The sequence below is a fragment of the Microtus oregoni genome, unplaced genomic scaffold (genome assembly GCF_018167655.1).
Source record: "Microtus oregoni isolate MIOR12 unplaced genomic scaffold, Mior012 000001F_ref0000356, whole genome shotgun sequence".
Lineage (NCBI taxonomy): Eukaryota > Metazoa > Chordata > Mammalia > Rodentia > Cricetidae > Microtus > Microtus oregoni.
The window spans coordinates 36,312,191-36,384,279 of NW_024543060.1; positions in this window are offsets into that span (position 1 = coordinate 36,312,191).

The window sequence follows — 72,089 nt, forward strand, 5'->3', positions numbered from 1 at the left end:
GAAGTCTCAAGCCCACGGTGGTCAGATTTAAGCTGGCTCTGTACTCCTGACTGGATACAGAGAAAGTGCCCATTATTTTATTTCTGTGCTTTATTCTACTTCTTGTTCTACTTCAAGTCAGTGTTCTTGCACTTTGGTCATGAGGACATTATTTTAATAAGGGCAAAACCATGGCTCTTGCCTATTCACTTGTCAACTAATGTCACGCAGTTCTATGATCACAGTCCCACACTTGTCTTTAAAAGTACAGCAGGTTATAAGTAAGGCCAGCTCAAAGTGTGGCAAAGGCAGCGTGATTCAACTACCACAGCAGATCAAAGGGCTCAGAGGCACCCACCCACCCCAGCAAAGTTGGGTCATGTTTTCAGATTTTTTTGAGACACTGCATAGCTCAGACTGTCCTCAAATGCATTGTTTTCCTGTCTAAGCCTGTTCAATGCTGGAATTATAGGCATAAGTGTCACGCTCATCTAAGCTGGGCTACCTTTCTAATGGAATCAATTGCACTGAGTAGTGTTCCTCCAGTGTTGTGTTAACTCTAAACCAGTGTCTAATTCCTCATGTCAACAACCAGTTCATTCAGTGTCAAAGATTTGCAGTCCACAGTCTACAAAGTGACAACATCACAGCCACCGCAGCTTTTTGTATTTTTCTCTGGGTTTTTAAAGAATAAATAATAATAAAATTGAATCCGTCCTCGGAGCAATTGTGACAAAGTTTGACGTGCTACTAGAATTTATTATATTAATTATTATATTAATAAAACATTCTTTTAGCAATATTCATCATTTTGACATGAAAACATAAAAATCCTGGTGTCAATATTTTTCATGGGAGTGGATCGCCTGACTCAAAATCATGGCCCAATCAATCTTAGAAGAAGACACATACCAACTGATGAGATGAATTAAGTTCCCTTTGCCAAAGCCAGGGACAACTCAAATCTCATGACTAATTCTCTTATTTCCAAGTGGAAACGTTGTTTCAAGGCTGAAGTGTACTGGTCTGCCATAGTAACACTCATTAGTAACTAAACTCAACAGGCAGCATTAACCACTTAAGTTGAGCTCAGGAATATAGCAGCCTCATGGAGGTTGAACTTCAGTAGAAATTGATCAAGGAATTATATAAATCCCTGTTGCAATGAAGGTCATGATTGAAAATATATGATTCAAAAGAGCATAAAAATAAGACAAACCCATAGTATTGTCACTATGAACAAATAAGTTTGCTTTCAGTGGTTTATGGTGATAAAATTTGATATAAATGACCAGGTAGTGGTGGTGCATACCTTTAATCCCTGCACTCGGGAGCAAAGGCAAGCGGATCTCTGTGAGTTTGAGGCCAGCCCGGTCTACAAGAGCTAGTTCCGGGACAGGCACCAAAGCTACAGAGAAACCCTGTCTTGAAAAACCAAAAAAAAAAAAAAAAAACCATAAATGCAAACATATTTTGAACTACATACACATCATTAGATGAAAGTTGGGGTCATTTTGCTACAGTGTATAAAATCAGCTGTCCACTCCAGCCATAGGTGATAAATATAGTTTAGATAGTTTTGTATATGAATGCTTGTTTTTCAGTTGGGCAAAATAGTCTGCATGTCTTGCAAATTTCCAGGGCAAGTTTCTTCAAGCAGTGAACTAAGAAGCCACTCCCCTTGCTTCCCATAGCTTTAATATCACAAGCGGGGCCTTCCAGATCACTGTAGCAATAACGATTTTAAAACCAGTCACACATGGGTGACGAGGCTGCATCCCACAGCAGAGGTAGGGACAAATGTGAGGCAGAACACGGGTAATGAAAAATGTCTTATCTGTGTAGGAAGAGCGGTGTTCAAATGAGTCATGTAGCTTCTCTGGGATTATTTGTTCATTGATCAAAAGGGAAGGGTAATTCAAGCTACCACCCAAGGGTTAGGGTACACGAGACAGGAGACCCTAACACTACTTCTACTACCATCTCCAGAAACATCAATTTCTCCAGGAACGTCGACACCAACATGAAGGGGGAGAATAAAAACTGAGTTGGAACCACACCAAGACTGAACCGTGCTCTGTAGGTGGAGCCATGACGGCGGTTTGCTCTGACTGCCTGCAGGAGCATCATGCAGCTGTTGCGTGGAAACAGCGCTAGAGGAAACCAGCACAGGCCTCAACTCTCCGCTCTTGTCCTGCAAAGTCCAAGTTGACTGCACTTTTACCCAGTTTTCCTACTGGGTTAGGCTAAAATTGCCTAACCGGGTTAATAGACCCAGTTTTACAGATTTAAAAATAAAGCGTAATACACCTAGTTATATAAGTATGTTCTTATTCTAGGGGAATAAGCATTATCCTGGGTCAGAGCTGAGATACCTGGCTTGGTAACTGATGTTGTTATTCCTGGTTTTCCCATTATGAAGCCAATGGCCGTGATCTAAATTACAGACCCTTCTTTGCCTGAATAAACCCCAAGAAACCAATAAAAAAAAAATTCCTGATTGTCATTATGGTTCCCAATTGTCTTTGGTAACATGGAAACTCAGGTAGTGTTTATCTATTTGAGGAATATTTTATTTATTCATACTCTCTTCAGCAGCCATCCCAGGCACCGATATATCTGCTTAATATTCTCTCTTTATTGCTGTAGTGATAGATACAACCGTTAGGTGAACAGCATGATAAACGGACATTTGGGACCCCGTACAAACGACGTCATGTTTTTTATCATGTCCTTCAATTTTCTGTCTGCCTCCGCAGGCTTCACACAGCCAGAGCAGAGAGGAAGTGCGCAGTAATAGAAAGCCAACTTCAAAACAGAGACAATGTCCCATAAAACAAGAGATGGAAGAGAGTGAAGTGGGGGTAACTAGTGGTAAGAAAATGGTGTCAGAGCTTCTACAGAGTGAATATCCAAAGACTTGAGAAATTCATTTGCCCATAACAAAGGGCGGGGGGGGGGCTCCAGGAAACAACCCGACAGACCTACTGAAAAATAAGGAACTGTGTCAGAAAACTCAATAAAAGTGAAAATTCTGAAATGCATAAATATTGAAAGGACATATGAAACAAAACTATATGCAAGCCAGGCATAGCAGTACGCACCCTTAATTCAATGCGTGGGAAGCAGAGGCAGGTGGATCTCTGTGAATTAGAGGCCAGTCTGGTTGATATAGGAAGTTCCAGGACAACCAGGGATGTATTGTGGCACCCTACCTCAAACAAATACAAACCAACCTACTTATATTGATTCTAGGCTTTATAAATGCATTATTAATACATGTCAATAGTAAAGTGTGTAATAGCAACATATTTAGATCCAGGACTCTTTTGTCTTTCAGATTTCAGTTTATTTTGTTTTAAGCATGTGTTTGTGTGCCTGAGTGAGTCCATCTACAGTCCAGTCATGTAAGTGCCAGCTAAGGCCAGAGGCCTCCAAGACCCTCTGTTACAGACATTAGAACACACACTCTTAACCATTGAGCCATCCATCTCTCCAACCCAAACTCTAGTACCATATTATTACAAACAAAAATAAAAAGTTGTAAAATCTTGGGGAGTTTTCATACAAAAATAGAACTTGAGAAATCAAAAAAGATGGGTGATAGTTTAAAAAAAAACTATCATTTTAAAGGTGCAAGTAAAAAATTGAGGAAAAAAAAACAGCTAGACTAGGAGCTGCAGACACAAAGAGCACACGTATCAGCAGGCAGCTTAGTTACTTTGCTTCCTAAAGTTGGTTTTGCTTCTTCCTGGTGAGAACAGGGGCTCAGTTCTGGGTGAGCTGAAAGGCACTGTCAATTTTACTTTCAGATGAGAACCTGAGTTCTGGAGTGTTCCTTGGGGAAAGTGATTCACTCAGTGATCTTTTATTATTGCCGGGAGAGACTCATGCTTAACTAAGTAGTGTAATATGTGACCTTTCTAGCTTAATTTATGAAACTTACCTGCCCAAAAATGCTATGCCAAGTCACTATGACAATAAGCATGGAGGGACATTTTAATAGATGTTTATATATGTATCGATGCATATTTAAATACATAGAGGTAGGACTACCCAGCCTTCCATTGCCTGATTTGTCATTACCTAATGTGCGTGGAGGTTTGGTACCCATTGAACCCTGCTTCCCATGTGTGCAGTGTGGGGTATATGTCTGTATGATGTGGGCACAGATGTGTGGCATGAATGTACGTGTGCCTGTGAGCACCTGAAAAAGAGTCTGTGGGTGTGAGTGTGTATCTACGCACAGGTCCGCTGCTGCTGATAGCAGAACAATGTAGAAAAGCAAAGCCAAGCTGCTGGGAAACTTGCTGTGTCGTCCTCCCTGGCTCAGGGGCTCTACCACACCCCATTGAGCAGGAATCCTGTAGCTGCCCCTTTCATCTACTTCTGCTACATATTCGTATGCTTAAAATTTGTAACGAAGCTTGGGAAAGCGGTCTTTGATGAAGAAACCCCTAGAGGTGTTAGATGTTTTTATTGCTCTGACTGTGGTAATGGGGGTCACAGGTTTCTGCCTATGAATTCACTGTACAAGGAGTTAAAGTCGCATAATTGTCTCTGCTGGGTGATTCTCAAACACCATGGTTAATGTGCTAACGTGTTGTCAGAAAACAACCATGTGCCTGGCTTGGTGCCAAGGAAACCCATATTTTAGTTGTGATCACAACATTCCTTTCAAACAGCTGCATTCAGGATCATCATTTCAAAACAAGAAATGAGAGATCCTAACTTCTTGGGTGAGCGCTTCAAGATTTTCCAAGTATGTTTGCTCTCTGTTGTTTGAGCTGGGCAAAGTCTACTCATCTGTCCTCGGTTTCGCTGATTGTATCCTATACCATCTCCACATTCCTTCTGAGCCCATACAGCAAGATTTCGCTTTGGTTCCTGAATATCTCAATTCTAAAGTTTCTGTGCAAATCTATGCATGGATAGATACATGGATGAATGGATAAATAGACAGATAGACAGACAGACAGATATGTGGATAGATAGATAGATAGATGATAGATAGATAAATAGATGATAGATAGATGCAATAGATATATATGTGATAGTCACACACATATATGCGTATATATGCATATACATATATATACTTGATATTTTCTAATTTTCTCATTTGTTTCAAAATAATGTATTTTATATGACAATTTTAATATTCCTAAAATTAAAACACTGACCATCTGATTGTCTTTCATCATTTATAAGGTGACTTTCTGATTCTGACATGATTTTCCACATATTCTGGGAATTCTAATGATGCTTTGCAGAGGCTCCAAGCTCTGTGTAAAGTCTTTTAGCAGGCCATCCACACCATTAGACAGTACAAGTTCTGGGAAGATGAGTTTCTTCAAGTTCCCACTGAGCCCTTAAATACCACCTTGGCGAGCTCAAGGCGGTGGTCCACACCACAGACTCTGGTTTCCATTGTGTTTCCCTTCTGTTCTGCTGACAGATTTCTGATGAAAATGAGACACTAAGTTTCACTGCGCCGGACTCTTCCTGTCACTCACAGAGAGGGAAAGGACAGGGCAGAATGCCAAGCAGCCCAGCTTTCCGTTACCTAACCTGTCATTACTGAACGGGAGTAGTGGTTCGCTACACATTGAATCCTGCTCTCACACACACAAAATAATCCAGTGCTGACCAACTGCACCCAGCACCCCCATTCCAGGTTGTCCCAGCATTCCTGAGTTCAAAGACCCAAATCTCCACCATGTCTTATTGACAACACCTTGCCAAGAAAGCCAGGTAAGCTTGGTCTCTCTGGGCAAGGCAGAAATGATGGGCTGCCCACTTGGTCCAGTCAACACGGCCATGTGAGAGATTTGAAGCTTTACCTATGCATGCTATACTCAGGACAGAAAGAACAGCTTCCTGCTCGGCTCTGGTAAGATCACCCTGTAGAGTAGTTGAAACCCTTTTTATTGTTTTCACCCGAGAGTGCAGGGGAAAAACAAAGAACCATTTATCATTGGTTTAGAAAGGACAGTGCCAAATTATGATGCTTGACTAGAGGGCCGGACAAGAATCAGGGAGGTAGTGCCAAAATGCTTCCAGGCCTTCTGATGGCAAATACATGTTTCTTGGAGCTTTTTATGTATACACTTGTCAGTAGCTCCAGCTTCTATAACTCCTTTGCAAGATCCATGGAAGATAATGAGATCACCCAGGAATCCACCAGGCGCCATTCCTCAACTTTCTCTGCTTGTTCACAGTGTCAGATAGCGTGGCAGACATGTTGCATTTGAAGGGAAAGGACAGCGGAAGAATGAAGTCCTTTTTTGTGTGTTTGTGGGACCTGAATTATCCCAGGGTTTACAATTGGTGAGGCCAGAATTTGACCTTAAAGAATTTTCACAGAAACAAATTAGCAATAAACATAAAAATAACTATGTGTGTATCAGTTAGTCATGAATTCCATAATGAAATACCACAGGCCGGGCAGCTTAAACAACACAACTTTGCTTGCTTACAGCTCTGGAGGCTAAACGTGTAAGATTTAAGTTCCTCTGGAGACCTCGATGGCTGATTTCCTGCTGAGTCTTTGCAGGATCTACTCTCTGTGTGTGCAATGGTTGAGACTTGAACAGGTAGCTTCATATTGGCTTCACCACCACTCTAGAATGGAATCTCTCCAGGGATGGCGCATGCTAATTTTTAACTTGCAGGATCTAGAGTCGCCTAGGAGACAAGCCAGCACCAGACACACCTGTGAGGGATTATCCTGACGGTGGCAGCATCCCCTGGACTGGGTCTGTGACTAACAGGACACGTGAGCTGAGCACACAGCATTCATTGCTCCCTGTTGCTTGGTGGCAAACACAACATGACAACTTTCTGACGGACTTTATCCCTGAACTTTGAGCCAGAACAAACCCTTTTCTCTCCAAGGTTTCTTGTGTCAGAGTATCTTATCATAGTAAGGGAGAAATAATCTAAGACACCTACCTTCTCATGTAATGGGGAGTCTTCAACACAAAAATATTCAGGGGCTACAGTGTGACCCACAACAATGTCCTACGCAGCAATATAATATGCAAACCACTATGTTCATAATAGTAAGACTTAATGTATATGTTACATATAATATGGGAAATAAACCTGAATATACAAATTAGTTTCTGGTGAATTCACCAATTAACCCATTAGCCATCATTAACATCCAACTGGTGGTAATGATACCTGGTCATTAACTTTAATAGCAGCCAGACAGAGATTAATAGCCGATTGTGGGTGTGGTGAGGAAAAAGAAACAGTTATTCCTTCTGAGATACTCTGAGAAGTACTGGAGATCATTGGCTAATTCTTTCCTAGTCTTAAAAAAGACAACTTCAATGTGACTTTCTCTTCCCGCCCTAGAAAAAGAAAGCTACTGGAGACAGCTGAGGCCTCTTTGCTTTGTACTGGAGGATGAATGAATTCAGCCTATATCTTGGTGTTCCATTTCCAGTTAGTCTAAAAATTCAGACACCTGACCTACAGCTATACTAAACAGCATGGGAGAATCTTAGCAGTACAGTATTGCATTTAAGAAGTTCTAAGATGATCTTCTGCCAGAGAAGACCACACCAATATGTTGTCCAGTACCAAATGGTGATCCCTGAAAACATACATACAATAACATTATATAATGGAACAGGTTGTATTTATGAATATATATGTATATACATATGCATTGTATACATATATATCACATACATGTACCTATATACATATAATAACAACTAGGGAACAAAGAGGCAGTGACTTTGAAAAAGAACGGGCAGGGATATATGGGAGGACTTAGAGGGAGGAAAGGGAAGGGAAAAATTATATTGTGATTATATTATAATCTCAAAAATAAGTTTCAAATAGTCTATACCACATGTTAGTCCTTTTATAATATCAAGAATATCTACACAAACATGCATATACTTTATGGCACTACTATGTAGATTAGATTATTTACAGAGAACAGGAAGAGGATATTGAGATGGGATTCAGAGTAGACAGGAGGGCTATAGTAGTTACCTTTCCAATTCTTAGACTAGCTCCCTCACAAATACAGCTTTAAAGAGGGCTGATTTTGGCTCACGGTTTGAGAGCACAATTCACTGTGGCAAGAAAGGCATGGTGGCCAGAGAGTGACATGGCCCTATTGCATCTGTACTCAGTAGTAAAGAGAGATGAATGCTGAACTCACCTCACTATCTTTCTCCTTCTCCTTCAGTTTCAGGATACCAGCCAATGGGATGGTGCCACCCACATTCCGGGTGGGTCTCCCTACCTAAATTCCCCAACCTAGAGCTGGATCTTTTGAAGTTGACAATCAATATAAGCCATCACAGAGGCGTGCAACTAGGTCTAGTTACTGTCTCTTGTGGAACATCTAACTATGTAAAGATGTGTTACATTCATTTTTGCTGTGTGATATTCCTTTAATTGTATAAAGTTGTGTTACGTTTCTTTACGCTGCATTTGTTTAACAATGTAAGGATGCGTGTTTAATTATGTAAGGATGTGCTTCATTTGTTTCATTTTGCCTGCCTAAGGCACCTGATTGGTCTAATACAGAGCTGAATGGTCAATACCTAGGCGTAAGAGGGATAGACAAGGTTGATGGGCAGAGGGCATAAAATAGGAGGAGAAATCTAGACTCGAGAGGAAAAATGAGAGAGAAAGGAGAAGAAACTGAGGGGCATGCCAGGGTCAGGAAGCCAAGCAGCTGCCAGCCAGAGGACATAAAGGCAGTAGGAAAGTAAAATGCAAAGAAAGGTAAAAAGCACCAAGATAGAAGGTAGATAAAGAGAAACAGGTTAAGTTGAAAGAGCTAGCCAGAAATGAGCCTAAGGTGGGCCAAGCATTCAAAACCAGTAATACGTCTCCGTGTCCTGATTTGGGAGTGGGTTGGTAGCCCCCCCTCCCCCAAAAAAAGGAAAGTCTGGTACAACTATCAGCATCACAAGTCTGATTGAAGGCTGGATTCAAAGGTGCCCATGATACTATTTAAGATAACAAAGTCAAATAACTGATTGAGTATGTAGAAGAGGAAACCTGGATTGCTAAGATTTGGATTTATCGTTCTCTTCTTTCTTATTCTTCCAATTAATAAAGAATTGACTGTATCTAAATGGGTGACACAGTTCTCCTAATAACAAATTAGATTCATGGGATGAAGCAATAGTAGATCAATATTCAGCGAGTATTCTCAGCTGTCTCCATTGGAGGGATTTTCCACACACTCCCTACCCTAACTTCAGAGTTCCCTTTCATTCAAGTTAGAAACTTCTATTTTATACTGAAGACCAAAGCCATCCTTAGAAAGGTGCCCTGCTCTCAGTGACATAATTTAGTATGTATTATATATTATTAATACACCCCAAGGCTTCACTTTCATTATATCATTTTCTTCAACACTTTTTGCGGTTCACCCTTGCTTATGAAATTTAAGCCTTTCCTACTTTTTTAAAGTTTTCCACAATGCAGTTACCCAAATTTACCTTGAGCATCTCCTGTGGACACAGCTGAGTTCAGTGGGGCCAGGATCCCATGCCACCACGATCCCCTCTAGCCTGCTTTCTGCAGCAATTGTCTGGAAAACCTTCCGAGTCTCCCCGAGAGAGTCTGTCATCTCTCCAGGCCAGAACTCCATCTTTCCCTCCTACATAAGCTTTTCTAGTTCTCCTATCATGTTAGTACTTCTATGGGCTCTGTGAAGTGATAAATATTCCCTTCTCTTTACAGAGAGCGAATTTCCATTGCGACTGAATTTTTTTTTCTTATTCCTCTTCCCTTTATAATTTGGATTATGTTTCAGTCTCTGCATTTAAGACATCATTGACTTGGATCTTCTTTCTAGGAACCACTCCTAGGTTTTCTGTATCTGAAGGCTAATGCCTGACCATACTGTTGGTAACATAATGCCCACCACTGATTTTTTTTTTTTTGATTGGTGCCTCTCAAATCCAAGCTGGGCCATCCTTACACCAAGTCATGAGCCCTGAGTGATTTCTTATCCTTAGGTTTCATGAACTTCCTCAGCATTAGTGAACAAATTCCCCCTCCGATTAGCTATTTTAATAGGTTTCACATTTCTTTCCTCCCAAAGAATTCATTTATTGTATGATATATCTATTAGGCTGATGGCTTCCCATTGTTCTCCATTTCCCCAAACTCTCTTTCCATTTGCCAACCACATAAGGAATACTGCAACCCCAGGTGAGAGGGAAACATTGGCCACTACTGTTCTCCATAGATACTCGAGGGAGAGAAGTGGTTATCTAACCCTCAGTTTCTGGATGCCTGTTTTCTCCCTAGGCTTCTGAAATACACACCCCCAAAGCCCTGAAGCCACCGTTCTTAACTTCAGCATCACACTCATTAATTGAAAGACAGCAATGCAGAGGGATACTTTAATATCTCCTCTCATGCTTAGCAGAAATGAAGGGACCTCTCCAAAGCTGCCTCTGTCACTATGGAGAATCCACATCTTGAAGCCTCAGAGCATGAACTATCTCCTTAATTTCCACTTACAAAGAACAAAGCATTCAACACATAGAGGGTCACGTGGATGTTATGGCTATTATTTTATCTGAGTCTGCACATTTGTGTAGCATATTTCCTTATTCTGAAAGGGAGGGTTTTGGGAGGCAATGAGAATTCAGAGTGCATTTTCAGTATCTAGAGTAAATTAGTTAATTATTTGCTCTATGACCAATGCAAGGTGTTTGCATTTCTCCAACCTGGGCTTCATAGATAACATTGTGCCTGGTATCCCAAGCCAGGCGGTGACTGTAAAGAAGTGTTTCCAGTTACTCTGCGCAGAATCTACAAAGTGCACATATTTTTGCCTGTCAAGCATACACACCTTTGAAAAATTCTTTCTGTCATTACTATGAATTCTGTGGTGCCTGTGGTATTTTGCCACACAAAATAAGCAGTAGGCATTGGCAAACGGACAGCAACTGGGGTCCTTCGGGTCCCAGGGAAAATCTAGAACAATAGAAGGTCAGAAACTCAGCTCTTATACAACCCTGGGGTCTATCCCTGTGGATCAATTAAACAGATGTTGGCAGTCCTTCTTATTTCAGAAACACGGGACCCATTACCAGACTCCAAACAGTGCCATTTTATAGCTAAAATGATTTAGAGCCAGTGTTTTCATTGCACAGTACGCGTTCGCCTTTGTTAAACAAAAGTTCACAGAGAAGAGCTGCAACTGAGGAGGAGGGAAACATGCATGCAAAAAGATCTAACTCCCAAAGCCAAATGCAAATCAAGGAAAAAGCAGCAGTCTTTGGACTGCAGCCCTTATTCTTCGCGAGTCGATGCCAAATGTGTATTTAGAGACACCACGAAATATCACCAATTTACAATTTGTTTTTCGTCTTTGTTGAACGAGTTGTTCTGCTATAGGATTTGTTGAATAATAAACCTAATTCAGTTACTAAATGACAAAAAAAAACCCACAGTCAATCTATTTTGCATTATGATAAACCAAGACAAATTAACTAGCAGGGGGAGACCCTTTTTTATTGTTTAGTGTGTAACTATTAAAAATGTTGAGAATGAAGAATGGGAAATGGTTCTTGAAATTTAATACAGTTATAAATGGAGCATCAAATGTTGTCCCCAGCCATCTCAGGGTACATTTCTTGGAGGACATAGCCACCTCACTGACATAACTGCCTAGAATACCAACAAGACCACACTCATCCCTGACCACACTGCACAGCCTTCCTCTCCCTCCTCCTCTTCCTCCTCCTCTCCCTCCTCCTCTCCCTCCTCCTCCCTACCCTTCTCCTCCCCCTCCTTCTCCGCTTCCCTCTCTTTTTCTCCTAGTGTACGTGGATGACCGTGGGGGTGCACACGTGTGTGTTAGGAAGATCTGCATGCACACAAGCACAGTGTGTGGAATTCAGAGGACAACCTCAGTACTGGTCGTTAGGTTCTGCCCACCTTACTTGTTTAGATGGGGTCTCTCCCTGGCATGGAACACATTGATGAAGCCAGGCTGACCAGCTAGGGAGCCCCAAGGATATGCCTGTCACTGCCTCTCCAGCACAGGGTTACAAGTTTACAGCACCAAGCCCAGCTCTTTGCATGAATTCTGGGGACCAAACTTGGTCTTCAGGATTGTGCAGAAAGCACTTAACCTATGAGCTCTCTTCCTTGCCTGACCTGCGTCTTCTCAGTAATTTTTTCTCAGGGTTCTTTTTTTGATAAGGAAGGAACAATAAAGAGGAGAGAGAGAGAGAGAGAGAGAGAGAGAGAGAGAGAGGCTAACTTGGATTCAGAGAGGGTTAGAAATGAACTATTAAAATCTCTATAGTCAGTTGTTTTCCATGAGAAGGAGGAAGACTTTGTCACCATTAGGAAGAGGGTATATTGGTGTCTAGTGGGCTAAGGTCACAGATTCGGTTAAATATCCCGCAGTGGGAAAGGCAAGCAAAGAATTATCAGGCCAAATGTCAACAGGCTGGAGTTTGAGCAATCGTGCTTTATGCATTTCCATGAATTAATTATCAGATCCTTCTGAAAGTGCAGTCAGCTGAAAGCAGGTTTCAGGGAGGTTTTGTCTGTCTGAGCAAGGTGCCTAGGGTGCAGAGGGATTAAGAAGAGGGCAGGGGGTCCTCTCAGGGGAGAGGCAAAACTGAAAGAGCAGTTTCTAGAGCTGAGCATGAACCTTTGCTACACGTCTAATGGGCTTAAAAACCAATTACCTACCCGAGCTCTGCTAATAGTCAGGCTTATTCCATTGTCTTGTCCTAAAAGGGAATTTGGCTTCAACCCTTCTCCAATTCATGCAAAAATTCTCCACTAATTTTTTTTCCGTATAAAAGAAAGCTCATTAAACTTCTTAATCATTTCTTGGGGCTTCTTTTTGGACATTGACATCCAAAAACTTTGAAGTTGCTATTCAGAACACACACACACACATACACAGACACAAGCATTGTCTATAACAACTTTCATATTTTATAGTTCATTTGCAATTTCCCGTTACTCACTGAAAATTATGTTTGTGTTGCTGTTGTTTTGAAATAAGAGATTTATCCACCAACTTAAAGACAGTTCATAGTATCTAGAGTCTTTTGCATCTTTAAAAGTGTCCACACTGATCTCAGCCTCTCTGATCAGCATTTCTCACTTCCTCGCACATGACCCTGAAACCTCAAATGTCAAATGAGATACAATATTGTACTAAAAATGAGTAACAGTGCAGGACCACCAGCCTGATGCTATATCAGCTGTGTTACATGTTTTTTTTTTTTTCTCTAAAACAGGATGACAGACACTAAGCCTGCTTCCACTGACTATGTAATATATGGAAAACTCTTGTCCATGGGAATGCCTTGCTCCAATGTCATAGCTAAGAATCTGGGTTCGAGTTCATCATATGTTCAAACCTGGGGCTTTGTTGTACTGAGCTTTATGCCTGAGTTACATAGAGCTAATCTGGAACTTCTTATTACAACGTCCTGAAGCCCTTCATCTAGGTTTGTTTCTACTTCTATAACAACCCCTAAACCTGCAATTTAAAAAAAAAAAATGGAATTTCTTTTTTATAGTAGTTGAGGCTGGGGAGTGCCAGAATGTGTTCACGGTAGATTTAGTGTCTAGAGAAGGGTAATTCTATTCTACAGACGGCATTCCCTTAAGGCCTTTACACATACTAGAAAGGCGAATCAAAAGAATCTTGCGTCCTCCTGCGGCAGAAGAAAACGGAGGGCAGCAGAAATGCCAAGCTCTTTGAATCTCTTATAGAAGTCACTAGGCCCACTTAGTAGGTTCCCACCCCATCTTATTTAGATCTCCTCCCAGTAGTCTACCTCTACCACTTTGGCAACTGAAGTTTCAACACATGGATCAGTGAGAACATAGTTAATGCACTTTAGAAAGAGAAACTCTAAACTCTAATTCTAAACTCATTTCTCAAATGTGTTCGTCACTGAGTATTCTCCATGATTAGTGTTCCACGGGACCTCTTGAGGAAAAACCACATTCTACATCTGCAAGACCGCAGTCAGAACAACACCTAGAGAGTACCTAATACTTGCTAGCTGCTGACTAAACAAGGTGGACCTGTGGCCAAAGGATTAGCCTTAGAGAGTTCTATAAAGCTTCTAGAACTCTGACCATCAGACTTACAAGAAACCACATGTCCCAAGAGAGGAAACACGAGAGCGCTTCAGGCTTTTGGAGAATCCCTTTCACAGCTGAAACCAAGAAAAATTTTGTCCCTGAACATCTGGAGATTATTAGAAGTCTTGTGAACCACTTTCTTTCCTCTGAGAACAAAATACATTAAAATAAATTGCCAAAGGAGATTTGTTGACTTAACTCACAAAGCATGTTGGTCTCCTGTCACCGTTGCTGCCCGAAGACCAAAGATGAAGTGTCTCCATGACAACTTCCATGCTTCTCAAACTTGCCTGTGTTCTTTACTTTTAGAGCCAATATTTAATTAGGAACACAACTCTGAGAACATTACAGTCTGGGGAGCAAGGCAGAGCCCTGTTGAAGGCATTGCATCCTATAGGCCATATATGCTCTAGGGAAGCCAAGAGGAGCAACTCAAAATAAAAACAGATGTGAATTTGATATAATTACAGCCATGCCTTCCAACACTAACAGCACATTCAAATTCACATTTTCCTTCCACTTGGAATCAGTTACATCAGTGAATTCTTTCAAATAATGAAAAATTGAGCAGCACTTGCCAGAAAGAATTACACCACGAAACTCCCGCATGAATTTTGAAAATCCATTTGCATTTGAATGATGCAAATTGTGATTTAGTATAATAACGTCCATGTTAAGAAGGAGAAACTATCTGAAAACGCTAACTTCCAGTCAAGTTTACTCCTAGAGCTAATCCTTGTGTACGAACTTGGCTCTCCGCATCCCATGAGAAGCGGTGCTCAGCAGAATAAAATGTGTGATGGTACTGACCCCACCACACCCATTGGTCTCATAAGCAAGTCAAATGCCACGAACATCTTTGGCTATTTCTTATTAAAGTCATCTCAAGGATTCCTCACTTCTACCCAAGGCTTCTTTGGTATGCAGGTAAGGCTTTCTGGAGCCATAGTATTAGTGGGTCTTGCTAATATACATACATGCCTAAATTATGAAAAAGCAACGTAAAAAATCAGCATTATGAAAAGTCTTAACTCTTCTGGAAAAAATATTCACCATTTGGCAATCTAGCTACAAACAACGGTAAACATGTTTCCATATGTTCAGATACAAACAGGGTAAGAATACAATCAATGTTGTTTGGTTGTCTCTTAAAATCCTTGTTTCACTTCATTTCTAAGCATGAATAGCACAACTCAAGAAGAAGAGGGGCTAGGCTGTCTCAATTTGGGAAGTATACAGAGTTAAACACCATCTTCCTTTACTCCCTGCTCCGGACCTCCAACATAGTACTTGTTGCCCACCCTGTTCTTCAGCTTAGAGTGCTCAGGCATTTCCACAAGATCACAGATGCTCAGACTTCAAACAAACTTGGAAGTTATCTACTGTTACCCATCCCCCATCCCTGATCTGGAATTACTTCTTAAACAACAGACAATAAGTTCTCCTCAATGAGGAGGCAGCTAGAGGTACATCAAAGTAGGTGGTGAGATAGTCTCCGTGTTTCTACTCAAACTACACCTCCATCAACAAACCAGCTACCACAAAATTCCCCAGCATGCTTAGGAGCATCAGAAACTGATCTAATCAGTCTTACAAACGTGCTCTGTATTGCACACGATGGGACCTACTTGTCTTGTATATCCCGCCTTGGTCTGTTTTAAGTCCATGGCCTCTTTTTTCATTTGTTGTTACATACAAACATATACATACATGTAATATGGATGTATGCATGTATGTATTTCTAAATGTATAAGTACAACCTTCTCAGTCTCTATAATGCTTTTTGTGCATACATGTTTTCAGTGCTTTCAGTCTGGAAAATGAACTGGCGTGCTGCGGAAGACCTTTCTCTCACTCTGAGCATTCCTTGGTTGCCTGTAGTTTTTGTCTATCGTTGAGGCTTTTTGAGATTTCCACATTCTATAGTAGCATATCAATCAGGTTCTCATGTTAGTGAGACTTTATAGCTGCAGCTTCTGACATTTCTAGTAGACACAATCACACTGCACACCCCTGTTCCTTTGAATCCTACAATCTTTCTGCAACCTTTTCTGCAATGGTCCCTGAGCCTTAGGTCAGAAGTTGTGCTGTAGATGTGCCCATTGGAACTAGGCTCTATAGTTCTGCATTTTGATTGCTCATGGTTTTCTGTAATGTGTGGGCTGTTTGTTGCCTCCCTCCTTTGGAAGCTTGCATGGTGTCTTCTGGTGCTATGACAGCTAGGCCTCAGGGTGGGGACTCTCAGGTCAGATCCAGATCATAGGTTCTGAGTCTCAAGTCTCAAGTTCATGCTGCCCTCAGCAATAGGAACTTGCTGTCCACCTCTGGGACAACCAAGGGCAACAGCAAAAGCCTGTAATGTTTTGGGAGTGTCTTAGACAACCCTAAGCTGCAACTCAAAAGAGGGCTTTGTATGCCTGCTCTTGGGATTTTTGTTAGTTAGAGTTTTTGTTAGAGAGTCTATGGCTCTTGAAGAGAGCATTGTCGGTCCAGATGGAAAATCTTCACTTAAACTAAATAAGTGTGTATTTATACACCTACTTGCATGTATTGTGTACCTTTTAGGCACAAAACTATATTCCTATTAGCAGACGTTTGAGTTAAATAGAAGAAGCAATTGTCGGGATGGGAGACTTACAGGTGCACAGAGCACTTCCCCACAACTCGTAGCTCTAAGTTGCTAATGACAATAAACATGGAAGAAACAACAACACAACATGAGATGAAACAATTTAAAGGGTCCCATAAATGTTTTTGTCTACCTAAATAAAATGTTTTTTTCAGACCCTCCCACTTGGGTAAAATCAAAGGGATATGGCTTGAAATCCATTTAGGCTTTTTAAAAAAGAAGCTAATCTTCCGTCCCCACCATCATCATAAAACAGCAGCATTTTTAGAGTCCATCCAATCGAATAACTGGAGTTTCTGATAGAGTTCTCTGGGAGGGGAAAGTTTGAAGAGGATTGTGAGTCAGTGACTAAGACAAAACCCTTTACAGCATTCTTTCATGAGGCCGGGTAACTTCTGTATGGTGTGAACTGTCTCTTTCACAAGCAGGTTCACAGTGGAGAGGGACATGGGTCTGCTAGTCTTCAGTCACTGTTGTGGAATCAAGAAGAACGAGTCAATAATATATTCTCTGGCTCCCTAAGTGTCTTGGTTAGTATTGCATTACTATGAAGAGACACCATGGCCGAGAAATTCTTATAAAAAGAATCATATAATTAGAGAATTTCTAATAATTGCAGACAGCCCATTATTATCATGGCAGGGAGCATGATAGCAGGCAGGCAGGATAATTCTGGAAAAGTAGTTGAGAGCTCACATCTGTTGCTCAAGTCGCAAACAGAGAGAAAGCAAGACTGGGCCTGCTGTGGGCTTTTGAAATCTCAGATCCTACCCCCAGTGACACAACTCCTCCAACAGGGCCACACCTCCTAATCTTTCCAAAACAGTTAGTTCCACTAGTGGGGGGCAAGCATTCAAGCATATGAACCTTTGGGGGCCATTGTCATTCAAGCGACCACAATAAGTTAACACTCTTTTTTGTGACTCTTACAGTTTTTGATGAAGAGACATCCAGACACAACTTAAGGATGTCTTCAGAAGTTCCCAAATAAACTATTTCAGGTATGTTAATTTGACCAAATTCACTTAGAAAAACAGTAACTATTAAGTTATACTCTGCAGAATGTACGTCAGCAGGGGATGGTAAGCAAACTTTCAGTATTTTCTGACTTATTTTTGTGGGCGTGTGTGTGCATGTGTGCACGGGGAAGCTAGAGGAAAACATTGGGTGTATTTCTCAATCACGCTTTCCTTTATTTTTTGAGCAGGGTCTCCCACTGAATATGGACCTCAGGGGTTCAGCTAGAGTGCATGAGCAGAAAGAGACTCGGGAACCGTAGCTCCTCTTAGATTTCCCAATGCAGCAGTCCCAGGAATGCACCATGAATACCGCTAGTCCAGGCTAACGCCCTCATGCTCAGACAGCAAGCACTTTCTTGTGTCATCCACCGACCCTGATCTATTTTGTTTTTTTTTCTAAAATCCAAAATCCGTTCTCATCTGCCGTAAAATAAAATTAAGCCAAAATCTCCTTTAACTTTTAAATTTAACTTTGAACAGTCATGAGACATAAAATTAAAGAATGAAACATTAAATTACAAGAACCAAATTAATCCAGGCCTCAGGTCTGAAGTGTGGCTTCTATCAAGGCAATGAGCTACCATGGACTCTAGAAATACAAAGTGCTACTCTTGTCTGGCTGGGAATCTCTGCGTGAAGTAGGCAGCTTTCTTCTCTGCATTCAAACCCAGAAGTGGTTTGGTTTAAAGTTGCCTTTTCTACTGTCACCTCTCCTGCCTGGAGACTTATCAAAACGCTGTGGGAATTTGTAAGCCCATTCATCAGTGTTGCCAACAGGCCCCAAGGACATTCACATTTACTCTGTGAAGGTTAAGACAGTTGTTTTCAAATGGGTGTACGAACGAACATTATTTGGCTTGAATTTTTATGCTAATGTGAGAAACAAAACAGAACACAAACCTTATGGTCATGTCATAGTCTGGAGGAGAAACAGTATAGGTACTTTCATGATCAAGTGACTGCCTTATTTGACAACATACATAAAATAATTTGGATCGAAATTATATAGAAAAATACAACCAGATTTTGTTTTTTAAAACAAAAAAAAATAATTTGACATGTTTTTATTCTAGCTTCTGCCTTTCAATGGACATGCACAACCTCTCCAAGAATTTAGAGACTATGGCATGGACAAGAGAAAACTTGAGAAGAACGGAATGGGTAAAGGAGGGAAAGACATTCTTAAACACGACACTGGAACACCAGTCTCCTATCTAAATGTCACAACCAGGTGCTGACAATCTCTCTAGGATGGATTAAAAAAACAAACAAGAGTTGGAAGTGGAAGCAAGAGCATCCCGGGAAGATATGCTAACAAAAGATTAACGTATGAAATGCTAATAAGATACGAGAGGAAATGATAAAAAAAAAAGACCATTTCTCTAGCTGCACTAAAGAGATAACAATGTATTATAAGCCAGGAATTTTTATGTTTCCTTTATGAAAATGTATGTATATTTTGTCCTATTTTTTTGGTGTTTATAGCAAGATCTCTAAACAGCATCAACTGTGGACACCCTTCTAGCAAGACCTGTAATTCATCAGTTAAAGATTCATCTCTAGTTCAGCTCTTGACTTAAGGGTCCTAACATCATATACACCAACCTAGGGCTATATAGCACATTAAATGAAAATGTCAAAAGTGTAATTCTTCATTACAGCAGAAATAGGATTATAAAAATTAGATCTTTCAATTACAAATGACATTTACCACTCTGATCAAGGTTAGTCTTATATTCAGCTGGGGTCAGAGGTTGAATGAAAATGTAACCTCCACCAGAGTAACTCTGGCACAGGTCGCATGGGGAAGTGTTGCTTGTATCTTTAGGAAACATTTCTGTTTGCCTATTCCTGAATAGCTGTAATAATAGCAACATTTTATAGTGAGGTTTTAGTATCCACTTAAAGTGTTCAGCTCCTGGTAATTGAAATAAAGCCTCCTTCAACATGGATACCAAGTCAGACATCACGCATTTGGACCTTGGCTCTTACAGACATGACCTAAGCTTATTAAATACCAGTTTTCTCAATGTGTGTCAAAATTCCTTATTTTAACAAACATCTGTATTACTCCTACTGTGTTCCTAGAATAGTCCAATGGATCATATTGCCAAGACTTCATTGTCAGAATTTTATATATAATAATTGATTTCATTCTCATATTAGCATTATGAGGCCCGTATTATTATAATTTTTACTATTAATTTCCCTGAAACTTACATGGCTAAGCTAATGAACCAAAATCATCATATAAGCCACCATCTCAAAAGTATATGCTCTCTTTAGGACGTATTTTGATTCTTTGTCAAATTACATATGTGGGGAGTTGGGTATGTGAACACACAGTGTCTGTGGAGTGGAGAAGAAGGCATTAGATGTCCTGGATCTGGATTTTCCAGAGAGAGTAAATCATCCCATAAGAATGACTGCAATTGAACTTGGACCCTACTCAAATCAGTTCATGTTCTTAACCACCGAGCCATCTCTCCATGTGCTCTTGGCCTTGTTTTTATCATGGCCTGTGTAGTATTTATGTTAGACATAATATATTGGGTTAGAGAAAAGCCTTACAATATGGGATTTCTTCTCCTTAGTTTACACTGAGAGCTAAGATAGAGGGGTTCCATAGGTCCCCCAAGATCGAGTCTCCAGAGTTCTGCTCTCACCTCTGCATTGCCTACTGCTGCACACAAGGCTCATCCTCTTTGCCTGCTCAACACCCTAATCCACCTGCATTCCCAAGAACCTCTAGTAGCAATAAGCACAAGGTTTCCCATCTCAAAAAAAGAAGCCCATTTCTTCTGGGTTAATTTTCATAATCTCTCTCAGAGTCTGTGATTAGAGCTCTTTTTTAGTTTTCTTACCCAAGACTTAGTACAGTGACTGGCATGCAGCAGATACATCATTATTATGGAGTAGATTGATGAGTGGAAGTGACCTTTGGAAAAGGGATGAATTGAAGACTGCCCACATGGTTCAAGTTAGCTCACCCCAGAAATTATTAAATATTTAACACACGAATTTATTTTAAAAACTTTTAAAACTAATTTCCATTTTAAAAAAGATAGTACAAAGTCAGAATTCTTTCCATCTCCTTCCTGCAAATCAACACAAAGTATCAAGGAAAGTAAGAAATAAATTCATATAATGTTCTGAACAATTGTAGTGATAGCTAAGTCCAGATGAAATAGAAATCAAAACCTAAAAACACAGAGGAAAATGGTACCACACAATGTCTATTTATCTGAGGAAAAGCCAGCAAAGAACACATACTCCACTAAACAGTCCCACTTCTAATCATATATTAAAAAGAAATAAAACTGGTGCCCCAAAGTTATGCCTGGACCTCCATTTCAATTACAGTAATAGTCACAATAGTCAGGCTATGGAATCAGTCTAAAGACCCACCAATGGGTGAGCTGATAAAGAATATGACATATGGATTTGGTTCACCCTTTAAACAGATCTAACTTACTATTTGCTAAAACATAAGTAAAAGTAGGCTCAGCCATAAAGACAAATACTGAATGATATCACATAACTATGGAATCCAAAAGGTTGAATTCACAACAATAGAAGCCAAATGGTGATCTGCAGAAACTTAGAGTACTATATTTACATTTTAAAGCATTTCCATTGGGTAACTTGTCAGTCAAAACTGACAGAAAACTTCTGCCAAGTGGCCTATCTAGTTAGATGGGGCAATTTCCCTGAGAAGACAAGCCTCCATCCTCATGCTCCTAAGTGTTCTTTGTGTCTCTGGACCTGACTGCTTTCACCCAACCTAATGTATTCCAGTGGCATCCAGTCTTGTGGAAATTACAGGACTCCAATTTTTAGAGCCCAGTGATGAACCACGTTTCTTGATATAGATACTTTTCTTGACTTTGTATCTTAGCTGTTATAAATAGTGCTACAGCAAAACCAAGGGTTCAGCTCTCATGAACATTCAATTTTTCTTTCCCTTGGATATATATCAAGTACTGAGACTTCTGGGGAAATGGTGGTCCATCTCTAGTTCAGTGAGAAGCCCTCACCGCTTTCCATGGCCAATTCATTGTTCTTAGTGCCTTTACTTGTTCTGAGCTTATTAACACACCTGAGGCTCTTCTGAGATCAGGCCTATAGGAGACCATCTGTGTTTCCAAGATTTTTTAATGTATGTTGGTTTTTAAGTAAGAAAAACTAAAGACAAAAACATGTATTTTCCTGGCTGTAGTAGTAATCAAGGTCCCTTAAATCAACACTTTTATAATCATGGACATTAAGATAGTAACTTTGATATTAAACACTAGCATGTTATATTCATATTCTCACAGATGGATGGGGAAAGTTCTTTTGGAACCTCTGGCTTGCCCCTGCATAATCTAGGAAGCCCCATTCTCTTTCTCTCTCTCTCTCTCTCTCTCTCTCTCTCTCAACATCACCCCCTCAGAGATTCTCCAAATAAAGGAAGGATGCCAAAAAAACAACCCAGTTCCAAGTCTTGGTGGCAAGTGCAGTTTCCTCCCCTGAAGTTGCCATCTGCTCAAGTCCCAGTCTAAGTGCTAAGCTTTTGACCATATTTGGGCACAAATCCAGCTTGTGATAACATGTCATCACTCCTCAACTACAACCTATAAAATTTCCCTGCTTTAGTTCCAGGGGCATGAGTTCTCTGACCTCAATCTCTGGAACCAAAGAACCTACCCGGGATTGTTCTGCTCAATATACCTGTTGTTACACTTTTTTTGATTGGGCTTTATCTGGCTTGCTGCATCACTGGAGAAACATAATGGGGGGAAGAAAACCTATTAGAAAGTAGACCATGGGAATGAAACAGAAATAAGGAAACATTGCAGGGGTCTCTGTAACCTCTATGGCAGCAGAGTACCAATCTATAGGAGGAATAAACATATTTCAGTTCAGCACAACTAAGTAATCAATGCTTGGTTCAAACTTCAGGAATCTAATTCCAAGCAGGTTTTTGTTTTGTTTTGTTTTGTTTTGTTTTCAGGCATATTTGAGCATAATTCAATGAAAACATATTCTAGTGATAACTAACTCAATCCCACTTGCACAATAAAGAATTTATAAATATCTTTGAGGAACATAGGCTGAGTAAAGATCATTGAAACTCTTTATGAAGTTCATAAAAATAGGTTCTACAGATTGACTGAGAAAAGCAAGCTTATGAAAAGCATCTGGGAGAGGATCTGGTGTGGTCTCCAGACATTCAGTGCAAAGGTCACCAGGCTAGAATGCATAACTGTTTCCAGCCTTCTGGATGGATACAGGTCTTGTAATCCTTCCCTTGAAAGAACAAGTCTATGTGCTAGCATTCCCTAGTGCTTGTCTTGGAGCACAAGGACCTATGTGCCTTCTACAAAACATGGCCTGAAGTAAGCCTCAGAACCAGAGGGACTTCAACAGGTTGGAGTACTGTTAGAATATGCCCAAGGTCTACCTTTCTCTCTGCCCTGGCTCCATTTAAGTTTTAATGCCCTTTCAAAATCCACCCTTTCCTAGCATGTCTCTTTTGCTCTTCTCCTCCCAAAATAAACTGTACAATTGCCATCTGCGGCCTAAGGTCCCAAACAAAAAGTGAGGTGAACCCTAGTTTTACATAATTGGGTCCCTCATCAGTCAACACCAACAGAAATGTTCCACCAGGCAGAATGTCTAGGTAGGTGAGACAGGTTCCCTGTGTCCTCTGTCCTCATGCCTCATATACTCTCTGTCACTCACAAAACCTGTGGGTGGCCCTCCCACAAATGTGGTCAGACTGTCAGCATGCCGCCAATTCATTCCATCAACAAAGGACTCCATGCTCTAAATTAAATTATCTTGCTGGTGCCATCAGTCAGCCAAGTCTCTCAATTAAAATTTGATTACCAGAAGTGTTGTTTTCACTTTCCTCCCTCTGATAAGTCAATTCATTTGATGGTATAATTATAAAATCATTTAAGCATTTAACCTGCAGCCCATAGGCATGCTTAACTTCCCACTCATGCCCTACCCCACTTCTTATTAGCTAAAATAAAAAATAAAGTCTGGTTTCCATGCTACTCACTCACAATAGAAAATATGTGGCTGTTTGGAAACCACTTATAAGTGAGTACATGTGATAATTGTCTTTCTGTGTCTGGGTTACCTCACTCAAAATAATGTTTTTTAAACATAAAGCAAAGAAAGTCAGCCTACAAATCACAATCCCAGAGAACTCAGACAACAATGAGGACATTAAGAGAGACTTATATAAATCGAATATACATGGGAAGTAGAAAAAGACAAGATCTCCTGAGTGAATTGAGAGCATGGGGACCTTGGGAGAGGGTTGAAGAGGAAGGGAGAGGCAGGGAGGGGAGCAGAGAAAAATGTAAAACTCAATAAAAATCAATAAAAAAGAAGAAAAGAAGTGACCAGCTTAGTCTGAGACTGAGGGTCAAGACTTACAGTGCTTGGAGAACACTACAGACTCTTGGACACGCAGGTGTGGTCTGATCAGATGGAAGGCAGGAGCTGTCACAGCAACACAGAGAATAGCTCACACCAGCGATGCCACCCATCAGCTCCTCACAAGCAGGCTTGTATACAGGACACATTTGAAAGTGGGGGAAAGAGGGTCTGTGGACACTATTTTGTCACTGCTACACTAAGGCCTAGACTTTGTAACTTCAGAATCTGCCAAAAATAGTAAAAAAAATAAGGCTGCATTTGACTGCTCTGTCATGTGGGAGATGTTCATTAGCATTCATCCAGGCAGGCAGAAAATTACAGGAGAAAGGAAGAAATTACATTCCAAGCTCGCCCCCCACCATGAGCTACAAATTTAGCATCTCGGCACAAGAGGAAACCATACCCTGCTGGCAGCCAACTCATCCTCAACCCAGCCCACCATGGGCACGCAGAGAAAGCAAAGGACGCCTGCGTCTTTGTCGTTATTGGGATCTCATGAGTATTTGTCAGACACGGGAACACTCCCTGGAATCCTTACATAAGCTCTCTGTTCACCTGAAGGGCTATGTTCCCTACCTAAAGCCCATTCACTTATTAAAACAGGGGTATGGTGAGCTTCTTTAGCGATGGTGCACTAAAATCTGTAGAAACGGGAAAGGGAAAAGACAGGCTTTATGGATTTTCTGAGCGCACCGATGGCTTGGAATCCACTCACGTCTCAGCCCTCTTCCCCGTATCACTTTTCAGAAGACAATGTTCTCTACTTGGTAAGCTGCCTCAGTCTCTCATGAAAGAGGCCTTGATGCTGGGCTTGGCTTTAATCTTAGAGGTGATGCTATTGCTTCCAACTCTGCAAACTCCCAGTTATCAATTGCATTGTGGAACACGGGAATTAAAGTCAAAGACTTTGCCAAGTTCTTCAACGCACCTGGTAGCCAACTGATTAACAAGGAACAGTGTAGATTGGGTTACATATTACTTCTTCTTTGACTAATTGGCCTGATTCTGGTGGGTCTGAATACATGACAGCTTAAAGTTCATATGTTGACAAGGGACAAGGATAGTTGGATACCCAATCCCAAAGTTCTAACAGCCACATTATTTATTTGAATGACACAGAATGAGAAGTCCTCAGCTTTACCCAGCAGCAGTCTAGACTGACCAGTCTGTGACCTAAGTTTGCATTTAATTGCAAATAGGTACTGATAAGGGAGAACCAAAACTACCACATTAAGTGTGTGGCATTGTACTGACTTCCTGTCACCTGCCTCTAAAATACCTTATGTTGGTGCTCGCAAGTGACTGACATCTGTCAATTGCTCTTGTCACTTCTCTTCCATGTTGACATTTAAAGATGTAGCACAAAATCTTCATACCCCTTTCCTTTAATTCTATACCTGGACCTATTTTTTTGCCACCTAAAGCAATGAAAGCCCCAAAAGATGATCTGGGATTTTATTTAGGCAATTTTTAAGAGAGCACGGCATTGAACTAGGCATGATGGCTGTGCCTCTGATCCCTAAAGCAAAATGATTGCCGTTAGTGCAAAACCAGGCTGGGCTCCAAAGGAAATGCTGCATCAAAAACACTTAAAACAAGAGAGGAACGTGACAAAGCCAGCCCTTTTCTGTAAGCTTTGAATTTATATCTTTTCATCCACATACAAAATCATTTTTCCTACAAATAGCATGTGTATGTGTGTATGTGTACATGTGTGTGTGATTGCAAAACAATGTTTTGTTGTGATTTTTGCTGGAGTAACTTTTAAAGAGAAAAAAATTTTAAATTGTGCTTTACATGATATTTAATGACATAAACAGATGTTTACTACACAATTTTTATGATAAAAAATAGGACACACTCTTTATGTATATGTAATATAATGTCTGTGTCTACCTTATTAAAAGGATGCAGTTCCAAAATATCAATTCTCATCCTCTCATGACAGTGGAGCTAGGCCAGGAGTAACTTAAAATTGCTTCTTCATGCTTTTAGAAATTTTCTAAATTGAGTATGTATTATTTTTTCAGAAACTGAAAAGTCATTCCTGTTTGTTACATATGTTGGATTTTCCTCCACCTAAGCCTGCATTTCCTTGTCTATTTGCAAGACATTCTATGCCATTAGCTTCCCTTCCTGTCTTCCAGAGTCCTCGGGTCCCATGTCTGAAATGAAGATTGCAGAATGTAAATTTAAGGAGCAGGCTGACTTCTGGATGACTCCAACACTTCTGACTTCAGGAAACAGAATGAGCCAGAAGAATTGGCTCCTTGTCCCTACCCTCCTCAAACATAATGCAGAAACTTTGGAAATCCCACAAGTTCCCAGGTCTCCTTCTTGCCATGAACAAACCATAAGGTTGGGTTGGGTGACCCCAGGGACCCATGCATCTGGAAATTACTGCTTTTTCTTGAGCTCTTTACCCAATTGCAACAGAAAACTTTAATTGGCAGGAGTGTGAAATTACTGCAGAATTCCATTTACAAAGCAAGCTATTCTCATTCAACAAGAAGGGAGGAAGCCAAGAATCATAAATAGCCAGGGGATCTAGCATGCTGTTTTATATCAGAACAAATGTCCCAGGCAAAATATCCATTCCAGATGTAAATGCAACCCAAATATCTACAGGAAGCAAATGGAGTCGGGGTGGGGGGAGCTGAAGAAGTATTTCCAGAAACATTAAATTATATAATGCTCCAAACATAAGTATGGAGCTAACAACATATCCAAAATTTAAGTTTAGTGGAATCTAAATTCATCTGAATAAGTAACTTGCATATAAACACCTGTAATGTTTATGATAATCTAATCTTCATCTGAGAAAGTCCTACCATTATTGGAGGTAATTGGAGACATCTAAAAGTCAATTTAAGATTATTTAAATTCTGCTAAATGGACATGATACTAAACCAACTCCTAATGACTCGCCATTATATCCAAAGATTAAGGCACATCATTAGAGAAGCTCCCTTTTGCAGTTGATGATAGCCAGCACAGGGAACCCACAAATGACCAAGATGCAAAGAAAACTGCAGAAAGGTGAGCCCTAAAGGGATCCTGTGTACCTGGTTCCATCCCTCACAGGCTCAGGGATTCAGGGATAGTTGTGGAAGAGGTAACAGAAAGAGTGTAAGCCAGAGGTGATTTATTTAAAAACAAAAACAAAACTAGAAGGAACAGTGTCTTCTGGACATAGCAGGGTAGCACAAAGAACTCCCAGCTGCTAGCTATGGCACTGTCCTGAGACCCTATACTAGCCCAAGCCAAATAAAATCCCAGAAGTTCTATGACTAGCAGAGATGCTATTACAACTGCTAGCTGCTGAGAGAGGAAGCGTCAGTTTCCCTAAGAGTGTAGATATGGCTAAGTCAATCTTGCTCAAATGGAAGGATTCACATGCAGGAATATTTGGACAGTAGAAATTGGCCTAAATGTGGGAAAAAGGGACACAAGATGGGTGGGAAGGGAAAGCAGGGTGGGTGCAGGAGCAACGGGAGGAGGGAAAGTGTGATCAGAACCTTGTATGAAATCCTGAAAGAAATAACTAATTAAAATGCAACATAAAAATAAAGATTAAACAAATAACTCATGAATTGATTGCAAGGAAAATTAAAACCAGACAATTGAACATACAGAAAAAAAAGAGAAAGTTCCCCCTCACTCTTAAACCCTTCCACACCAGTTCTCTGCCTATAGGAACTGAGGATTTAAACCCCTTTGTTCTAGATGTACACAGCTTCATACTGTTCCTATCTGACTCTTGCAAAGAACTACAGGAAAATCCATAAATATCAGATGTCTTTGTTCTGTCAAATTTAATGAAAAAAACTTGACAAATTTCTCACTAAAACTGAAAGTTGCTTTCCAAAGGAAAATCCATTATTTATATCTCCCAGAACTGGTTTTAACCAGTATTCTCCACCTCTGCTAATCTTGACATAGGCAAATGGGCCTGGGTTCTACAGGGGCAGCTTCCAGTAGGAGAGCAAGCACAATTGGGGAGCATCTGTGTGTAAGGTTTAACCTCCTAAAGAATGGGGTACATAGACCTGTTCAGACTCTTTGCCAAGTTCAAAAGATGCCACGATGTTTCCTACCATTGGAAAATACATCTCTCTATGGACCCTGTCTTAGGAGCCAATGCCACAATTCTCTCTGAGCATTCTGAAAGACCTGCATATAATTCCCAGACAGGTCTGAAGGTCTTCGAGGAAGTAGTAGAGCATTTTGGGGCACCCTACACATGCAGAAATGGCTCTGGCAAATCCAAACCCCCACAGATTACATAACTGTATAGCTAAGTAGCAAAAACAAATCTGTAGAGAGTCAAAAAAAATCATTGAAGACTTTGCAGAGATCTCTAATGCACATAGGAAGTAGGAAAAATAATTCAGGGGAAAAATCAATTAATCATGAATTTCATATCTTACAAGCCATCATAATGTACTTGGAGAGGAGAAATGGTCTTATCAGTTGGTGATTGCTAACTATGCTAAGAATCTACTACAGGTGGACTGCGTTAAGTTCAACTACCTAGAAGGTGCTATTAGTAGGTCACCTATGCTTTAAAAGGGGGACCCTAACAAACACAAAGCTAATTAGCTTCAACTGCATGAGACCTGGCCTCTCCTCCCCATCAGCAAAAGGGCTGCAGCAATTCCAGCCTTTGCATTTCTCATTGCATCATTAGGTAAAAAAAGAAAACATCTGTTGAAACTCATTCTCACTGACATGCTATCTTCTCTCCCTGTGTGGTCAGGGAGTCTGGGCTTTGCTAACCAGAACAGACAGTGAAGGGCTGAGATGTAATTCAGTTGTACAATGTCTTGCCTACAGAAGACCAGTAGTCAACTTTTGGAGGCTCGTGTGAGGTCAACACCAACCTAAACATCCTAGCTGTGAGGAAGAGAGAGGTGACGGTGTCAGGTACAAGGGCAGTGGGGAAGCGGAGTGCTCTAGCTCAGCACCCATCAGCCAGAAAGAGACAAGGAACAGGAAGTTTCTCTAACTCTGTGATTGTGAACATATTCCAACTGGAAACTATGAATTCCTGTCAGCACTATTTGTTCTGGAACAGCGTCTCTCCTATGTCATTGCTTTTCAGAGAAAAATCAAATTTTTATTCCATCCTCTCTTCTTTGGAATCCATTTCCCACAGGAACTACCACAAGTTCACAGCTCATGCTGGGCATGCAAGAAGTGGGTGTGGCGATGTTTTATCAGGAAGTTCATGTGAAATTAAGATTAGCGTAAGCTTTATTTGTAGAGAAAGACAGATTTCAAATGAGAAGCTCATTTTCATCTCTTCATGTTATGCACTTTCTTTTCCCTTCACTCTGAGTTGTGGACTCGGTGTTTTGAAGGCACTCAAGGACAGCACAAAACTGAAATCAGGAAGTGGATGCTGTCACAGAGAATACGCCAAGCCATTCCTCTACTTTCAGACTAAATAGATAATTAGCTATCCAATTTAAAAGATGTTCTTGAATGAAGATGGCATAGTGTTCCTTGAAAACATGTTTGAAAGTTTGCTGATTGTTGCTATCAGCATGGTGCTTATGTTGAAACTAGCAGTGAATTAAATTTTATCCCTAAGTATATTTGTTATATGTAGAGGGACTCCTATGTGGCCATCCATAAGTTCACACTCGTGTGTCTCCATAGAAAATGCTCTGTAAAGAACTGGACTTTGTAAGCTGGGAAATCACAGTTACTTGTACACCAGTTGATCAACACCCATGTTTTCATATTTGAATAGCTACACTAAGCAAATTGCTTGGAAAACAAGTATAAACATTACCCCCAATGTTTGTAATCCCTGAACTGGTAGACCAAGGCAGGGACAGTCATTACAAGTTCCAGGACAGCTTGGGCTGCACAGTGAGACTATTTCAAGGAATCAAACACTACCCAACCCTGTCTCTCCAGGGTACATGGTCTCATTTCACTTTCCTAGGCTTTCACGGTTCCCATGGTTTTCCTCTGAGCCTTCTGTTATTTTTTTTCTCAGTTATGATAAATTGATATCTCAATTGAACTCCACAAATAGACATACCATTACTGGATCCAGAAAATTACTAATTTGGGGGGAGTTAACTGAAAATTACTAGTGTGGGGGGGAGTTAACCCCAATACTTTTATATTAAGTTGTGCTTGAGTGGAGAAAAAAAAAAGGAATCTAAAACTGGAGAGCCAAGATAGTAGATATCAACTAATAATCAGGGCCAGACACTTCATATCTTTGTTACTAAGGATGACTAAGCCAATAAATCCCTTAGCTAACACCAGCTGCCCATAATCTAAATATATCAGCAACCATCCCCCAGCCTGCAGAGTGCATAAAATTGCTGAGAAGCATTAATTTTCTCAAACCTTATGAAGCTCAAATTCATGCAGGTTTGTACTTAAACAGGTTCCAAGACCATTCCAAGCCCCTTAAAGGTGATGGAAAGCCTCAGAAAAGGTCTATTATAGAGGGCCTGCGGTCCTCTGGATATCAGAATTCCTCTCCAACTCCAGCTGGCAGCAGGAAGCAGAGAAGAGCTCTGGTTAGAAGTGTCTCATAGTGGGAAGCCATTCCTTATACTAAGTCAAGCCTCCTCTCTGCCATTCCTACAGAAGCATACCTAATCCTTCTCCTAGTGACACGCCTTCAAACGCAGGAAGACAGCTATCATGCCCCCTACTGCTTGTCATAGGACATCCTACAGCCTGCCTTTATTTTACAGCTGTCTTCTTCATGTCTCAGTTCTTACATGACACAAACCCAAACCTTAAAAAATAGTTAACATGCTCCCTTTTCTAGTGTGCGTCTTTCTAGTCCAGATACCTATTTCATTTGTTTGCCTCACTGGGTTGAACAAATACATGAACCTGTTCACACCACACTAAGCACTCAACTTAAGGAACAAGTGTACGTGTGTGTGTGTGTGTGTGTATGTGTGAGTTTGAGCGTGTGTGCACCTGCATACATGTGCATGTGTGTGTGCAGTGTGTGTGCATGCACATGTGTGTGTTTGAGTGTGTGCATGTGTCTGTGTGTTTGAGTGTGTGTGTAGATGTGCATGTGTATGTGCATGAGTGTGTGTGTGTTTGAGTGCGTAGGTGCATAGGTGCGCGTGTGTGAGTGTATGCACATGCGTGTGTGAGTGAGTGTGCACACACGCGTGTGTATTTGAGTGTGTGTGCGTGTGTCTGTATGTGTTTGAGTGTGCGTACATGTGCATGTGTGTGTTAGTGTGAGTGTGTGTGTGCACACGTGTGTGTATATGTGTGTGTGTGTGTGCACGCATACACGTGCCTGTGTCCTGATTCAGGATTCATGCTGCTCTGTGTCTGTTTAAACTATGCTCTGCTGATTTCCTCTGCATTTGAGTCTCTGGAGTCCATCGCTTCCATTCAGTTCTTCTTGCCCTGTGGATTAAGGTCAGGTGGCAACCGCCTCTCTGTTCTGCATCATCTAATTGATCATGCTGGTGTGACATTTCAATCTCGGCTTCATCTGGAGAGGCAGGCTCAAGTGAAGTGATGGCGCCGTGAAGAAAGCACAGACACAGAAAGGGCTTATTAACCTCTGGGAAATGGTAGCGCATCCTGTGCTTCTCTTAACTCCTGATCATTTCCAAACGGTGCGACTTTCAATTTACCAAGCCCCAGCTGCGTAAGTGATGCTTTACAAACAGAACATGAGATAGCCTTTTGACTGCTTTTGTGGCAGTCATACCAAGTAGGAGAAGCTTAAATAATTGCCAATTATGAACCCACAGTAGCATCAGGAATTCACATACTGTTATTTAGATGGAGGTCTGCACAATGTAATTCTGAGTAGTGGGATCTGAAATCATCTGAGAGGCTTGTCATAGTCCCGGTTCAGACCAAAGCATCCGATATAGTTCTAGCTTCTACTATGCAAGCACTTTCACCAGCTGTACTCAGATATTCCTCAAAACATCCAAAATGATGGGGTGTTTTACAGACATCACTGAGGTTTGGAGACTTGTGAGTTTGTAATGCTTATGTAATTGCTAAATGAAAAAAATAAATTGATATGTAGAATATAGAAATCTTGGTATTCATTTTTATTTTGTATTTTTTATTTTATTATTTCTTGTTTTTACTGTATTATATATTTTTCTGCTCCTCTCCCTTCACTTCTATCCCCTCCCATGATCCCCTTGCTCCCAATTTACTCAGAAGATTTTGTCATTTTCTACTTCCCATGTAGATTAGATCCATGTATATCTCTCTTAGGGTCCTCTTTGTTGTCTAGGTTCTCTGGGTTTGTGAACTGTAGGCTAGTTTTTTTTTTTGCTGTATGTCTAAAAGTCACTTATGAGTAAGTACATATTATATTTGTCTTTCTGAGTCTGAGTTACCTCACTCAATATGATTTATCCATTTGCTTGAAAATTTCAAGATGCCGGGGTTTTTTTTTTCTGCTATGTAGTACTTCATTGTGTAAATGTACCATATCTTCCTTATCCATTCTTCAGTCAAGGGACATTTAGGTTTTTTCCAAGTTCTGGCTATGACCATCAACGCTGCTATGAACATAGTTGAGCCCATGTCCTTGTGGTATTATTGAGTATCCTTTGGGTATATACCCAAAAGTAATATTGCTAGGTCTTGAGTTAGGTTGTTTTCTAATTTTCTGAGAAATCACCATGCTTATTTCCAAAGCAGCTGTACCAGTTTGCACTCTGACTAGCAATGGAGGAGTGTTCACTTTACCTCACATTCTCTCCAGCATAAACTGTCATTGGTGTTCTTTTATCTTGACCATTCTGACAGGCATTAGATAGAATCTCAGAAGTTGTTTTGATTTGCAATTCCCTGATGGCTAAGGATGTTGAACATTTATTTCCTTAAGTGTCTTTCAGCCATTTTAGATTCCTCTCCTGAGAGTTTTCTGTTTAGGTCTGTAACCCATATTTTATTAGATTATTTGTTTGTTGATGACCAGTTTCTTGAGTTCTTTGTATATTTTGGAGATCAGCCCTCTGTTCAATGTGGGGTTAGTGAAGATCTTTTCTTATTCTGTAGGCTGGTATTTTGTCTTGTTGACAGTGTCCTTTGCTTTACAGAAGCTTCTTAGTTTCTGGAGATCCCATTTATTAATTATTGTTCTCAGAGTCTGTGTTACAGGGGTTATATTTAGAAAGTGGTCTCCTGTGCCAATGCATTCAAGTGTACTTCCCACTTTCTCTTCTCTGAGGTTCAGTGTGGTTGGCTTTATGTTGAGATCTTTGATCCATTTGGACTTGAGTTTTGTGTATGGCAATAGATATGGATCTATTTTCATTCTTCTACATGTTGATATCCAATTATGCCAGCACCATTTGTTGAATATGATTTTTTCTTTACATTTTATATTTTTGCTTCTTTGTCAAAAATCAGGTGTTTGTAGGTATGTGGACTGATATCTGTGTCATCAATTTGATTCCATTGGTCCTCCTGTGTTGTAGGAGGCCTTTTAGTTCATTCCTGGCTGCACAGGCCCAAAATAATCACACAGAAACTATATTATTTGCAATACTGTTTGACCAATAGCTTAAGCGTATTGCTAGCTAGCTCCTATATCTTTGGTTAACCATTTCTATTAATCTGTGTATCACCACATGGCTGTTGCTTACTGTCAAGGTTCCAGCTGGTGACTCACATCTTTCCCCTCTGGCAGCTACACAGCATCTCGTGATTCTGACTTCTTTCTCCCAGCGTTCAGTTTAGTTTTCCCCACCTAGCTCTACTCTGCCCTATCACAGGGCAAGACAGTTTCTTTATTCATTAACCAATAAAAGCAACACATATATAAAAGTACTACCCACAGCACTCCTGTCTGTTCTTAGGCCAATACCTGGCTGTTTTCATTCCTATAACTCTATAGTAGAGTTTTAAATCAGGCATTATGATGCCACCAGAAGTTCCTTTCTTATACAGGATTGTTTTGACTGTCCTGAGTTGTTTTTTTGTTTGTTTGTTTGTTTGTTTGCTTTTCCATATGAAGTTGAGTATTGTTCTTTCAAGGTCTGTGAAGAATTTTCCTGGAATTTTGATGAGAATTATATTGAATCTGTAGATTGCTTTTGATAAATTGATTGCAATTTTTGCTATGTTAATTCTACCTACTGAAGAGTATAGGAGATCTTTTCATTTTCAGGTGTCTTCTTCAACTTCTTTCTTCGAAGATTTCAAATTCTTGTCGTACAGGTCTTCCACTTGTTTGGTTAGAGTTACTCTAAGATATTTTAAGTTATTTGTGGCTATTGTGGAGGGTGATGTTTCTCTGATTTCTATCTCAGGCCATTTATCATTTGTATAAAGGAGGTTACTGATTTGTTTGAGTTAATCTTGTATCCTGCTACATTCCTGAAGGTGTTTATGAGTTGTAGGAGTTCCTTGGTAGAATTTTTGGGATCACTTATGTAAACTACCATATTATCAGCAAAAAGTGAGTGTATAACTTCTACTTTTCCAATTTGTATCCCCTTGATCTTTTGTTGTCTTATTGCTCTAGTTAGAACCTCAAGTACTATATTGAATAGATATGGAGAGAATGGACTGCCTTGTTTTGTTCCTAATATCAGTGGGATCACTTTGAATTTCTATACATTTAGTTTGATGTTGGATATTGGCTTTCTGTGTATTGCTTTATTATGTTTAAGTATGTTTTTTGTATTCCTGTTGTCTCTAAGACCTATATTATAAAGGGGTGTTGTATTTTGTTAAAAACTTTCTAATCATCTAATGTGTTATTGTTTTGTTTTGGTTTGGTTTTTTTCATTTTGGTTATATGGTGGGTTACACTGACAGATTTTCATATGTTGAACTGCTTTGGTGATTGAAAGTTTTGCTGAATATAGTAGTCTAGGCTGACATCCATGGTCTCTTAATGTCTGCATAACACTTGACCAGGATCTTCTGGCTTTCATTGTTTCCATTGAGAAGTCAGGTGGAATTCTGATAGGTCTGCCTTTATATATTACTTGGCCTTTTTCCTTTGTAGCTCTGAATATTCTTTTTTTATTCTGTATGCTTATTGTTTTGACATTTTTTTGTCCAGTCTATTTGGTGTTCTGTAAGTTTCTTTTATCTTCCTATGCATATCTTTCTTTAGATTGGGAAAGTTTCATTCTATGACCTTGTTGAAAATATTTCCGAAGTTTTGAGTTGAACTTCTTCTACTTCTATCCCTATTATTCTTAGGTTTGGTCTTTTCATGATGTCCCATATTTTCTGGATATTTTGTTAGATTTTTCATTTTCTTTGACTGATATCTTCAACAATTGAGACTCTCTCTTCCATATCTTATATTCTGATGTTTATGCTCATGTCGTAGTTCTTGATTATTTTCCCTCATTTGCCATTTCCAGGATTTCCTTGGTTTGTGTTTTCTTTGTTGTCTCTATTTCAGTTTTCAAGTCTTGAATCATTTCTTTCACCTGTTCAATTGCTTTTTCTTGGTTCTCTTTAAGGGATTTGTTAATTTTTTCCAAAATTTTGTCTGTCTTTAATTCCATTTCTTTGAGGGAATTTTTCATTTGTTCTTTAAGGACCTCAAACATTCTCCTAAAGTTATGTTTTAGGTCATTTTCTTCTGCTTCATCTGCATTGAGGTGTTCAAGTCATGCTGTTATAGAGTCCCTAGTTTTTGGTGGTGTTGTGGTGCTCTTTTTGGTAGTGAGTGTGCTCTTACCTTGTTATCCACCCATCTTTTCTTCTGATTGATGTAGTTGAGGCTGTGTCTCTGGTGATGTCTCTTCCAAGTGCCAGTGGATTCAAGGCTCAGATTGTTGCTCCTTGTGATGGAGTCAGGGCCATGATTTCAGTCACCCTGGCGGTCTCTCAGCATTCTCTGAGGTATTCTGCAATCACAGAGGTCATTTGGACCTACTCCCATGGAGGCCACTCACTTGGGCCTGCCACCCGTGGAGGTTCCTGCTCAGGCCTGCTCTCACAGAGGTCTCTGGCTTGTGCCTCGAAGTCTTGTCTTCTATATTCTTCAATATTTATAATATCTCTTATACTCTGAGATCTAATATTACAAAGTTGTGTTTTTCTTGCTCTAGATTTTAACAACTGACATGGGGGAAGGAAAGAGGGGGGAGAGAGGGAAGGAGGGAAGAAGGAAGGCTGGCTGATTCTAAGGTAACTACAAACATATCCTGAATGGTAAATTGCTAGAACATCTCTCAGCAATCCGCCTTCACCCTGAGCTAAGTAATCTATAATATAGACCAATACAAACACTGGGACTATCGATGAGCAGTGTAAGGCTTCTCAACATTTGCTCATGGCCTTACCTTCTGTTCATTTCAGCAGAAACCTGACTCTATAAAACTGTTTCTGATAACCATGCAGAACCTTCTCATACTCCACAAGTCCTTGGTTTTCCATTCTCTGGGTTAAGATTTGTTGGAGCAGATAAGAGGACTTACTTCTTTCTCTGAAAGTACTGGTGACTTCCCCCACTGAAATATTTTAAGATTTAAAGAAAAAAAAATGTCTGTGAGCTAGACGAAGACTTTCCTTCCTGAAATTTTCTAGATATTTCTGGACCTTCACACCATTTACTCTGGGATTAATCACATGAATATCACGGACCATTTTAAGTAACTAAGAACAGAACAAAACTTTTTTTAAATCTCTGCTTTGCCATTTTCTTTATAATTGCGGGTTGCTGGCATATGTTCCCTCGTCTGCAAAATGGTAATAATATTAGACTATTCCAGGGAGATTTTGTAAGGGTAATGGCTGGCAACAAGTTCCTCAGATGGCAGGGATCTCAGAGAATGTGGGACGGTACAAGGAGACAGAGAGAAGCCCAGGGACCTCTGTCCATGGTAAGGATGGGTTTATCTTCTCTAGCAGGAGGTCCCTGCAGTAATCCAGCTCTTCTTTTGGTACAGCAGCTTCTCTAACAGCCCTCCTCCAGATTCTCGGGAGCTATTATCTGTACATTAAAGCCCTTGATTAGACTTTTGTATAAGAATTCCATATTCTGAAAAGGATCGCTGCCGGCAAGACCGCACAATCATTACTAATGCAATGGCCATTCAATATTTAAGACAATCCCAGCAATGGAGAATCTGTTGATTTTCATGTTGGTTGCCAACATAACCTTACATTCTCTGGTTTCATTATTTAAATGGTTGACAGGATTCAAAAGCTCCACCTATTTAAGGCAACACTTGAGGGGGAACCAGTTCATGATTCTTACATACAAGGTCACTCTTGAGGTAGTAAAGTAGCAATCCCTTCTGAAGAGCAAAGGAAAACAAGCAACTTACCTCCCTTGGATGCTACCATGCTCTGAATTATGAAAGAAAGGCACAGCCTTTTTGGGTGTAAAAGAAATTGTATGGAGAAAAGTAAGTTTCCTTCGGCCCTTCTTGATAAGTAATATTGAATTCACCAGTAGGTCTGAATTGCCCCTTTTTTTCTTCTGAAAGAAAGTTTCTTTCACAGAAAAAAATACAACAATAATTGTATCAAGCTACCAGCTACTAGAAACAAAACAAAAAAATCAGAATTCAAAATATAACCAATTAGAATATTTTCTTTCTACCGCAAATGGCAGTTTTCAAATTAACACACGTACTTTAACAGCAATCACTTTAAAAAAAAATCAAGGTTAAACCTCTTAATTATATTAGGATTTGATCAAGATATATCTCTTTAGATATCCATACTTATCTAAAGAACAAGTTACTCTTTCCTCTATCTACAGCAAAACATATACTGACCACATATCAAATCTTACAACTTTTAGTTTTGATTTTTAAGTCTTAAAATGACCTCTCCTAGGGGATTTAAATTTACTACTGCATGGGTCAGCACCAGGTCTTCTGTCTTTGCTGCTGTTGTTTTTTTTTTCTTTTTGAGGGTTATTCTATTTTGTTTTCTTGCTTGGGGATCTTGTTGTTGTATTTTGTCTTTTGAGAAAGAAGTTAAAGCTTATAGGTAGAGAAGGGGAAAGGATCTGGAAGGACTTGTCAGAGGAGAATAATATGATCAAAATATATTTAAATTTAAAATTTGTTTAACTAACAAAATATAATAAGAAGATAAAATAAATATAATAAGAATTGAATCCATTCCCTTTTCCTTCCTGTTTCCTGTTTGCCTCATAAGCCACATGGCTCTCTGAGCTTCCTCCCATGCACAAATCAAAATACCAGTGACTCCACTGTAATTCTAAAATTCATATCAAATCTGTGAAACTCTAATTCTGAGGTATCAATTAAGTATTAACATTGAAAGATACTATTAAAAAGCAACATAGAACATATACATGCAGGAACACCGAATAAACTCAGCAGGGTGTGTTTCTGTATTTATTTGTTTACATGTCTATGTAACAACAATGCTTAAAGAACAGGAAACCATGAATTTGGAAAGGAGTGGAGGTGGGGAACATGAAGTTAATAGAACACTGAGGAGAGGAATGGTATAATTATATTTTAATTGAAGTTTTAAAATTCTCAAAAACTGCTGCACAGGACCTGAAGGTGAAACTCAGCTGGCAGAATGCACAGCATACAGGATCCCAGCCAGGGTGGCACAAGTCTGTAATCTTATCATTTTACTATCTGATAGATAGGAGGTAGAGGCAGGAGGATTTATCTGCAGCTACAGCTACATAGGAAGTGCAAAGTCATCCTGGGATAAGTGAAACCCTGTCTCAAAAATTAGAAAGAAAACAAAAATTTTAAGTGCTATAAATACACATAAGTCTAACAACAAGCCAAGTATAAAAACATAAACATTTACTACTGCACTGGATTGCTAAGATGAGTAACTCAGCAGTTCAGGCTCTTCCTATACAACACATTGTCTTTTGGAGAATTCACTCTTTCCTATTAGATCGTCTTGGCAGAAATGCGGGCAAATCTGGGTACCCCCATGCCCCCTAAGAATGTCAAATAAGCCAACCTTCCTCATGCTGAACTGAGGAGCCAGAAATCAGGGCAACCCAGCAGGATTTGTATTTATGTGAGGAAAGCCATGACAGTAGATAGCTTACTGTAGGCAATTATTTTATATGGGAAGATGTAGTCTGTCAATCATAAAGTAAGGAGGATGCAGGAAAGTTAAATTTTCAGGTAGGAAGGTTTCTGTGAGCACTCTCTAGGAAAGGGACAAGGGTAAAAAGAAAAAGCAAAATCTCTTTTGGACTTGTCATGGGTTTTTGGAGGACTGAAAAGGAGTCATCTAAAAAAGGAAGTTTCACAGATACACGTGAAAGCTCACCCCGATACCAAGACCTAGGCTACAGAAGAGTTATGGCAGGAAAGGGAAAACTGCAAAACTGCAAATTTAGATAGATAGATAGATAGATAGATAGATAGATAGATGATAAATAGATGGATAGATAGATAGATGATGGATGGATGGATAGATAGATAGATAGATAGATAGATAGATAGATAGATAGATGAATGGATGGACGGAAGGACGGACAGATGGATGGGTGGACAGATAGGTAGACAAATAAGGATTCATGATTTCTTTATGGGGAAATACCATCAACTATAGTACATATTAAAGATTTTATGATTAATGTGAAATTACCAACAGTGTCTCAACAAGACATTCAATGGCAGAGAAATGGATTTCTCCTCTGTATTTCATGCACCGTGTTTAAAGACTATATGATCAAACTCATTTATATTGTGTGGCCTATTGTGCTTGAATGATAGAGAATAGTTATTCTTCACTCTTGACAACATTTTTAATGGCTTCTAACTATGCTGATTCCCTAATATCACCAAACAAAGAGGGGATTTCTTTGCCTTGCTGATCCAGAAGTATTAGCTTAATGTTGCCAAGTTTAAGGTCTCCTTTTTTAAAGACTTGTAATCGTCTTTCACTCCTGCATAGTAAATCTGATTTAATTATCTCCCAGAAATCAGGAAAAGTACTATTTTTGTCTTTGCCTGTCCTTAATCCTTGTTTGATGAAAGTAGCACGTGCTTAATTGAAAACTGGTTTTACCTTGACTCCTCAATTCTCAATATCAAAGGCAGCCATGGAGCGGCTGGGGTGATTTCAGCATTCTCCGTGGATTTGACAGACCTTGCTGAGATAATCAGTAAATTGGCATAATCCACAGCATGTCGGTGCCTCTCCCCCTTGAAGAGCTGTGGACGGCCACCTCCACATCTCTTCTAAGCACAAGTCCCATGGTCTTTCCTACTTACTGACAGCGAAGGAAGAGAAGACACAGCAGGAAGAGGACATGTGAAGTCTATCAGTCTCCTTCCTTACAGGCTGGGATCTTTTTCAGTCTTGTGGTCTTTGAAAAGAGTTTACAGTGCTCTTTGATTGAAGCCCCATAGCATTGAGAAGAAAGGGTTCTACAGCATTCAAAAAGGAAAAATAAAAACATGGGCCCCTGTCAACCCACTCTTTCAGAGAAACCACAGGAATTATTGCAATGCTTTTACCAAAGTGTGAACTGTTACGGTTCCAGGGAAAAGAGGAGGTGATTCTTGATTTCAAAAGCGAGCAATTTGACCCTGCAGTAATTTTTCCACCGACAAACATTTCAGGGGGGTCGGTGATATCCATTCAAGGCAAAACTCTACACAGGCTAAGTTGATGGAAGAAATTGATCTTAAAAGTTGGATTTCTAGAACTCTCATAGCAAAACAACACAAACTGGGTGGCTTCAAATGACAAAAAGTTTGCTTCTCACAGCTTTGGGGGTGACAAGTTGAAAATCAAGATGTTGGTATAACTGGTCTGAGAAAGAACCTGTCCCAAGTCTCTCTCCTTGGTCTAGCTGGTTTTGACAATCAGCTTTCTTCCGTTACCACAGCACTCTGATCTCCGTCTTTAGCAGTGACTGTCATGCTCCCTGCATGTTCCTTCGCTCTTCTGACAAGTTTTTCACTCTTAAAGAATCCTTCAAGTATGCCCTGCCATAACCCAGGACTGTTAGGAAAAAAATCCTAAGTTGGGCGGTGCAAAGAAATACAATTAGGTCAGATCAAACCAAATTAAAATGCCCATTGTTTTTTTTTTATTAAATATGGTGGTCTCTGGTGGCCGAGCACATGGCAGGGAGACAGGAAAGAAGGGAGCACATGCAAACCCGAAACTACATGGTCCTCCTCTGGGAGCCCACTTAAATATCCTGTGGGAGTGGTCCTGACCCTCCCCTGGGGAGGGGTGAGGACTTGGCATGCTGGGATTTGGAGTCCAGACCGATGCAACCCCCAGGCCAGGTGGCTGGGATGGATACCAGGGTCTGGGGTTGTGCCAGGACCACATCATCTTAACTTGAATACATATGCAAATTCTCTGTTTCCCAATAAGGTCATAATCATAGGTACCATGGACTGCAGTTTCGAGATCTACCTGGGAGATAAAGTCCAACACACAAGCTCTTCCATGATAGAAAGTAGCCCGTGCTACTTGCTACTCTTTATTATTGTCTTTGTGTACTCGGTTATTTCTAGGAGCTCCCCACACCCAGCACTTCTAGAAACCATTATTCAAGTATTTACCTCCTAAGAGAGTTAGTTATTCAGCTAAATCAACAGATGCTGGAGGCAGCCTGGTTCTCAGCCACTGACTGCTATTCACCATGTACTGTGGGCCTTGTGTGGGTGTGCTGCCGTATTTTATTTTATTTTATTTTTTATTTTGTGAAGTGGGGGACAATTTACTGTGAATAAGAACTAAGAAACTCAATCCATGCAGATCCAAATAAAGGCTGACTGTTCACTAGAACACAAAACGATCTTGCCTTTTGAGTATATAAAAGAATGGGGTCAGGGAAATCAATGAGTCTAGTCAAACCAGACAACACTGGAGCCTTATAGCGTGGTGACTGAAGAAGGTTGTTACGCACCCTGGGAAACATGGCTATCGTGTGATGGGAGCTGTGTTCCAATTACTAGCTACTTGTTTATGCTGTCTTGAGAAGCTCGATCTCTTTCGGTGTACCATCAAATCCGCTCATGCCTGACACAGAAAACTGTTGAGAACCTTCATTTTCTTTATTACGAATGGATCAAATGCTCCAGTTTCAGCTCCGCTCTCACTAAATATTGTCTCTATTGGTAGATGCTGAAAACCTCATGAGTTTAATGGAAATTATTCAGGGAAGCAGGTAATTTTTGTAATTTACCCAGCACAGTGTTCCATGTATATGGAAAAATAGATCTCGCTCATGGCTGAGGTAATGTCACCTAAATTCCCCGGGAAATTCTGATCCCAAAATGGTGAGGCTGTGATCATTGCTGGAGAAGCCCTTATAAGCCCCTTCCAGAGTATCACTTCCAGCAAGTTCTATGAATCTGGAAATCTTGTAAGTAGGAATTTAGCCCCAAAATCTATGAAGATTAAGAAAATTCTGTGGGATCTTATCACTAGATAAGTACGTGCAACTAATGGCTGTTGAGGGGGGAACTAGCCTCTCCCAGGAGTTAGCCTTCTTATTGGTTGTCCAATGCAGAGTGGTCAGCCCTAAAAGCACAGATATACAAACCACAAAACAGACTCAAATGTTATAATATTTTTATATCTGTGCATAGACACAAACACACACACATGTAACAATGATAAATAAAGGCTGTTAACGAGAGTAGGGGAGGCATGAGGGGATTGGAAGGAGGGTATCTGCGAGGAGCCGGAGGAAAGGAAATGGAGAAAGTCATGGGATTGCATCCCAATGAAAAACTTTAAAAGTCTTTAAAATTTTGTTTCTTTTTTATATACTATAGCATGCATTTGCAATATAATCACTCAAAGTTGTTAAAATAATCAAGTTACAGGGAGATCTGACAATGTGGGTCAGTGGGTAAAAGTATTTGCAACACAAATGTGTCACTGATGTGATGTGGGGGCCTGAGTTTGATACCTAGAGCCCTAGACGATGAGAGGAGGACTGGCACCTCCAAGATGTTCTCTGGCTTTTGTGTGCACACTACCATGCACCCTCACACACACACACTCACACACACACACACACACTGTGTACACATACACACCCATACTGATGATAATAAATAATTTTTAATTTGTTAAGGGTGAATAAAGAGCTACCTGATGCAACATTAATTACCACTCCAGATTCTACACAATAGATAAGATTGTATAAGAATTCTTCTATCAGATATTTCTCCAATCAAGAGAGCTAAAAACAGACCCAAGGGAGGACACACAATGAAAGGAAAAGCAAAGGTCCCGCTACGCTTAACTCATTTGTAGCTGTTCAGTCCTTCGAGTGCTGGTCTGCAACTCATCTTCCCATGGAATCCCCAGAGAACATGTGGCCAGATGCAATTTAACTTAGAGAATACTGGGAAGAGCCATGAGTTTAGAGGTCCACCCACGTAGTGATATTTTGTTTTTGTTTTAATAACTAAAGCTTACCTGGAGAGCAGAGTGCAGAGCTAAGCCACTAGAGGCCAGGGAGGGGCAGTCCACACCTTTAATCCCAAAACCAAGGCCACCCTGAGCTGCAGGAGACTGAATCTGTCTAAAAGGAGAGACAGAACTCACACAAAGGTGATCCCAGCACTTGGGATCCCACGCCTTTAATCCCAGCACTAGGGAGGTGGAGACAGGAGTGATCTGGCTGGGTGGAGAGAGGAGGAGACATTGGAGTCTGAGGTATGAATCTCTGGTTTTTTTATTGTTCAGGCTACACACCCACTCTCAGATAACTAAGTCACATTGAGGGAAGGGAAGGGAGAAAAAGAACAGAGAAATGAAAGTGGACCAGGGGAAGGTATTATGCCCTATCTGCACCCCAATAATCAACTCCATCCCTCTACCACCCTTTTCTACTCAAACCACCAAATGGTGAGGCCTCTGCTTTGACTTTGAAAGATGAGAGAACCGTGGCTGAAAAACTGAAAACCCAGGTCCTACTAACTTTCCACCACTCTCTAAGAGTGCTCCATAGGAAAACTCCTTAAGGAAGTTTATCTTGAAACTTTCCTGGGAATCTGGATCAGATAGAGAAACATTATGAACTAAACACCAATTCAAGATACCCTAACTTTGTAGAGGAGAGAATCTCAGAGATTGAAATTGTATAGAATTTATTTCTCCTGACCTAACCTTTCCAACACTCTCCCTCACACCTTCCTCCATACTTCTTTCCACAAAATCAGGCAGCCAAAACTTCCAGGACCTTCTGCTGCTGTTATGACAACACAACCCATTTCCTCCTGCAGGATGCCCTCATGCTGCCAGGTTAACTGTGGTTCTCATTATTTAAACGTTGAAAACATGAAGCCCTTTGGCTCCTTCTCTCTGGGCCCGCCTAGCCAGATCTCATTCACTTGCTCGTTTGTAGTTAGGCATGGCCATGAAACTGAGCTCCACCCGATGAGCTGTGATGAACGTACCGCACTCACAGGTCTGACCCATGAACTATCATACATAACAATCATTCCACTTGCTCCTTGTACCAGTCTGAGGCAGCAGACTTTACAACCTTGAAAATCACCAGCCTTGGCAAAGACGGTAAAGCTGCAGGATAGGAGGAGCCAGGGTCCTGAATCACATACAACTAGTAACTACCAATGCAAAGCACCAGTTAGGAGCTGGGAATGTGGGTAGGGAACAGAGAGGATGCTTAGCACGTGTGGGACACTACAAAAACAAAGAGACATCTTTCAGGGATATTAAATACGAAACAACTATGTATTATATTTGGGAGTTATTCCCCAACCTTGCTTGTTTCAGCGGTGGCTCTCCTTTGATACTCAGCTTCTTTTTAAGGTGCCTGTAATGGAGGCCATGTACTGCCCCATGCCACTGTTCCCTGATACAGTTCCCTGTGAATTCGTGCTCCTAAAACACTACAGATAATATGAAAGAGCCTGCCCCCCTTTGATAATAAACCTTCACTAAACACCAGGCTCTAAACAAAATAAGCTTTGAAGTCAGACTGAGTTGAGACTGCTCTCTTGCAATATCCTGCCCATGAGGTACACATTAACTCCTCATCTTTCTGACCAAAACACTTTTCTGAAGTTGAGATAACCAATTAACCCGATTAATTATTGGTATAGAGTTGTATGGAGTAAACTCAAAGCACTTATCACAGGAATCTATGATAAGGGATCAGCACATAGCAGATCATCAACAAACAGAAGCCATTACTGTTACTATTTCTAATTCTTAGTCACTGTCTGCTTACACCTTCTAAGGATAGGACACTTTCTATAAATATGTTTCTATAACATCACGACTATTGTGATGATTAACCTTCATGAAAACTTCATAAGGTAAGCTGGGAAGGTTGCATTATTTAGTTTTAATTACACGACGTCTCCCTGGGATGTCCCACTGTGTTCCATATGCCTAAGAGTGGTGTCTGTTATACACTGAAGGAAAGCTGTGCTTAGCGCCAGTTTTGTTCTTCACTGTGACTTCCAAAAGAACATAGGTGTGGATCAGATCTATAAATATTTCTCAGAAGCTATGAGCAAACAGGCTCGCAACAAAAGCAGTTAGTAAGTTAAGTCCTTTATAAAAAGGTAGGGAGTGTGACTGCGGTCATCTGAATTGTCGGGATGCTGTCACTGCTACACAGCAGCTGTGTCTGAGAGCCCTCAGATGACAAATTGATGGATAGCCGACCACGATTCCAGAACCCCATAGTGTTCTCACAGCACCACACCCCACCACCATCAAAACACTAATGTCAGGATAATCCAATTTCCACCTGTACCTAATGATCAGCTCTTCGGGTTTCTCCCACAAAGTAGTTATGAAGATCAAACTCCATAATAGACTCCAACTGCTGCTTGTATGCAGAGGGATATAACTAATGCTACAGAAGTCCCTTTTGTCATCGATGTTGCTGCAGTTTATCTGTTCCCTTCATTGCTGGGAGGCCTTTTTTTTATTTAAAAATATCTTTTTTCATTTTACTTACCAATCCCAGTTCTCCCTCCCTCCCTGTGTCCCCGCCCCCATGCTATCCCCCATCCACTCCTCAGATAGGGTAAGGTTTCTCATGGGGAGTCAACAAAGTCTGGCACATCACTTGAGGCAGGACCAAGGCCCTTCCCCTACCCCTGTATGTAGGCTGAGCAAGATATCCCTCCATAGGGAATGGGATCCAAAAAGCCCGTTCATGCACTAGAGATAAGTCCTAGTCCTTCTGCCAGTGGCCCCACAACCTCAGCCACACAACTGTCACCTACATTCAGAGGGTACAGTTCAGTACTGTGCAGGCTCCCCCATTTCTGGGAGATCTTACAGCACAGTCTTTCCCTGTTAATGGCATAATCATGAATTAAAATATTATTAAGAAAAGATTTTGTATTACATGTTTTATAAACACAAATATATTACATAAAGACAAATACTTTTATTATTAAGTTGACTGCTGCTTGGAAACACACCCAAGCATGACGCATTTCTTTAAAAAAAATTCCATAATCAAACATTTCATTCAAGATATGACTGTATCGCACACAAGCAAGGTTATTGGGTGATAAATCAAATTTCACTCTCTCAACATTGCTTCTGCACTGAGTAGACTCACAGAAGCCCTGGAAATGAAAAGCACGAATTGGGAGGGGAGAACAGAGTGAGAGCCCAGACGAGAAAATTAGGTTGCAACTAAGCTTTGACATAGCTGGAGGAAATGTAGTTCATTTAGTCTGCACATAAATCAATGCCCTGATTACATCTAAGAAAGGCAAAAAAAAAAAAAAAAGGAGGTGACCAAGTTAAAAGTATCACCAGAAGACGTGCCAAGTTTAGAACCAAACCAACTTTCAAGTGACACATGTTTGGGAGGTCTTCACCCAAGTGCCGCATATTTGGGAGGTCGTCACCTTAGGCTTAGCAAAGTCCTCTCTGCAAGTTCTGGTATTTGACAGCCAGGACCCGAAATTCACCTCCTGAGGATTCAGGATTTTAGAGTAAAGCCTTCAGCTCCTGTGACTCCAACAGGCTAGGCTCAGCCACTCACCCCACTACAATAATCAAAGAGATGAAGAATGGTGAGCAACACCAAAAACATCACCAATGTGGCACATTGGGAAGATGGCAAATGAAGAGACCCAGTGACTCCAAGTTCACCTTGAACACACTGGCTGGTGCGGTACTGCTTTGGGTTGAAGCTGTTGTTGGGGGAAAGGTATGTGCCTGGTAGCTCATTTCTGGGTCTGTAAGGTAGCTCACAGAATACATTACTGCTAGAGGGGAGCAACCTCAGGGATTATTCTTGTTTCAGGGCACAACCTTGCTATGAAAGATAATTGCCCTCTTTGGGTCTGGGGACTTGTCGCACAAAACTTTGCTGTTTCTGTAATACAAGTTGACTGCAAGTTTAGCACAAGAAATCTTGTCTTTGGTGGAGGGTGAAGTAGATAATCACCTGTTTTCACTGGAATGTTAATTTGCCAATGTCCAGAGATAAGTTGGTGCCTAAAGTAAGGAAGAGAGATCCAAAGTGAAGGCAGAGATGTTGGACTTTCATTCTGTAAGGTTACCTTGTAGGCACAAGTAAATGCATTTTAGAAAAATCAGTGCTTCTTGTAGGTTTAAGTTCAACGGATATTGGCAAATAAATAAGGAATCCCAACTCTGAGCTTTGTAAGTCCATGTGGACCTCCTCTGTCTCTTAGGGTCAGCCAATCTCCCTTCTTATGAGGACAGCATAGGAATAGTGAAAGAACATGGGAGATTTAGGAGCATGGTATCATCTCCTGTTGTAGAATTAGGACTATGTGTCTTCAAGTCCGTTCATCTTCATGAGAGGAACACACTCGTGCCGAGGAGACATGGTAGATGTGACTCTTCACCCCTGTAGAGGAGAGCCTGCATGGACAAGCCAGGCTTTTGCCTCTTGGCTCTTCATTCCACACCCCACAGCCCTACAGCCTCCACTCCACATCTGTTTCCGAACTGCCATTCCTTCTCCTAGTGATGAAGACGGCTTCCCCGCCAGTCAGCAGCTTCATGTATGATATGAAAGGTGAGTCTCACTACAATCTGATCTCTAGGGCTGTGTGATGTTCTTATCCAAGTCACCTCTGTCTGTATAAAAGTCTGTTGTTTTCTTTTTCAAAGAGCGTATTTGACTTGTTTTAGATGAAAACTTTACTAATTTGATATTCTTTTCCATTAATTGCTGTTTCCAACTTTTCTCTGAGATACAAATTTTATTAAATGGACCTCAAAAGTGCTTTTCTTTTGCCAAAGGAGAAATCTGGAATGGCATATTTTAAAGCAACTAGAACTTGAACCATAATAAGGTTGCTGAAAAACGGTAACTGGGCAACAATGCCACTTGGACTCTTGACCCTATTTAGCCAAGAAAGCACTGAGACACTTTCTCCTCAGCAAGTTTTTAGCATCAGTTCCTTATCTGGAAGCCAGGGAACCAGAAGAGGCCCTTCCTAGGGTTTCTATTACTACAAGACTTTAATGATTCTAAGATACTATGGATGACATACTCTTTCATTGGGATAAAACCTTGTTGAAAAGACAGAAAGAGAAGAGGAGCTACAAGTGGCAAAGTCTTTACCAGGTTCTAGAATTTGCACAGACTGCTTCCCTCAATCATTAAAACTGTGCTAAATTCCACAGATGAAGAAAATCAACGTTTAGAGAAGCCAAATCATTTGTTCAGTGCCATGGGCTAAGTATTTATTACTCTCCCATCCCCAAAACATGTTAATTTACAAACTCCTAACATGAAGGTATTTGGCATGATAGCCTTTGATATCTCTAAACAATTAGTTCAGAAAATACAAGAGTAGAGTCCTCGTCATGGGATTAGTGTTTGTATTTAAACAATAGCATTTAAGGAAAAGTTGATTTTGGCTCACTCTACTGTGGTACAGAAGACATGGTTACAGGGGACAGAGTGACAGAAAGGTGAGGTACAGAATCACTTTGCATCAGCAATCGCTTGGGAACTCCAGCCCATGAAATGGTGTCTTCTTTTTTTTTTAATTTTTTAATTTATTTATTTATTAAAGCTTTCTGTCTCTTCCCCGCCACCGCCTCCCATTTCCCTCCCCCTCCCCCAATTAAGTCCCCCCCCAGCCCAAAAAGCAATCAGGGTTCCCTGTCCTGTGGGAAGTCCAAGGAACCCCCACCTCCATCCAGGTCTAGTAAGTTGAGCATCCAAACTGCCTAGACTCCCACAAAGCCAGTGCGTGCAGTAGGATCAGACAATGAGGACTACTGAGAAATGGTGTCTTCTAATATTCAGGGTAGTTTTTCCATTAGTTAAACGTCTCTGGAAACACCCTGACAGTGACAGACACACCCAGAGATAAGTCTCCAACATTTCCAATCTTGGCCAGTTGATAAAGGAAATCAACCACCACAGTGCCTTTGTTTTTAGCGAGCACCGAAGGAGCTGGGGCCGCATCTCTTTCTCTCTGTTGCTCTTCCACACGCTCTCATTCACTCCCATGAGAAGGAATAGAAAGACATCAGCCATCTGTAAGACCAGGAAGAAAGCTGCTGCCAGGAAGCAAGCCAGCCAGCACCTTGAATTTGGACGCCGCTCTTTAAGTATGAAATGTATGTTTCTCCTTCTGCCACCCAGGCTACAGTGATCTCTGACAGCAGATCAGCTAAGACACTCGACATCCTAAAGTTAGAACCAGATCTGAACTCTGTTTTAAAAATACATGCCAAACGAAAGTACAGCCTAGTGTCTGAAGAAGCTGTCCTCAGCGCAGTCTGTTCAGAGCCAACTTTCCCCATGCTGTAGTATTTTTACTCTGAAGGCTAGATCAGAAATTAATTGGTCTCCATGCCAGGCTACGCAAAACTCTAACAAATAACCTAGATTGTTTGATGGGAAGGGGGTAAGGGTGGTGTTCTAGAGGTCAACTCACTCAAAAATATCTCGGGAGCTAACAGTACTTGACACCTAAGCCAAGCTTAAAATGGATAAATGAATAAAATTTCAAAAAGTCTTATAGAATAAATGCTGATCTCTTCCAATTTTTTTAATTGAAATTTCCACTGAGTGAGGAGTTAGAACTTTGGAGCTCCAAGATGTTCCTCGGATGCAACTCGCAAGCAAGACAGCACCAGGATCTGGTGGAGGGGAAGGAAGTCGGTAAGAGACAAATGAGAAGAGAGGAGACAGATGAGGGTAACAGCCTACTTCTCCCTTTCCTAGAGAGGAAGGAATCTGTTCTTGGCTTGACTTAGGCTGCTAACGCTATTATTTATAGCTTCCAGTCTCCCAAAGCAGTGATACTACTCACAAGGCAAGGTTACCAGAAGCAGGGAGTGTCACTGGGGGCTGGGGAGGCATTACAATACCAGATGGTGGCCATGGGAGCTGTGGTAGCAGCCAAGAGCTTGATGGCAGTGGATTCTGCCCTGCTTTAGGGCATCTGTTTCCACACTAGGGCTGAGCCTGAAAATCTGCTGATGCCAGTCTTCCCTCCTCAACCACGACAGTGGCCGGCTCAGCATCCAGGCCCCACAGTCCTTCAGGCAGGATGCACAGAGATGAGGCAGAAAATTGGAATTTCTTCTCCCTGCCTCTTTAAAGGAATGATCTAAGTTCGCATCTGTAACAGCAGCAATTTGGACTGAATTCAGTCTTGAGCACTGAGCAGTAAAAGCACCGAAATCTGTGATCCCCTCACTGCCTTAGTTACAAAGTTACTGGAGTAAGAAAGAAGTCTCGGTCCTTGCCCTTATCCTAACTCCCCAGGGACTATGTGGCAACTCTGTCTGCTACTCTGCACACTCAGTGTTAAGGACAGCAGTCACCTCTAAGAAACCACTAAAGGAAAAGAACTTCACAAGCCTGCTTTGCATTTTGAGCCTATGCAGAGCCCAACTGAGGAGGCAGAGGATATTGTGGGTCACAAAATCTCATTGTTTTGGATGTGTCTATATTTAAGAAACCAAGCCACGTGTTTGCAATACCTAGATTACGAAGGTTCACACAATCAAAGTGTTCTTTTAAATTACTTCTCGAAATTATAATTGCATCATTTCCCTCTTCCAGGTCCTTTCTCCAAGTCCTCCCACATACCCTTTGTTACTTAATCTCAAATTTATGACTTCTTTTTACATTAATTGTTAATACCTATGTATATATTATTATGTATTATGTAACATAAATACCGCCTGTTCAGTCTTTATAAGGTTACTTGTATGTATCTTTTCAGGACTGACCATTTGGTATTGAATGAACAGTCAATTGGTGCTTTCTTCCCTGAGAAAGACTTTATCCCACGTTCAACATTCCTTAGTTCCCAGGGCATTTTTTTTAACAAATTGTTTGACCCATCATCTCATTTCCCATGCATTGACAAATCTTGCATTTCAGCTCCTGCGGCGCCACGTTAGGTATGAGACTTGCTGAATTAAAGCCTGAGTGTGAAACTGTAGGTTTCATGTAAACTCTGCTGTCCCCTTGAGCACCGTGGTTGTCCACACAGGAGGGCCAGCAGCCGAGACAGCGAGACAGCACGACAGGCTAAGCGGAGTGATTGCTACTGAAAAGGTGCATGCGAAAGTCCTAGAGCAAAGTAGGAGATTTTCAGAAAGTGGGGGTGCGAAAGCCCCCAGCTCCTGTCTTGAACAGGTGCTTGGTGTCCGCCACACAGTCACCTGGTCTGTTTTCTAACAAGCAAACAGAAACAGATGGCACCTCCTTGTTCATCCGCTGGGGGGAGAAAAAAAGGCCCAGCTCCTGCCGCATTCAGCCTCTCACTTCCTTCCTGGACAAAGTGCTCTCTGCAGCCTCTGCCCCATAGTAGGAGTGGGTGGCAAAACAACAGGAAGGCCCTGTGTGGGTCAGGGCAGGAGAGAAGCAGAACCCTGGGCCTGTGCACCCACGCACTGGGCCCCATGGAGAAACACAGCCTTTGGACCAACGAGCAGGATTCTACATGCCCTTAGCAGGGCCAGGGCTGGAATTCAGGTCTCAAAACAACAACAACAAAAACCTCCCTACTTCTGCTCCTAACCACTTCTTGTACAAAAAGAAGGAGAGGAGATATCTAACCACGGAAAAATTGGAGAATGTCTAGCCTAAGGCTTCTCTGAACCGGGGACTACACAACTTTATCTGCATTGATCACAGGCCTCCCAAGGCATCTGGCCTGCTTCACCAAAGACCGCGCTGTTTGCACAGGTGCCAGCTGAAGGCTCTGCCGTGGGAACAAAGTTCAAGTCCCTCCCTGGGTGCAGAGGAGGGATCTTCTAGGCAACAGCATGAGTTCAGACAGCCTGTTGCTGCAGTGCAACCATGAGGAAACTTGTAAAGGGGAAATTGTGGTCCGGCATTCAAAGCCCACAGTCCGAGCAAGCAACACTGAGTGCTTCAAAACTGTCACAACGGCAAACAAGCCCCAAGCCCATCCTCCCACCCTCATGGCCACCGGTCAAAGATACAAGAGAGATTGCTCTGCTGATGACAGACACAGTCCACACTAATTAAAGATGGGCTTTTAATAGGTTTAAGTAAAGCATTATTTAAAGCTTCCTCAGATCATGTATCAGTGTGTAGAACAGAACCTAGACCTGTACTGGGGGCCAAACTGTCTTTAGGAAAGGCATATTCATAGTGAATTTCCTGTGGGTCCTCCAACTGTTAAATGTGCCTTGTTCCTTCCTATGTACACAGAAAATGATGATTACTCTCTGACACCTACTGAGGGCTAAAGTTTGGAACTTCAGTGTCCCTTGAGGGCCTATGTGTCATAACTTAGTCTTCAGGAGGCTATTGAAGGTGGTAGAACCTCTCAAAGACGGAGCCTGTTTGGAGGGTCCATAGGTCACTGGGGTGTGTCTCTAAGAAGGAAAACAGGAAGTGAGAGAGTTTCTTCCTCTTTCTCTTCTTCTCCTTTCTCTCTCTCTCTCTCTCTCTCTCTCTCTCTCTCTGTCTCTCTCTCTCTCTCTCTTCTCTTCCCTGCTCCCTCCTCCTGTCCTGTCCATTTTTCTTTGCTGTCTTGTCCCACCATCAAGTGTTGCCTTACTGCACAACCAAAGAAAGCAGACCAAGCAGTTATGGGTTGGAATGCCAAAAAACAGGAGCAAAAACAAGCTTAGCTTTTTGTCTCCAAGCCAGATTCCATGAATTCCAGGCTAGCTTTAAACTTGATATGTGTCTGAGGATGATCTTAAACATCTGGTCCCCTTATGCGAATATTACGGACAGGTGCCATCACACTGCATTTGTGTAGGGCTAGGGATCAAACATGACTTCACGCATGCTATACTACCTTGTAAAAGTAGATAAACTGAATTAAGCCCCCAGTCCTCTTTTTTCTTTATAAGTTGATTATCTCCAGAGTATAAAACTGACTAACATACTGACACTTCTAGCACATCAGGGAACTGCTATTCCTCCCATCACATGGTGAGAAGGGGACACTGGGAATGTCCAGCTGTATGTTTTGACCCGGATCTTGCATCTGGTAACAGAGCTTTGACTCTGGATCTGGTTTCTTTCCACCATGTTGTTCCTTTCAGCATCTCTGCTAGAGCTGTTCAAAGCACAGTTGATCACTCGTCTCTCCTTCCCTTAAAGAAAAAACAAGCAAACAGCAATTCCAGTACCACTACCCACCTTGTCCTCTCCTTGACCACAGAGACCCAAGGTCAACAAAGTGAGTCTGTTATCATTGTTCCCCTGAAATACTCACCAATGAAAGGTAGACTGCCTCCTTTTGCTTTTGATCCCTACAGGTTCTCATCAGGATCCAGTCACAGATGTAGCTTGTAATGAGCAACCTGGACTAGCTAGTAGCAGGATGATTTCTGCTTATGCGATACCTATGTGTAAATGTCAGTGCATCTGCTTGAATTATAATCCTAGAACAGAAGTTTACACTCTTTAATTTTTGGTTCAGTATAAATCAGTCACTCAACATTAGGAACTTATTGGATGGATGCTCTTTACAACAAAGAAGATGCTGCTGCTGATGATGGTGGTGATGATAATGGTGGTGATGGTGGTGATGATGATGATGGTGATGATAATGGTGGTGATGATGGTGGTGATGATGATGGTGATGATGATGGTGATGATGATGGTGATGATAATGGTGGTGATGATGATGGTGATGATGATGGTGATGATGATGGTGATGATGGTGGTGATGATGATGGTGATGATGATGGTGATGATGGTGATGGTGGTGATGATGATGATGGTGATGGTGGTGATGGTGGTGATGACAGTGATGGTGGTAATGACAGTGATGGTGGTGATGGTGGTGATGATGATGGTGATGATGGTTTTGATGATGATGGTGATGATGGTGGTGATGGTGGTGATGATGATGGTGATGATGGTGGTGATGATGATGGTGATGATGGTGGTGATATGATGGTGATGGTGGTGATGGTGGTGATGGTGGTGATGATGGTGATGGTGCTAATGAAGATACAAAGGCCAGAAAGTTCCCTAGAAAAGCACCCAGGGTGCTTTCCTGAAATTGCCCATAGAGTTGTTGTAGGAGTTCACCCAGGAGATAGAGACAGCAGGGTCCCTGTGAACTGGCTTCCTCTGGCAGTAGTAGATAAAGGGATCAAGTGGCAGGAGATGTCCAAAGGCTTCAGGAAGCAACTGTTTCAGGGAGAAGCGTCCCCTGCTTCCCACACCAAGAACCAACCAGCTCTGAGTCATAATTTACCAAGCTCAGTGCCAAACTGACAGGCTGGAGAAAAAAAAATCCACAGAACCTTCCCAGCAGGGGTGATGGACTGCTGGTGCAATGATGACATCCTGATCATGACGCCAGCTGGAGGAGGAGTGGCAGGAGATAGCACTGAGAGCCCGTTCACCAAGTGAGTCACAGCGTGGCTGTCCCGCCAACAGTCCACGTTCCTGGTCCTGCAGTCAGGCCTACCGAGCATGGGCAGTGTGGCGGTGCAGGGCCTCACTCACTAAATAATGACAGACATACCTAATCTAGGAGTGAAACAAAGGAGAAACAGCGAGCATAAAAATCAGCAGACACATTTGCACAACAACCTGTGACCTCGCCTGAAGGCGCTCAGGCACGAGAATGCTTTTTAACATATCCAGAAACTTTTCATCAAGAATATTCTCTATGTAACACAGAAATTACCTTTGGCTTCTAAAGCAATTAGGTAGACGTAAGTGGCTGGGATGAAGGCTACAAATAACAGACGGCGTGCGGCGTCCGTATATCACCCATCCAGACTGCCAGCCCTTGGCCTCACTCCAAATCGCACTTAGGACACTCATTTTTTTTTTTTAGTGCAATCATGGTTTGTTGAGTGCTTTTAGTGAGAATAAATAAGGCTTTGAAGTAATAGCGCAGGAAATTTATAAATTGGAGGTCTGTTTTTACTTTTAAAATCATTTTACACTTACAAGCAATTGGAGGTCAATAGCTTCCAACCTTTTAAAAAGTAATTTTGGAAAAGAAGTCTACCTTAGTTACAAAGGCTTTCTCCACTCTTTAGAAATGGGGCTCGGGAATCAATCCCCAGACTCCTGTTTCAGCTGCCTTGTCGTTTTTTTATATCTTATTCCATAGCTCATAAAGATGAGAGCTGGAGAGGCATAAGATGGACTCTCTGAATCACACAACCTTATTGTGTTTTAATTGAGGAGAAGGTGGCAGACCATAGAGAAGACATTACAACCCAGAGAGAAAGAAGTTGCATGAGTTGTGGGCGGCATGGGTGGCAGTGTGGAAGATGCATAGCCATGAAAGACATCATTCCTCTGGATGTGGTGTTGCTACGGATTGGCACACTCACGTCCCTCACTGCCTGCACGTGCTTAAATAAATGGCAGAGGCTTGTGGTAAATACAGATTGCTGTCTTTTACATTAGAGTACACATTAGTAATGATGCTATCAGTTCTGCATGTGAGGTCAAGGGGAAAGATTAGTGTGCCATGTTTGAAGATGAATCATATCCACGTATTTCTGGCACTCTTATCTAAGTCATTTCCAGGTGCCTCCCACGGTCTTAGAACCCAGAGGGTGGCAGCCTACATCCACAGCCCAGTTCTATCTTTTACTGATTTTCTGATTGAAAAGCTGCGTAACTGACTGTTCTATGCCTGACGTTGTTCACTGTAGAGCGGGCGTGGTCATGTGTCCTACTAAAAGGGCTTGGCAAACTTCATGGAAAGCATTTGGGAAAGTGTCTCACATACAGTAAAGTCTACAGAAGTATTCACTCTTTGTATGACAATGATGTTCTTCACACTCGTATCCCTATTTCTATTTCTTAGTTCCTACTACTTCCCTCAGTTGCCTCGACAAACCAGATGCAGGGATTCCAGCTCCCATCATATCCCCCCCCCCTCGGCTTCACTTCAGGTTGATTATCCACTCTTGTGGCTTATACTATCTAGTAAACACTTTTTTATCGTAAAACCTACAATAGATAACTTTGTTCACATTTCCATGTAGTGAGGTTGAAAGCAAAGGTAATGGGCAGTATCTGACTTCTGACATGGGAAATTTACTTCTCTTAGAAAACATCTTGATAAGAAAAAATCAGGCAGGAAAGATGGGTCCCAAAGATTCTGATCTGTAAGAAAAAGATAAACACGGAGAAAGCTAACTCTTTTCTGTAAGAGGTACACATGCATTTGGGCATTGGGGTAAGCGTGAGAACCAAGATGGGGGGGAAGTAACTAAGTAACATAAAAAACATTTTAGCTTGCCGTTAAAGATGGTCAGTGGGGAATTCCTGGTGGTTGGGGTTGGAGAACATGTAAGATGGAAATAAGATGCTCGAATCATTTGCATGTCTAAAATGTGAAAATCAGAAAAGCCTGATGCATTCCGCAAGACTTGCAGGATGTGGTATGTGGAAGAAACCAAGGGAGTGGGGGTTGCTCTAGTTTCCTATCTGTTACTGCAATACAACAGCCTGACCAAATGCAGCTTCGAGGAAGAAAGTTTATTTGGCTTACCATTCCAGGCTACCATCCATCACTGAGGGTGAGTGAGTTAAGGCAGGAACTCAACAGCCAGTCACGTGACATGTGACATCCCCAGCCAAGTGCAGAGAGAAACCGAGGCCACATGATGCTCACTTGGGGCTTCTTCTCAGCTAGGTTTCTTTAGTGTTGAGCAGTCAGAGCCCAGGCCATGAAATAGGGTCCCCACAATCAGGGTGGAACTCCCACCTGAATCAACCGGCCAAGAAAATCCCACAAGCCCACAAGCCAATCTGATCTAGATAATTGGTTCTCAGGTGATTCTGGGTTGTAGCAAGTTGACATTTAAAACCAACCATCACAGGGACAAAGTTCCATGTAGAGGCGAAGAAATGGAAGAACCTAGTGTAAGAGCCAAAGTTATGTTCAAAGTTTTGATTACTATGCATGAGAGATCCATGAAACAAAGATGCCTCTGATCTGCAAGGCCCTTGCCCAAGGATAGATAGTTCCTGAAAAGCTGGAGGCTTTTTTTTATGGGAACTAGCAAGTCAAGTGTTTTCACTCCACTAAACAAGTATGTTTGACCCAACCGACACTTGATGTACCTGATTACATTTGAACCAGAGGTTCACAGGCAGGAAATACTTCAGGATGCATGCTTGCCCCTGACTGGATGTAGGCCAGAGATACATGGGCAAGAAATACAACAGGATGCATTGCCTGCTCCTGATCAGACTTGGTGGGAAATACTTTGAGCCCCTGCAAACTGTGACTTGGGGCCATTTCCTGGGAACCCATGGATGGACCTGGCCAGAGTGCATCCACTTGGCCAGTATTTCATTAAACCTTGCTTCAAATTTGACTTTAAATTGTAGTAGTGAATTCCAGGAGCTTGGTCCAATGCTTAACTATGGATCTCTGTACCTGCTTCCATTAGTCACTGAATGAAATATTTATGATGACAATTAGGGTAGCCACCAGTCTGATTACAGGAGAAAGCCAGTTCAGGTACCCTCTCCACTATCAAAGGGAGGAAGGAGGGATTATATGAGTAAGGGGGTCAAGATAATACTAGGAAACCCATAGAGACAGCTGACCCAAAATAGTGGGAACTCAATGACTCTGGACTGACAGCTGGGGAGCCTGCATGGGTCTTAACTAGGTCTTCTGAGTGTGGGAGACAGTTGTGTGGCTTGATCTTTTTGGGGGGTCCCTGGAAGTGGGACTAAGATTTATTCCTGGTACATGGACTGTCTTTTTGGAACCCATTCCCTATGGTGGGATACCATACTCAGTCTTGATACTGGGGGAGTGGCTTGTTCCTGCCTCAACTTGATGTGCTAGACTTTGCTGACTCCCCATGGGGGGCCTTACCCTCTCTAATGAGTGGATAGAAGATGGGGGGAGGTAGGGAGAAGAAGGGAGAATTAAAAATTAAAATATAACTTTGGCTCTCACATTCCTCCTTGAGTTGTATCCTGACTCTGTGATGTAATCCTTGATTCTGTGATGGGTCTACCTGTTTATATTGAGATCTAATAACCATCATAAGCTTAATAGTACCCAGACAGGATACTATCAGGTAGCTATTCCTCTTAAAAAGCCTGTGTGCTCCTGAAATATCAAAAAATAAAGTACCATTTTTCTTATTTCAAAGAGAGAAAACAGGGTACAACCACAACCTGCATAAGGCAAAATCAAGCTCCAACATTACAAACAATTCAATACTCAATATCTGGGATTTATTCACAGTCCTTTGGGTTTTCCTTCTAGATCCCAGGCTTCCCCATTTCATTTTGGCTGGTGCTTCGGGTGACTATCACATGACTCCAGCATTTCCAAAACTACCAGAACCCACCATTGAACCTGGGTTATCTTTGCCACACATTGGCAAGTCTCAGCTGTTCTCCATGATCCCCTAAACACAATAACACCTGAGTGACCCTTAAATTACAAAGTTTGGCTGTCAGTATTATTACACATAGAAAGCATGGAAGTGCAGCTTTAATACTGTATTAAACAAGCATTGTTTTTTAAATCCTATCTCTCATAAACCTTGTTTTCAGGACAGGACAGGAATTACCTTACACAATCTACTCTAATCCAAAATATTTTGGAATCTATTGTTGCCTCCTTCTTAGGCCCAGTCCATGTGGTTACTTTTAATCAAGATGGTGGTATATGACATCTTTTTTCTCCATCTCTAGCAAAGATGGTGGTCTGCTGTGAGAGAATGCTTTTGCACATTGTAAAAATTTGTCATTCATATTGGTTTAATAAAATGCTGATTAACCATAGCCAGGCAGGAAGTATAGGTGGGCAACCAGACTAGGAAAATTCTGGGAAGAGGAAAGGTAGAGATGCAGCCACCAGCCAGACACAAAGGAAGCAAGATGAGAATGCTGCGCTGAGAGAAGGTCCCAAGACAAGTGGCAATACATAGACAAGAATTATGGGTTAATTTAAGTTGTAAGAGATAGTTAATAATAAGCCTGAGCTAATAGGCCAAATAGTTTGCAATTAATACAAGCCTCTGTGTGTTTCTTTGAAACTGAATGGGGGCAGAACTGTGCAGAACAGACTTCTGTCTACAGCTCTCAGCCAAATGGCTGCCCAAGGATGATGAAGTTACATGGCATCCAACCCTACCAAAGATGATGACCAGTCATGTGGCTGCCTAAAGATGGTGGCAATCCATGTCCTGCTTTCATTCCAAAATGGAATCATGCCACACAGTTCCTTTAAGATTACCCATGCATAGATTTTTAAGTTGTCACACACATTTGTGCTCCAGATTGTGCCTCTCCCTCCAGGTCTTTCAGCATTGTCACAAGACTCCCAGCTCAGCCATTTAGCTAATGTTTGCTTCCCCAACTCTTCTCCCAAACCTGCTTTGGATGATATCTCTCAAAGCGCACCCAGAAGCTTCCTTCTGGAGCTTTCCTCTCAGCCAGCCACCCTCCAACAAAAGGCTCCAAAGCCCAGGTGGCTTTAGTATTTGAAAGCCTGGAAATTGGCCCTGCTCTTTGGTGTAAACAAAAAACATGTCATACTTGAAAGAAATTGTCTTTATGAAACCCAACTTTATGGGTATAAGTAAAGAAAGTGGAGAATAAAAGTAGAGCTGTTTTGGTAAAAACATCAGGTGGCAAAGTTTTCCCTCTAAGGCTTCTGACAGGGACTGTGGAGGGGACAAGAAAGCCTAAGTAAAACATCAACTACGTTTTTGACAAAAGGGTACAGAGGTGGTGGAATGGGGGGGGGGAGTGGGGGGAGCAGTGCACTCTGTGAACAACAAAGAGGATTGCAAGGGAAGCAGAGCATGAGTCAAACCTTGCTTGCCCCTAATATCAGCTCTGTCCGGCTCCTCAGCCACGTGACCCTTCCCCTTTCAGGCATTTGTTAACTACCAAAGTCTCCTGTTGATCCCAAGCTCATTGTACTCTTTGTCTGTCTACTCCCTTCCTGGATTCTTGTCCTTTCCTTTACTTGTTTGTATTTATTTATTCTATTTAATGTGTAAGAGTGTTTTGCTGGTGTGCAAGTATGTGTACCACATGAGTGTCACATGCCTGTGGTCAGGGTGCCTGAGACCATAAGAGGGCATCAGATCTCTTAGAACTGGAGTCATAGATGGGTGTAAAACACCACATGGGTGCTCCAAGTCCTCTGCAAGAGCAACAGGGACCTCAAGCTGAGTCATCTACCTCCCCATCCCCTTTTTATCCCTTTCTTAATATTTTGTTACTTTATTGTTGTTTGGTTTTGTGGTAGGCCTATGGATTTGTTTTTCTTTAATTTGACTTGTTTTTCTTATTATTTTGTTTTTGTGGTGGTTTGAAGGCTGCTATGATGGTGGTTGTTGTTGTAGCTATGCAATCTTGGCCAGCCATGAATTCTGGACCCTTCTGGACTGAGTCTTCCAAAGGTTGGGATTAAAGATGTGTACCAATATGGTCAGAAGTTCCAAAACACTGGGAACCCTGGGTGTAAATGTTAGGCTCCACACAGTACATGTTCAAAACAGTGAGTCAAATTTTCAAACAGAAAAAGATAAAATCAGTAGGAGATAGAGCACTGATGGCCCAAAATTACAAAGGTACCAAGACAGCTGAACCAATGTCTATAAATTGTCAAGAAGACCAACACTAGAAGAACAGAGATGGCATGGACACACATAAAGTGTGCAAAAATATGGCATTCCCAAAGTGGAGACAAGATACAGAGAGTGTATGCTATTGACTGTTCCCTGAGTAGCTCATGGTGCTAGTTTACAACAAGGTAATCCCATAATCAGAACAAAAATTGCTTTATTAAAGATCAGTCTGTTCATACGCATTCAGAACAATGTATCCAATAGACTGGAATGACTAAGTATGTAGGAAGATGCCCCGGGGGCATTTAATGACCTCTATACTATATTTTGGGGGGAACCCACAAATCTACCCTTCCAAACGTCCTCTAGAAAAGGTTGCAATTGCCAGTGAATCCATGCCATCCTTTTCCTTCTCATTGGGTTTCTTGATCAGTCTGGGTGGCAAAATCAGTGTCATGTGCCTGTTCTCTGCTTGTATGGACTGCTGTATAAGAATTTGGGGGGCTGACTGATCTTTTACTAAGGAATTATCCTGCAACAGACTCAACTATGCATAGACACTGGACATACAAAATGAAGAGAACTTGGGCACTGTTGCTCACCAGAATATTTGATACTTTTGCTGCTCTACAAAATGCTTCAGATAAAATTACCCAGAAAACCAGGTCCTGTCCTTGCTAAAGGGCTAAGAAAAGGCAATGATAACTTATAGACTCAGAAAAATCAAAAGTATCCCATGCCTTCATGGGAAATAGCAGACTCCTTAGATTTCATCTGAAGATTTACTTCAATGGTGTTCCATCTAATATTTTCTTAATTACTTTTTAAAATGATTTTTCCTACTATGACCATGATGGTTTGTCCCTGCTGTTTGCCCTGAGCCCCTAAACATTTTTTCCTAGGCATCATTGTTTTCCTTGTTTATGTTACTACATACATTGGATTTAGGGAAGAGAGTGTTTAATTTTGACTTACAGTTTATCATGAGGAAGGCATGACAGTAGTAGCGGGAGGAGGCTGTGGGAGTGAGAGATGACTGGTCACATGGCCCCTGCAGTTCAGAAGCAGAGGGCAGACAGGAAGTGGGCGTGACCTAGAACTGTAAGGCCCACCACCAGTGACCCACTTCCTCCAACAGGCTCCAGTTCCTCAAGGTTTTACAGTCTTCCAAAATAGCTGCTCCAGCTGGGTACAAAGAGTTCAAACACATAAGCCTGTGGGAGAAAACTCTCTCGAACCACAGAAGCAAGTTACTCATTAATATCCCTGCAGAGCCACGCCCATCTTCTCTGTCTACCATAATCCTACATCCAGAAATATGAATCTCTGAATATGGGTGTCCACACACATCAGCATGGATCTACACACTGACAAGAAGAAGTACATCTTAGGTCAGACATCTTTCTCAGTGGAACCAGTAAAGGAGACAGCCGCTAATTCTTCCCGCAGTGAGCAGGACAGCTGAAAACGAAGGCTGTCCCGGTGCTGCCCATTAACCCAGGAGCATTTTATCTGAAGAGTACAGCTTAGGTGATAGGGTACACTTAGAACTATGACTTCCTCTGACAACTCTGAGTCTGCCATTATTCCGATTTTACAGATGCGAAGCCTGTGGAGGCAACTGAGGTCTTACAAGGAGCAAAGGAAAGACTCAGAAACATTTCATTTCATGAATTCAAAGCTTGTACAAAGAAACAGGCTCCTTTCTCTCTTCGGTTCAGTGGTGTAAGTGGCAGTTTCCAAGAGAGTGGCAAGAGTGTGGTGTAGACGGGTATTCACGCCCTGGAAATAAGCTCAGTTTCCCTCAGCCTTGGACCCTGTGTGGAGTCCAAAATCCATCCCTGCAGAAAATGCCCTAGTGTTTGTATATTGACGGCACACATCTTCCTGCATCCTTAAATCACCTCTAGATAGCTTGTTATAGCTAACAAAATGTGTCTGAGAATGGTTGTCACACTCTGTGCTCAGAAAATAGTGACAGGAATAAAAGCCTGCAAATGCTCAAATAGGTATGTGTTTTACAAAAAAATAAAAAATAAAACAAATTCGAACAAGTCCAGGAAGAAGCAATTGTGTGTGTCTACACACACACACACATATAATGATTCTATTTTCCAAATGTTTATAACAAGAAGCTATGTGGTCAGGATAAAATTTTGCCGTGATCCTAGTCAAAGGCATTTTTTTGTTCTTCCTCTTTTATTTTTATTATTTTGTCTAAAATGCTGTGTTCACTAAAGGACAATATTCCATGTTCGTCAGTAAGTGTTTTTTTTTTCCTCACCATAAATATAGTTTTTATTTGTAACAACCACAACATTTCCAAGGTAAGAGTTCAAATTTCTGAATAATATTGACTGTGTGAGTCAAGGTTCTACAGAAAAATTAGGATGAATAGGATTTATATAGAAATGTCAGAAAACATTTATTTATTTATTCATTTATTTATTTCATAAAACATGGAGGCTGAGATTTAGTTTTAATCCAAAGACCCTGAGAATCCAAGGAACCAATGATGCTGAAAGCTTAAAGGGAAAGGAAGGCACTGATGTCAATTCTGGGCGGGAAAGAGGGATGTCAGCTCAAGGTCAGAAAGAAACAATTCTGGCATCCTACCAAATGATGTCTACAGATTCAATACAATCCTCATAAAAGAAAATTAATGCTTAGTTTTTAAACATAAAGCAAAGAAAACCAGCCTACGAACCGTAATCCCAGAGAATTTAGACAACAATGAGGACACTAAGAGAGACTTACATAGATCTAATCTACATGGGAAGTAGAAAAAAACAAGATCTCCTGAATAAATTGGGAGCATGGGGAAGGGTTGAAGGAGGGAGGGGAGAGGCAGGGAGGGAAGCAGAGAAGAATGTAGAGCTCAATAAAAATCAATAAAAAATTAATGCAATTATTCATAGAAATTGAAAAAATTATCTTAAATATTATTTAGAAACACACACACACACTACAAAAAAAATACAGGATAGGCAAAACAATCCTGAACAATAAAGTGACTACTAAAGATATCATCATTCATGATTTTAAGTTATACTACAGAGCTATTATAATAAAACCAGTATGGTACTGATATTAAAACAGGCACAGTTTCCCCTGGAATAGAATTGAAGACTCACATATAAGTCAACACACTGATAGCCACCAGACTTTTAACAAAGGAATCAAAAACATACAATAGAGAAAAGACAGGATTGTCAACAAATGGTGCTGGTTGAACTGGACAGCGAGCTGTAGAGAGATGAAACTAGGTCTTCATCACTCTCCCCGAACAAAACACAGCTCCAAGTGGATCAAGTGCTTCAGATAAGCTCTGATGCCCTGAGTCTGGAAGAAGCTAACATAGAAGATGTGTTTGAACTTACAGACATAGGACAGGAGTGTCTAAAGGGCTCTGATAACAAAGGCCACTGATTGACAAACGGTACCACCTGAAACTAAAGGTCTCATGATGGCTGATATTGACTGACAGCTACAATAACCTACCAGAATCATATCTGTGAGGGTGTTTCTAAATGGGACAAACACCCAGCTGCAGCTTCTCCAGCCTTCCAGACACTTTGTGTCTTTGGTATCAGATTGGGACTGCTGGAGCATCCATACCCCTGGATTGAAAGCTACCAGGTTCTCTACTTCCTGAGCATAAAGCTGACCATTGTCAACCTGATATATATGGATCTGCTCCTCTGGAGAGGCCTGCCTACTCCATCCAACTATCTGCTTAGTGGTCCCATTGACATCGAAAATTAATCACCACTGTCAGATAAATAGCAAGATATTGACTATGCTGGGTTTTCAACGTTCACAAAAGTGTGGCATTTTCAACATTCTGTTCTTTGCCATTTTAAGATGGATAACTGGATGCTGTGTGCCTTCAATCTTCCAGTGTCTTCTGGAAGCAGATGCTAAAACTTTCATTCTAGGAAACATCCTAACTTTTCTGAAGACAGTGAGACAGATCATCTCCATGCTGTCTTGGCCAAGAGGAAACTCGGTGCTGGTTTGCAGGCCAATTCCATTTGGATCTGTATTAAACATAACGATCACTGGAACTGTTTGGAGTTCTGTGCTCAGTATGCTGGTTGCCATTTAATTGCCTGCCAGCTCTAAATTCCCCCTTTCGGTCTGTTCTGTGGAAATGACTGTGGGCCCCTTAAATGTTTTCTTTGGCTTCTGGCACTGCTAGCCTGTCAATAATGAGCTCAGAAGAGACATCCTGGAGAAGAGAACTGTGTCTTGGCTCCAGTGCCTGCCCCTGCAGCCTCCTGCTAGGCTCACAGCTTGTCCAGGCTCCTCCTACCTCATGGGGAGGGGGTATTTCCTATGCCTCAACACCTGCAGCAGAGACAGCTTCCCCAGTGTCTGGCTCCTACAATGCTCTGCAGTAAATAGAACCCAACAGGCAGAACTTACCCCCACCCGCACCAAACAGATTTGTAGCAGAGTTCCCCTAATGAAGTACCTTCCTGTGAACAGATTTCCCCAATACCCTAGAGGGCAGGTTTCCAGAAAACTCCTGGTGACTAAATTCAAGATAATTTTGCCAACACAGCATCCTGGGAACTTTTCTGCCATCCAGGAAGACCCAGCTGCACCCTCTCCAAGCAGGTCTGGATCCGCGCCTCAGATCTGCTTAGCATATGTGCAGCGTCTATTGCCTTCCTACCCTGCCTTCTATGCAAATACGCTACACCCTTCAACTCAGCCATATTTAAAATTTCAACTTCAGTAATTTGGGGTATACGTGCTTTCTTGGGTTTCCATAAATCTGCTTGTAGAATTCAAAGACGATTAACTAGGTAATAGAATATTAACGGCAGGTGAAGGCTGAGCCTAGTGAGCTTGCTGCTCACCAATCCCAGAACAGATGTGAACATGGCGCAGTAAAGCAGATACTTCTTATGAGAAGAACGAAGCTGTTGAGACTAAGCCCAGGTTAGACTCTCCCACAACTGAGAAGGGACCCTTCGCAGTTCAAACGTTAGCACGAAGGCTGACAAGACTTGAGAGACTGCCCAATCAAATCCGCTTTCCTAAACAGGTCCTGAAGTCCATACTGCCTGCCCAGCCTGGGAGTGGATTCGGGAGACAGTAAACGCGAACACGGACGGCTGTAGATTGTGATGAGCTCTAACGAGGCCGACTGCAGCGTCTTCAAGCTGGAGAACGAGCAGAGAATGACAATTTCAGACCAAAATAGAAGGGGCTGATGAGCACCATGCTGATTAAGCAGGAAGGTCTCATCTCAAGTTCCCAGGGCTGCCTCAAACTGAAAATGTTCCAAATTAACCATGCATTCCCTCACCGCTGCCCAGAGGATTGAGGGCTGTGGTGGCGTGGATGTGGCGGCAGGGGACAGGCTTTGGTTTGAAAGCCCAGGTTCACTGTGAACTAGCTATGTATGTAGGCAGCTCCTTAGCCTGAGTGTCTAACCACAGCAAGCACCCAGCGGTCGCCTAGTGAGACGCGACACTGAGTAAGAATTTCCCATCATAGGACCTGGACTCCCAAGTGGAGTCACCTTCTCGCCTTGCCTTAGCTGGCTAAGGCCATTATATCAAAGACCAATAGAACAATAGAAATCTATTGTCTCGTAGTTCTGGTGACAAAAAAAAAAAAAGAAAAGAAAAGAAAAGAAAACCTATGCCACAGTCGCTCTGGAATCCATAGAGAAAGCATGCTTCCTGCCCTGGCCCAGTCCCTGAAATTCCCAGATGTTTCTCAGCTTGAGAAACTACGTGCCAAGGTGTGCAATCATCTTCACATGAACATTCCCGTGTCTCGTCACGCCGTGCCTCAGTGCCCGGCATCTCTATGTGTGCACTTTTGTTTCTCTAAGGGCACTAGGAAAGTTACCTTACCACCTAATAGCCCCAGGATTACCTGGCTAACTCTCTGAGAGGTGAAGCTTCCTTCTGATTCAGTACTGGATGTTACATCTTTTTGTGGGAAAAGACTCCATGCAACCCATAGCATACCTCTACGGTTTGCTGCCCAGAACAAAGCTCTTTCTCCCCAGGGGCAATCAGTTAGTTTAGAATACAGTTTCTACCTTTCTATCACTTTCCAGAATAGGGAAAAGATTTCTATGATATTAAAATATAGACAATGCATAAGTATATACACACACAACTCAGAAACCTTCTCAGCCCTCTGTGTTTCTCCCCTGATCTCTGGTCATTGATGGCAATCTTCGGTCTCTCGGTACCTCCCCTTTGAGGCCAGTGTGCCCAGTCCTGTACTCATGGCATAACCTCCTCATACCCTCTCTCCTTAATCTGATTCCCGAATCTAAAGCCACATGGCAGTAAGAAAAACACTTACTGATGAGCATAAAATATTGTCCTTGGGAGAACACAGCATTTTAGACAAAATAATGAAAAAAGCCCCTAGACTTTCACTACACAGCAGAAATCTAGACCAAACGAGAGAACCTGAGTGATGGCAGGACAGGCCATGTTCTGACACCAAAGCCAAAGTCCTCGCCTGCCAAGCAAAAACCTGGGGAAAGACGTTCATTCTCCTACAGACTGTTTCATGTGGATTGTAAGGATAGACACCAATATCAGAGAAGCAGGTTCCTCTGGTACATCAGACACCCACAAGAAAGAGAACAATGCTGTGTGGGCAGGTATGCAGAGAAGCTTGGGGAAAATGAGTAAATTGAAATAAGTCCCATATTTTTGCCATAGTCTAAAGGTCCTGCAGAAAATAGAAGCAGAAATCACCATCACTCATATTATCTCTCTCCCTCTCTCACTATCTGTGTGTGTGTGTGTGTGTGTGTGTGTATGTGTGTGTCTTTCTCTGGGTCTCTGTTCATATATGTGTGTCTTTCGGCCTCTGTCTCTCTACCCCCCTCCCATCCTTTTCTTTATACACATATGGAAACAGACACATACATGCATGTCTTTCCACACACTTGAGAAAAATATCCCCACTTTTACAGCCCCCCGCATGGCCCGCAGTAATGAGGGTGAACAATAACCCTAGTTTACTCATAAGCCACACAGAATCCCATATTCTCATCATCAGGATCATGTCAAAGACATCTATTTCCCCAGGACAATTGATAAAGTAAAATGTTTCTTGGGAAGGAGCACACTGCATCCTTAGTGCCCAGTATATTTTCATGTACTTTGGGAGGCTATATTAACTGGCAATCACCTTAAGTGACTGCCTCAAGGGAGCAATAAGCCAGCCACAGTAAGGTTTGTTTTGTTTTGTTTTTTGTTATAACCTCGGAGCTGTGTAAACCCCACTACAGAAGGGAAACAAACTAATACCCAGACCATCACAATGACAGAAAAACAATTGCATCTGAAATGAAGCCTCCCAGGAAATCCTGGCTTCGTACTACTCTTACTGTTAATAATGGCCAAGGACATTCATGAGTGGTAGGAGACAGAAGTCTTCTAGCGAAGAAGAAGAAGAAGAAGAAGAAGAAGAAGAAGAAGAAGAAGAAGAAGAGCTTCCCAGAGAGAAGTCAAAAGGGAGGGACCGTGGGGGGAAAAGGTGCAGATGCGGATAAAGGGGGAACATCTAAGACACAGGGCATGTTCCAAGGTCTGCCAACTCTAAACTCTAGAGAGCATTTCTCTTCTAGACTGATCAACACCCATTCCTCCTACTTCCTGGCTCACAGAAATGTGACATGAATAAATTGTAGGAGATGGATTAGGAGGACACCTCTGTGAACCAGAAAGCAACTGTGTCCTGGAATCAGAATCTGAACCAGATAGCTAGGAAGCACATGGCCCTGTAAAGTAGGTGTCCTGGATTCCTTAGGTGGGCCCACGAGACACCGCACTGCCTGAAGGAGCAGCCACAGCTATGAGAAGTTTCCTAAAGCAGGATACAGGTGGTTTAGGAGGCGGAATTCAAATGGGTTTCTGGGTTAAGCAGAGTTAAACCAATTTCTGTACAATCATTTCCTCAGAACTTTTAATATGTATAAATGCATTATGAATCTCCAGGTATGGATACTATGTGACTTGTTTTCCAAGTGTTTTTAATAAAGTGTGCAGAGACTGGTGTCCTTCTAGAAACTTCTGGGGTTGTAGATGAATCATAGACATCATCTTCTAGAACAAGCCAACTCGCTGGGAATTCTGAGTCCTTGGTTTCTTCAGCTGGCAAATGAAGACATGTAATCAGGAGTCCTTTCCAAATTTTGTATCAAAGGCATTGAGAAAGGTGATGATGTCATAAGCCCACTGCTTCTAGATAAAACATTTGCCCAAAAAATGTCGAAGAATCTAAGTCGCCAAACTATAAGGTGTTCTGATAACCTTCTACATCTAGAATGGTGGAAACAACTGAGCTCCAGAGGAGTCAGAAGTAGACACCCATGGCTACTGCAGTTTCCCCTGTAAATCCACCTCTTTCCTAGTCTCAGACTCCATAGTTAAACTGCTGGCATCTTCAGAAGCAAGATCCAAGCATGATCGGTTACATTGTCTCATACCTTGGCAACAGTGAAGAAATCAGTGCAGTGTTGGTGCAAACCTTCTGTAGGACATATGCTGCAATTGTTGAGTGGATGGAAGGAAGGGAAGGGGCAGGAAGGGAGAAAGGGTGAGACAAATAGAGAAATCCTTCCACTGTGGCTACTAAACTAACAAAAGAAAAGCCTGACGTCATAGTGGCCATCTTTGTCTTAAGGAAGAAAATGCTTCCCGAGGACACTAGTTGGATCATCCCAGAAGACTATGTTTTCCTTATATTACCAATAAGTAGTCTTTCCTGCTTAAACTAACTTGCAACTGCAAAATGCTTATAATTCAGGTATCAATCTTTGGATTCCTGGGGCTGGGAGGCTCAGTTAAAAGGTTCCCACTGAATCCTGAACCCACACTCAGTGGCAAACAATAGTAGGAGAATACTGGTGATGACTGTGCATCACCAAAAACTGGTACGACCTGCCTGCAGCCCCTAAGAGCTGTACCGGAAAGACCCCAGAGACCTCCGATAATTTCCTCCACCTGCTCCCCACTGCCTGAAATGGCATCAGTGAGCATCTGGGATCTTGACAGGGGGCAGAAGAAAGGTGTTCAGGGAGCCTTGGGGCCTTTCCAGAGCATAATGGAAGCTATCAATTCTCTTCCTTGAAAAACAAGCAAAAATTACTTGCATGTGTTTTCAGGAGTTTAGAGACCGTCCCTCGATACTATAGAGAGGAATTGTTGGAGTTTTTAAGAGGGAAGTCCTGGCCTTTCCAAGGATATCGGGTGAAAAGGAAAGTCATTTGGCATCAGATGGGAAAGGAGGGGGTAGTACCAACAGCAAAGACCCTGATGATTAAACAGTGTATACTGGGAAGTTTTCAGCTCACTAGACTGGGATTCATCATAAGTCAAGTCCTGTCAGTCAGATCCGGAATTAATAAGTTGGCTACGGGTTTTATTTCTCTAAATTCTTCCCTGAAGAGAGAGAACACATATCAGTCCTTCACATCCCATCCTAAGGAACATGTTTCAATGAAAGGAGTGTCAGGGACACATCCATATAAGTAGATGAGAAAGTTGGGATGACAGATGTCCCCTAAGTCTGGCTTTCCCTGGTTCCGCATGGTGGGAGAACTCACTTCTCTAAAAAGTCGTTAATCCTTGCCTCTGAAACATTTTGCTAAATAGTGGTTCTTCTAAATAGTGATGGGTTTTCTAAGGTAAAAATTAAAGTAGTTAAGGTCTCTGAATTCACAGCCACAAACTAAGTTCATCACTGGTTTTTACTAAAAAAGTCAAAGACATGGTTTTTCTTCCCAAACATGTTTTTAAAGCAACATTGGCCTCTCTCACCAAAGCCAGGTACCTCTGGTCTTGCCTAAACCTCTGAGTCCTAGACATCCCAGGAAAAAACAAGTCCAAAACTGGGGTGAGCAGCTGCACCCCAGCTCCTGGCCACTATCATCCCGTAAACCAAAGTTTGACATGTTTTAATTTCACCCCCTAAGATATCCATTCTAGGGTTCCTCATTGGGGGAGCTCAGCTGAATCTCTGACGGAGCACAATACAGGCCAGGGCCCTCTGCCAAGAATGAGGACTGTCTCCTATGGGCCTATTTCAGTCTCAGACTGAAGCAGATAATAATTTATGTTTGTTTGACTCACCCAGAGCCTGGAAAGTGCTTTTCTGTATCCCTCGGCTTAGTTTCTTTGTTATTCTTCAGAACCTAGAGGGGAAGCAGTACCTGAAATCTGTGCCATAGCAACTGTGTCCCTCTCATTTCAGTGGAGTTCGGGCAATCCTCATTACCACCATGCAGGGGCAGCCAGAAAATCAGGTTGGGTGCTCAAGTTCATGTCGAAGGTCTTGGTACTGGGAAGTGGGGAATTTTTTCTAATATTTGCTGCCATGGACCCTCAAAAATTGAACTGTTTTTTCTACAAACAGAATATTTCTTACAAGAAATAAGATTTTTGTGTTTAAAGATCTGTACTAAAACAAATCTGAATCTGCTTCATTCTGTTTCAATTACTTGTTAGTACCATCACTGAGTTTAGTATATTCTCATAGGAATCCCATTAAGACGTGAGAAATGTCATTAGTAGAGACCCTACATCATTTTCTCACACTGACACAGGCACACAGAGGGTCTGGGTACCATTATCTGTTTGATAAGTGATTGTAGATACTGGCATAGTCAGGGGTGTGGATCTGACTACGGCATCCCCAAGGAGGACGAGAAAATGCACAGTTTGTGTTTGGAGTCTTCCCCGTCTTCACACTTTCTTATACTTGAGTGTTTCTCTTTGTTATCTGTTCTCAGGTCCCATCTTCATGTTGATTTCTGGCTGTCTAAAACCCTCACTTCGACAGTCACAAACTCTGTCCAGGTCAAATGACTCTGACTTCTGAACTGACCTTCCTGAAACGGCAGTTGTAAGCCCATCGCTGCAAAGAGCGACCAGCCCAGGCTTTTA